Genomic DNA, 72,089 nt, shown 5'->3' on the forward strand with positions numbered 1-72,089 from the left:
ACCGCTAAAGTTTTTATTGCTGATATCTATTACACATGAGTTGTACTTTATACCATAAAGAAAACTAGACGCCTAGACCCTCAGAAAGTGGTCAAACAGCCACTTCCGGTATTATTTCAATCCAATATGGCTGCCAAACTGATTGACAAATCCAAATTCTGAAAGCATGTTGCACCAGTTCACATTAGGGACTATCAGTATAGAGCATTATCAGATCATTCCGTTCAGCGGTTTTCTCAAACGGCTTGACGAAAAAAGTTACGGAAGAAAGAAGAAAGAAGAAAAAACCGGACAATAAGAATAGGGGCCTCGCCCTTTGGGCTTGGGCCCCTAATTATCAGAGGCTGGTTGGTGCAGAAATCAGGAATGATGATAGTGTGTGTATCTCCCCCCTCAAACTCGCAAATAATCTCGATACAATTAACGCAATCGTCCAAAAGCGTGACACACCCATCGTGTGTGTATGATAGAGGACTGGAATGCAGACCCTAAATCGCTTTTCGGTAAGGAATTCTATGAGTTCTGTGCAAATACGGGGAGTCTGAGCTTCTTATTTAATACTTATGTTAGCGAGGCGCATTTCAATACTTATTGGCTAGACCATTAGTATTTCATCTATTGTTACACGTCGGCCAATTACTGATGTTCATATTATTTATGATTGTATTGAATCAGTTCATTTGCCGATGTCTATTGTGCACGAGTCTCCAAAGCTGGTTCATAGCAACTGCCAATCCGCGAACCGCGCAACTCCACTTCTTATGCAAATTATTTGGTCTAATCAATATGATTAAGTGACGCCGCGTTAACTGATCTTTGTCTGAAAAAAAAAAAAAAACAGAAAACATCACTATTCAGCTGGACGCCATTTATTTTTCTGATAACAGTAATCACTGTAGTGACATTAATCAGTACTACAATGATATCGTAAACGCATTTTACCGTGTAAAGTTGAATACAGTTAGACTTTTTCCTGCCCCTGGTTGGAATGATGCAGTCAAAAATTCCCATGATTCGGCTCGTGATTGTTTTCATGCGTTGCGTGATGGTGGTAAACCAAGATAAGGTTTTATCCACCACATATTGCTCAAACAAAAGCGGAATCTTTGGCAAAATCCCTTATAAATAAAGAGTGCAATGAATTTAGGAAGGGCGTACAGTATACGGAAATGTGTGACATCGCCCTCTACGGTTGGGTGAATCAGAAATGTCGGTTATATGGGCTGGTCATTTTCAGGGCTCATACCACTAATTGAATTTCCATAGACGACAATGTTAACATATGACGAGATTGCTATATGAAAATGACGAAGAAAGTTGAAAATATGGCTCAAAAATGGGAAATCAACATGCCAGTAATCAACCATATGAAAAAAACTAACATGTTGGCCAGCTCAAACTCTTGCAAATCTCAGGTAAACAAGACACACCTACTGTATTTGGATTGCACCAAGAGAAATCACTGGAAAAACACCAAGATTAGAACATCCATTAACACACAGAATAAACCCACAGGTACACAGCCGCTAAGTAGTAAACAAAAGACCACATGTTGGTCTCACCTCTGACCCAGGTGATTACGCCCTCAAACAGGGAGCACCTGAGAAAAATAATATTTAAAAAATTTCATTGGTTCTTGCTGGGCATTGGTTAATTAGTGGCATGAGACCTTCATTGACACGCAGATCGCCGCAAACCAACCGATCTGACACATACCGCGCGTGGAACTATGGGAAAAGTGGTCGAAACTATTTTCACTTTGTGTCAACACAGGTGGCGCTATTCGGTTGGTTTGCGGCGATCTGCGTGTCAATTAGCCTGACAAGTTGGCGTAGGTGGCGCCCTGGACTGCTGCGATCCCCACCAACGCCAACTTGTCAGGCTACGTGTCAATGCAATATTGAGAAAAATTAGACCTTTGACCTCTCAATTTACATGCATTTTAATGTTAATAAAATAAGATATTCTGATGAGTGTTGTGTGTTATTTTAATTGATGAACTCATTAAAGATTAAATCTTGCTAAAAATCGGGGGAGGATGTGTTCAAAACAAGAAAAATACTTTTATATAATTCCGCGGCAGAAACGCTGAGTAAAATGGTAGCGGATGGATATTTAGCCTTCAGAGGCTAGTTATGCGTCATAAGACATTGGCTGGTTCCCGCCTCAAGTGTCATGGCGTACCAAGCCACAAGAGGCCGGTAACTAGTAACGGTTCCGGCATTCTGATTGGTACACCACTTTCTCGTTGCTTGTTCCATTTCCCTTAGTTACCTGACGTCAGCGCTTACGCTCGTGGCCGTTCAGGGGTTTCCTTTTACTTTCGAAAGTGAGCGAATAAAAAAAAACTGTTTCTTTTGTTATAAATTTGCATATATAGCATATATATAGCATATATATAGCATATATAGCATATATATAGCATATATAGCATATATATGTATATAGCCTGTGTTTATATACCACCTGAAAATTCCCCCATTTATAAAAAGATTGATAATGATATCTTTCAGCTGCTGGAAAAGGACATCACTAATTTTTCGTCCAAAGGTGATGTAATTTTAATGGGAGATTTTAATTCCAGAATTGGCAAAACTGATGATCTAATCAATGACAATAATAATAAACATTTACCAATGCCAAATGACTACATTAATGATCATTTTAAAACAAGGAAAAATATGGATATAAATTCTAAATCTAGTGTAAATAAATTTGGCAGAAAATTAATCGATATGTGCATGGAGTGTAATTTAATCATACTCAATGGTCGCACAATTGGAGACTCTGTTGGCAAATATACATGTTACACACCAAATGGTTGCAGCGCTATTGACTTTGGGATTATTTCAAAACTTTTTTATAACTCTGTACAATACTTCAAAGTTCATGAGCTATCTAATATTTCGGATCACTGCCCTATCTCTTTGTCTTTAGCCATAAACCAAATCATCTATAATGCCCTGAAAAAAAATAATAACAAAAATAAATTGGATCCATTACCAGCAAAATATATTTGGGATGTGGATACAAAAAATAAATTCTTGGCCTCTCTGCATTACAGTGAAAAAAATGAAATTACGGAATTTCTCCTAAAACAATATAACAATGATTCAGAAACAGCTTCTTCAGATTTTGAAAAAATCATATTATCTCTCACAGACCAAAATGTTAAAAAAATCACTCCAAAGTGTTTTAAAAAGAAAAACAAAACAATACTAAAAAAGAAAAAATGGTTTGATAATGATTGCTGGTTGCTTCGCGTAGAATTAAAAAATATTTCAAAATTACTGCAGAAACATCCACTAGACCCGATTATTCGTGGTAGATACTTCAAAACAAAAAAGCAATTCAAAAATTTAGTCAGGAAAAAGAAACATGCCCTAAAACAGTTAAAACTGAATGAGCTTGAAAAATCAAAAAGTGATACATCTAAATTTTGGAAAATACTGAATGATTTAAACAATGACAGTATAACACATTCAGATAATGAACCTATTTCACCTGGGGACTGGTTAATTTACTTTAAAAAACTGTTAAATAAAAACAACACTGTTCACTCTAATATGAAAACACATCTAGAAACTTTAGAGAAAAGTGTGGACGCAGTCAATACAGAATCTTTGAATGGTCCTATTCAAAAAAATGAAATTAAAAAAGCAATTAGCCAATTAAAAAATAATAAGTCATCAGCAGAAGACAAAATCAGTAATGAGGTTTTTAAATGTGGTGGTTATTACCTGTCAGACGCACTACAAAAACTTTTTAACATAGTGTTCATGTCTGGCAAATTCCCCGATTCTTGGAATACTAGTCTTATTGTACCCTTGCACAAATCTGGATCAAAATTGAACCCTTCTAATTACAGGGGAATAGCAATTTCAAGTTGTTTAGGTAAATTATTTAATAGTATTTTAAACACAAGACTAGTTTCATATCTAGAAAAAAATAATATCCTCTCTAATAAACAATTTGGATTCAGGAAAGACTGTCGGACAACAGACAATCTGTTTATCCTGAAAACTATTATTAATAAATACCTCCATCAGGACAAGGAGATCATCCATCAGGCAAATGATAAAAATAAATTGAAAACATCAAATAAAATTTATGCCTGCTTTGTAGACCTCAAAAAAGCCTTTGATAGTGTTTGGCATGAAGGTCTTTTTTATAAATTGTTGAAAAATGGTGTAAATGGTAATATGTACAAAATTATAAAAGATATGTATGGTGATGTGAAATATAAGGTAAAAACAAGAAATGGTTTAACAGAATCATTTTGTTCAAATATCGGAGTAAAACAAGGATGCAACCTTAGCCCAAGTCTGTTTAATTTATTTATTAATGACCTGCCTGATATTTTTGATAATGATCATTGTGACCCTACACTGTTACACAACACACCCATTAATTGCCTTCTTTATGCAGATGATATTGTGATTCTTTCAAAATCCAAAAGGGGATTACAAAACTGTTTGGATAAACTATCAGCCTACACATCAAAATGGCAGTTGTCTGTCAACACAGATAAAACAAAAATAATGATATTCAATAAGTGTAACAGACTCCTTAACAAGGAAATATTCTTTTATGAAGGAAAAGAAATCAATATAGTTAAAGATTTCAATTATCTTGGCTTAACTATGAGTCCAAATGGTAAATTTAAAGATGCAATGAAAAACCTAAAAAGAAAAGGAATAAAAGCCTTATTCTCATTAAAGACCAAAATTGGATCTGGTAATCTGGACATGTCCATACTACTGTCACTATTTGATAAACTTATCAGACCAGTTATTGTGTATGGGAGTGACATTTGGGGAGAAGAAAGCTCTACAAAATCAATTGTAGAGGATGTTCAGCTTACATACTATCGGTACATTCTTGGTATCTCAAAAAATACACCAATCATGGCAATATATAGTGAATTGGGAAAATTACCTCTTGACTCTTTTATTAAGAAACAAATGATAAAATATGCCAATCGTATTGCAAATTCCACAAATACTCTACTTCAAGAAGCATACTATGTCAATAAAATTATTAAAAGTAAATGGTTTAAAAAACTTGATCTGATATTAAATAATATTAACCATTCTTATCTTTTAAATGAAACAAATATTATCTCATTATCAAAATTAAAAACAATTGATGAGAAATTAAAAGAAGAGTTTACAACTGAGTGGAAAAATGAAATAAATAATGACAATAGGAAAAAATCAAATTCTAAAAATAAACTAAGAACCTACAAACTTTTTAAAACCAAAATAGAACAAGAAAACTACTTAACAATTATGAAAAACAGTGAACTTCGCAAATCCTTAACAAAATTTAGACTTGGCAACCACTGTCTGAAAATTGAAACAGGCCGGCATACAGGATTGGATTTTAAAGACAGAGTCTGCAATATGTGCGACAATGACCATGTTGAAGATGAACAACATTTTGTCACAAATTGTCCTCATTACAATGAAATAAGATCAAAACTTTACATTGTAGCTAATAAACGTATACCAAATTTTGACAAATTTAGTAATGAAAATAAATTCATATCATTACTAAGTGACGAGAAAATGTCAATTCCTTTAGCGCAATATTTAAAAAACTGTTTTAATACAAGACAGCAGCACCTACATAAACTAAGCCAGTAATACATTCCTTGTATTCAACTTATTATCTTTTTTTTTTTTTTTATGCCTTTTTGTTCCCTTACTCTTTATGTGGTTATTTTTCTTTTACTAATATCTGATTTGTAACCCTTTTCATCCCCTCCGAGGGATGTTGTGTGTTAATAAATAAATAAATAAATAAATAAAATAAATATAACATATCAAATCTGTAAATCTAAGCAGGCAGTATGTATGAGCATTGCTTTATTGTAGTATTACAGACACGTTTACGCAGAACGGAACTTGGAATGTTTTCAAATTACGTCACTCAGTCACGTGCCTTCCGGCCGGAAAACCGGCCCAAATGGAACAATATGGCGATTACTAGTTACCTGCGTCCCATTGACGCTACAGGTCGGCGTCTTCTACACCGGGACAGCGCTTCCGGTGACGACACAACGACCTGCGTCCTACCTGCCATTCGCAAAGGATGCCGGGAACCAGCGAACATAAGACACAGGTCTGTGTTGAATAGCGCCACCTGTGTTGACACAATGGGTCATTTTGATTCTCATTTGAATTCTATGAAGAATGACAATTGCAAAGAATAGTGCAACATTATATTTCTGATTGTGCTAATAATGACTATGGTGTGTCTAGTGTGGATATGATCGGGAAGCGTCTCCTTCAAAGTTTCATGTGACACTGTGCTGTGTATGCTAACTCAAAGGTAAATACGCATTTGTCAATGTGTATTTCGTTTGTTCACAGATATATCTATGTCAAGATGACTTATGTAATCCTTATTCTATTGAAAGATACAAACAGAGATGTAACCAGTAACAACTACCGACCTTTAGCACTTGCAACAGTCATATCGAGGCTTGTTTTTTTTATATTATTTATCTCAATCTTAAATTTTAAAGATACAAACAGAGATGTAACCAGTAACAACTACCGACCTATAGCACTTGCAACAGTCATATCGAGGCTTGTTTTTTTTTTATTATTTATCTCAATTTTAAATTTAATGAACGTGGGCAGACGTCAAATGAAATCGTCTGCTCTCGAGCCTATATAATCCTGAAAGGTGATCCTGGAATATGCTGTTGTATTAGTTATTACATTTCTTATTATGTTTGTTTGTTCTGTTATTGCTATGGATTTTATGGTCTGAATAAAATAATAATCATAATAGCGGAGAGCCTTTCAGCCGATCATATTGGGTGGTACAAAATCCGTTCAAAGCGTCGATATCTGTGGTCATCCATCAATGGAGAATATGTTTTCTACAGATGACGAACAAACACACAATGAAACAAAGTTGTCGATTATAGCTACAATCTACTCACTAGAGGGCGTGATTTAGCACGCTGAGGAGGTATCCTCGGGGGCGGAGCTAAGTCATGAGGCGTTCCACGTTGCTAAGACGCGTACTACTGTACATGCATTTCTATGGGCTCTGTGCGCGCTGCTGTGGAACGCCGGTCGAGCCGGTGAAAATTCGAGAAAACAATACAAACTCAACTTTGAAGTAAATCCTGAACAACCAAATTTATATATGTTACACACGTAGGGCTAATGTTGTTATACTGTTCAGGGGAGTCTCAACCACCATCCCAAAGTACCGTTTTTGCGAGTTTTTTGCCTTTGTTTTCACCGGCATGGTTGCCAAGCGGTGAAAATGCCCGGATGTCCGCCCCGAGGATATTTCTTATATTTTTTTTCTACTTGTTCACACAGTCATGTGAGACCAATCCCAAACAGAAATTCTGTGTTTACTACGCATCATTGCTAGTGAAATCAAAATGCTTCCCTCCCAACTAATCTTAAAAATGCAAATTGACCATAAACAGGATGTCAATTTCTCCAGACAATAGAATTAACTAAGAGTCGTGGCGATTGTTCAACCCGGATACGAAGATTCGAGTGTAATCATGGACGTGCACCCAACAACCTATGCGGTCACCACGCAGAGTCGGGTAACGTGGACATACACTACAACAAAGATACAATATTGATTTTACGTACGTTTATCCTCAGACGACTATTAAAACTAATGAGATTTAAACCAACTAACAGAGCGGAAAGTACTGTGTTTGGAAATTCATTGACATGCAAATTCAACAGGATCTTGGTAGACAGTTGACATCCTGGTAGCCATTGTGTGTACCTGTTGAATGCACTTGCTCATATATCGCGGATACAGGCAGAAACAAGTTCGAACAAGACATGAAATATTTGTTTAAATTTTGTCTTTCACGTTTACAGAGTAAAGGTTATCTATTGATATGTAAATTTACAGGTTTTTAGTACAATTGCTGACATCCTGGTAGCTATTCTCGGGGCGGACATCAGGGCATTTTCACCGCATGGCAACCATCACGGTGAAAACAAAGGCAAACAACTCTCAGAAAACGGTACTTTGGGATGGTTGTTGAGACTCCCCTGAACAGTGTAACAAGATTACCCTTGTATATGTAACGCATATAAATTTGATTGTTCAGGATTACTTCAAAGTTGAGTTCCTGATGTTTTCTTGAATTTTCACCGGCTCTTCGCTCGGCGTTCTGCGTTCCTCCAGCAGTGCGCGCAGAGCCCATAGAAATGCGTATAGAAGATAATATTTGGTAATCGTAGTCCATAAATAACTATTAAAAATAGCTAGACGTTTCGAGCAATGGCTCTTTATCGATAGCATAGAAGAAAGTGTTATAACGTACAGGTAGAACATAGGAACGTAAGAACGCGCATGAACTATAAGTTAGAATCACAAAAAAATCCACAATAGAACAAATAACGCGCCTTAGGTAGTGAGCTCAACAAATGAGTTGAACTGTTTGTTAATACCATGGGGTGCTTTAGTTCCAAGGCGGAATATAGTTCCCTCCTCGACACGCCTGAGCTGATTTTCGTTGCCATTGACAACACATACACCAGAAATAGACATATCTGTAATATTATGTCCACTAGAATTAAAATGAAGTGAATCCGGATAATAACGATTTTTCTGTCTAGTTTGCCGTAGATGCTCAGCAAACCGATCACCCAGTCGACGAACTGTAGAACCAATGTGAAGTTTCCCGCATCTAATACATGAAATGCAATATACAACATTCATCGTGATACAACTGAACGGATATTTGACCGCAACATCTCCCTTGGGACCAAATATACGATTAGAGTCTGTAATAAAAGGACAAGTATTACACCTAGGACGATTACACGGGACAGAACCATATTTCTCAGGGTCTCCCGTTTCACCCGTATGCACCAATAACCTCCTTAAATTAGTGTCACGGCGCCAGGCAGTAGTAGGCATTAGTGGAAACGTAGAACTTGTCTCCTCGCTGGTCTGTAAAATGTGAAAATGTTTGTACATAATGTTTCTAATCCTGACGGTACGTAAGTGCCAAAATTACACGATCCTGATTGTCACGGGAAACCGTAGATCCAATACAATCCGTTCTTGACATTGACACAACCTTGGCCAATGCTTTCCCAGTGACAATACGAGGATAACCCCGTTTTCTGAAATAATTACATAAATTCCTCGCCTGGTTACGGAAATCAGTATCATCGCTGGAAATACGACGTACCCGGAGTAACTGTGAGTAAGGTATGGAGTCCTTCATTCTAGTAGGATGTGATGATTCATACTGTAAATAACAATGTGAATCAGTAGGTTTTGTGTAAATTGATGTAGAAATCCGATCACCATCTACCTTAGTAGAAATATCGAGAAATGTAATATTGTTATTTCTGATATCTCATGTGTGTATTGTATGGCGGGATTAAGTTGTTAACAAAGTCAATGAACTGTAATACACTGGTACTGTAATACACTGGTACAGTGGTACGCGTCTTAGCAACGTGGAACGTCTGGTGACGTAGCTCCGCCCCCGAGGATTGCTTTCCTGATGAATGCACTTGGCTAAATATCGCAGACACGATGTAACAAGCAGATATAAGGAACTACTTCGAACAAAACTGGGAAAACATGTCTTTTTGAATTTTTTTATTCATGTTTTGGTTAACATCATAGTATCCTTTATATTCCTGCTGTATATCGGGTGTTGTCTGTGTGATTAGCCGCTGTGTCCGATCTGAAACCCATTTTGAGTCTTTTTCGTACGTCCGCGCGTCCTTCATCACTCGTGACATACCTGGCCCGATTTGACACAAAGCCGGTAAAAAGACGAGTCATAATGGTCTACATATAGTCGTAAAAATCAATATTGACCGTCATTTTGTTTCCAGATTTAATTTAAAATGCCCGACCGGTAGCCATTTTTTTTCTTATTTACACTTGTACAGACATTTAAAACGAAGGTACAGTGCGCTTGAAATCGCAAGTTTTGTGAAAAATTCTGTTGACATATGGATGACAGGACAAACTAATTCTATCAGTTAAAGAAATCTAATTAGCAACAAATTTGAAGAATAATATAGCAGTGTTATAGGTTTTAAGTGTTAAAATTCACATGAAGGATGAATACGTTTATAGGTGAAATTTTCAATGTTTTCCGTTTTGCAACAATTACCATAAATCTTATTTGAAAACAAATAGCTTATCTGTTGCTGATGTGCCAACATCACCCAAGGGGTCCCACCAGCCGCATTCATTGAATAAATCTAGGTCAACAAATTTAAACTTTCTATTGAGTATGTGATACAATCAAGTGTAAGAGGTCGACCCTTTTTAATGTTCAACCCTAGGCTTAAATTGGTCTACCAGCCATGAATCAGATGCTACAGCCAGTGAGTCACTTGCGGCTCAGACTAGTAATACTAGTATTACTAGTCTGAGCTTGCGGCAGGCGACTGGTGGGACAACATGATCTCAGTGTTATGTCTGTCAATAATCAGAGGTGTAAGGGACGACGTCAAAAGATCGATGTCGGATAAAAAACTTACATGTATTTCCTTTAGTTTGGGGGTGGGGAGGGGGTGACCTCAAAAAAACTAAAGGAATTAAGTTTTTTGTCCGACATCGATCTTTTGACGTCGTCCCTAAGTAAGAATATTATCATAACAATGTGACTGTATATAATGAATGGAAAGTTCAATGACTGGTCACCAGTGTGTTATGATGTTTAGTGCATACAGAGTAAGTCACTCTAAATGAGTAGTCACTAGTTGATTTGATGTCTCTCATTACAACTTACTTACCATTTCTGAGGGCTTAGCCAAGCGAAAATTTTCATTGCCTCCCCAAGATCTTACTACCACCCCTAATGTGTCCATTTTAGTGGGGTTAGCCTCTGCACCTACCGACAGAGATCTGCACAAAGTCAGTGGGCAATTTTAAATTGTCACGTTGCCAGCTATCACATTACTGTGAAATACACATGTCGACAATCGAGTTTGTGTGTCGCAGTGTGTGACGCCAGGTATGGATATGTTCTAGGGAGGAGCATAACTAATTGTTTATTTGATGACAACAGCTAACGCACATGGACTTTTTATTCAAGTGCTTTTATTTATTACAAATGCGGAATAAACAGTACTATATTACATAATTAATCAAGTCTTAGTTGTTTAAAACCAGTAAAGAAGCGGTCACATTATGTCACCTTGTAGAATACGAAGGTCTCGTTAAAGCGGGAGGGTCGTCATCTGCGCACGCGCGGGAATTAAGTCCAAGGCGACGATAACAACACACGCTAAAAACGCAAAGGCTCACGGGCAGAAGCTTGCTTGTAAACAATGACACGCTATGGCCATTTGACGCACGCGCAGGTGACGACACCCCCGCTTTAAAATTCGAAAGTGCATGTGTATATTATAATCAGCTACTTATTCGAGCACTAGGTATACCACACACAAATTCTGACATGAATGTTAAATTCTATCTTTTTCTCGGAGATACTTGAATTTATTCAAATCTAATCGAATAAAAGAAAAATAACAATGGACGGCCGACGGATATAGTCAAAGACAGAAAAAGTTAAACGTGCTTGATTTTATTGACGAACATTAGCCGTTTTGAATAATGAGTTTGATGACTAGATATTGTGGAAGAAACACAACAGATGTCACACACGATCATATTCGACGACTAATATATATAAAAGCGACAATAGCTGTAATTATTGATTTTTTTCTCTGATTTTTATTTAAAAAAAAAATTAGTGACAATTTGTTACTACCATCACCGGAGACAGTCCATAGAGAGCGCTATGTATTGAAGATGATAACTTTATCGGGGCCCTGGGAAAATACGTTGCCATCTTGATGGGCTAAGCCTCTCTCTAATGGCCTCTCACTGAATATTGTATGTGTTTATAGTTATGTGCGTCGTATATCTGAATTTTCTACGGTTTCCATCGAGAGTGATTTCTATGAAATGACGACTACATGACCCTTAGTTTACAGATCGCATTTTACGCGACATTAGCCTTGTCCATGCAATTGTCTTTAAAAACAATTTTTCGGTAAGATTTGGTCATCTTTATTTTGGTATATTTAAAAAAAATCAAAACTACTGCCGATTTAAGCAAGTCCCGGTGTTTGATTTTCAGGTTTTTGTTCTACATACATAGGATCGACAGATCCTGGAACTCCCCCGGGAATGGTAGTGGGAGCACCATAATACGAATTTGGATTAGGAGAAGTACCGGTACCAGAATTGAATTGAGACACTCCGGCGACAGTGGTGCTAGGATACACACCACCGATAGGCTGTTGCGTAATGGGTGAAACTGTAGCTGTAGCAGTCGATGCTTTGAACTGTGATTGTAGTATACCTCCGGCAAAGAAAGCACCAACTGCAGCAATCCACGCAAGGATGTAGGAATATCCTACGTTTCCTATGCTGAATAGTTCGTTGAAGAGAAGTCCGAACCCATACGTGGTGGTGCCAATAATCACCAAGAAAGCTGCAATATATATATATATATATATATATATATATAAATACCATTACTGTTACAGAGTTACGGGACTCGACATTATTCAGTATCCTTACTATCATCTTATCTCCTCGTATATTACAGCTACCTTAAAGGGCGGTAGTCGTCGCGCCACGCATGCGCGAGATATATGGGTCTCATATAAACAAAGATGGCGACTTTCACACTTCAACAGATCAACGAGTACTAACTGAGACTTGTCCAAGCTTTAATTAGGTATTTTTAGGTGATTGGAAAGTTTCAAAGGAGTCACCGGCGGTATTCAGTGCAAGTCGCGCCCAGGTCAAACCTCATACTTGTGATTTCCATTTGAAGAGCGCATTGGATTGTGGGGGAAATCAATGTTTATCAACCCAAATGTCGCACATGCGTAGCACAACGATCACCGCGCTTTAATATTGGACGCAATGACAATGGCTACAACCGTTGGCACGATCACCAAAAATGCATCTTATTAGATTAAAGCATTGCGAAATTGCCAATACTGAATACAATTATTAAACAATCTATTTATAAAATTATTGTAATACATATAGTTTATAATGTCTGCTTTTACACTTGCAAGTTATCGATCCTCAAAAATACTGCAACGTCGCTTAACAAATGTGCCTACGCGATGTCACGTGATGTCACCTTAATCGGAATATTATTTTTGACACTGACAGTTAATGTCCCTAAAAAAACACGCAGATTAAAACAGGATGCTAATTCCTTCAGACAATATAATCACACTCTATGCCATGCCAACGCCTGTTCTTCCAAGTTACATGGATTAGTATCAGTGATTTATATAATTGATTTACCATGCATTCTTACCTGTAGCGAATATTGCATTAGTCGCTTTCCTGATCTCGTTTCTTCCTAGTTGAGCTAATTGTCTTGTAAATGCCACGGCTATTACCACGAGTGTAATGCACCCAACAATACAGGCGGTCACCATACAGAATCGGGTAATGTGGACATACACTACAACTTACATATAATACATATATTTATGTTTGTTGGCAGGGAAACCATGAAATACTAGTATGTAAGTACGTCATTATAATGCAACATAATATTATAATTACCTGTAACATAAGGTCCACTTATGGAGCTGCAGTAATCGTCAAAACAAATTTTAAACAGTCCACTGGAATAGTCAGTACCAGCATTTCCAACCCAATTGGGTGTCGCCGTGCAAATAATATACACCAGAATTACAGCGACTGCCATGCAATATGCACTGATAGGACCACAAAGTGCGTTAAAAGTTAATTCTTTGAAGGGTTTGTTGTCCATCTTAAAACTTTGAGAGCACCACAAACTAATACACGTCTGATAGAGTTGTAGAACGAAGTGTTCCTCAAAGCCTGTTCGTGTACACTAAATGGAAAGATTCTCATCAATTAATTGGCTCACTGCCATACATAGTTTGGTTACCATAGATATCATACGACATCATCCTATTTGATCGGTTACAGATATGGTAATGTGCTGAATGAATACACTCCAGTATACTGAATGCATGCAATGCCAATACAATTCACAATATTTATATATAATAGTAAACACAAATATGTCATACAAGCATTGTAATTGCCTGAAAACGTGTTATTATTTATGGAAGCCGTGATTAAATGAGGGGACTGAAAAGAATATTGTTTTCGAAATTATACAAACGACGCTATTAATAGAGTCACTTTTGCAGTTAGCGGATCCTACGCATAACACATGTTTAATTCTGCCAGACTACTTTTATTTGATTCTTTGTACGTAGCAACACATATCAACTGAACTTCTTTAGTTTACCATCATGATGGAAACAAATATTTCAAACGCCATTTTCGTCGCTGTTATTCACTAATACCGAGATAATGGGAAAGATGGACAAATCAAAATGAGTGAATGTCTCTAAACCAACGGAGCGTGACAAGTATTTGAGTATCCATTGGTATGCAAATTGAACAGGATCTTAGTACACTGTTGACATCCTGGTAGCCACAGATAACAGGCACGTCGTACCTATTCTTTTGAATTTTATCTTTTATATTCACAGAGTAAAATTGACATTGTTATGCAAATTGAACAGGATCTTTGTTAACATCCTGGTAGACATAATATGACTATTTTTGTGTAGAAAGGATTAGATTTGTTGCATGCAAGAATTGTGACGAAAGTTTCTTCAATATTAATAGCAAGGGAACCCTCGTTCGTTTCACGGTAATTCGGCTTTAGCGGCCGGTAACTAACCGGATTGCACTATCTATACACTTGCATGATATATTGTATTTTATTGAAAAACAAAACAAAACAAGAGACTGTATGCAAGTCTGAGAATAAATGAAAAACAACTTGTCCCGAGGAATTCTGATCTTAGCTCACTTTCCTTGTTGTTGGGTAGACAATCGTTGCCATTTCTGTCATTATCCCCGTGAAACAAAGTGCGAAACAGAACATATAGTGCCTGTGAAATGCCCACCTACAGCTTTATGTTTGGAATTTCTGTTGCCCTAAATTGAGCATTGTAAAAAAAAACCTTCTTCGAGTGAAACTTAAATAAAAAAAAAAATATCCCGATTTGTAGCTGCGCCTTTCCTGGCACAGTCGACTGTTTCCGAATTCTCCCGAAGTGAAACTGCGCCACCAAACGTCAGACAAAGGGGGAGACCATCACTCCTCCCATGCACCGAATAACGTTAAAACTCGTTGTTGTAAAATTATTCTTTTTACAAGTGTGTAAATTACTAGTATGCTAAAGAAAACAACGATTTTGTTGTATGAGAATAGAATATTTGAAGATCGATTAAATATGGAATAAATATTTGTCATTTTATTTTATTTTATTTCCCTGGTGCAAAATCGAACCATTGGACTTCTGGTGCCATTAAACTGCACACTTTATTAACGCGCCCAAATCTGAGTTATAAATTCAATACATAAACACGTAAATCGTTGTAATAAATAAATGTGTAAATTAATGTAGTTTATAACATGCAAACTGTATTTTTATAATTACGATTCAGATGCATCGTGATAAAGCACATGCATGGCGCGGTAGATTTAGATTGCCTGGTACACAGTCCCTCTATGATAGAGGGACTGTGCCTGGTATCACCATGAATAAGGCGATGCTAAAATCTCCAATCACCTCGTCTCACCTCACATTCGGCACTTGTTCCGATCAGCTAGCGGTCAATTTCCTAAAAATATGTTATGGCTTGCAAAACACGTGGTGTAGATGAATGTGAGGAAGTGCTTTGAAGCGCTTAGCCAATGAAATGACTAGAATAAATACGCATAATTATATTATACAATTATTGACAGAGGACTATTACTCCATCTGTATATTCTTCGTTAATTGTACTAAATATAGATCCCGTCCATGCACAAATGCAACTGGATCTAGCGATATGCAAATATACTACTGATGCAAGCCAGCCGCTGACTTTTCCTTACAGCAAAAATAGAAGACGCTCACTTTGAATGGTGTTAACAATCACAATCATAATTGGATGAGTGGCACCAAACTTGTTCAAGGGTGTGTTTAAAGATGGGGTCCCTGATAAAGACGTGTTATCACAAAATAATGTTCGATTCGATGAATGCAAGCTATGATTTAATAGGTTGTGCAGAAAAGATAAAAGAAACGGTGTATGGTTGGTTTGCATTGTAGTTTTATCAACTTATAACTACTATTATTATTTCTTATTATACTTCTGTAATCGTAAAGCCCGGCCCCCCACTCCCTATATTTAGGGGGGGCTATGCTCGTTCCCTCATTTTTGCCCCCCCCCCTATCTAGGGAAAAGAAGAAAATTTAACCCCCCCTTTCACGGGCTTTTCCGATGAATTTCACCCCCTATCTAGGGAACTTTTCAGTCTAGAACTCCTTTTAAACCCCCCTTTTTTGTATATCTCGGGAAGTGTTTTGAAATACACCCCCTATTTTGAGAATCTCGGGAAAACAAGCAAAAAATACCCCCTTTCCTACGATTTTCTCGGGAAAATGTTCCCGAGACAGATCGTCAAAAAGTACCTTCTTTCCCGAGGAAATGGGAACGCGCATGCGGCCCCCTATGGATCCTGAGAGGGGGGGGGGTGTGGTCGTAACGCCATAAGTTACAGCGTGCCGTAATTTTGCAGTATTTTTCGTATTTTCCATATTAGGAAATGCGAATTCCAAATATGAAATGATTACGCGCGTAAGCATCCTCGAATAATAAAAACAAACATGGCTGCCACCAAGGATTGACCGTACTCCACACAAAGAATTTCGCTGGTTCTGCTCTAAAGTTTTTGGATTTCGGCATTCCCATGATGTATGCTTGGAAGGAAAAGATGTATAATAATAAGGTTATTGCGAGGATACCTCAAAGTATGCACGAAGACAGTACAGCGAGAGTATCGGCCGACGCACAGAACAAATAGGAATACTAACCCTATCATAGCAATGTAGACAACCACTTGGTGATGCTATCACAGGGAGCTCAGGAACTATGATCAACTGTATGCAGTCTCTATGAGGGTGGGGGTATCGGCTGGTATCTAGTGTAAGAAATAAACAAGGGATGACAGTTGATTATAGTTCCGGGGCTCCTTGTGATGATATCCGGTCACAGTATCACTGTGTGGAGAAAGTCGTTACAAGTCGTGCGATGGTCGAGATATACCATGCGTATCTTTGGATTATCAAAATAAGAAATTTGTATCTGGAAAGCGAACGCCATTTTATATCAGATACTTATTGGACGGGAATCAGCACCGAATGATTGGTACTACTGTGTCGAGAATCACTTGACAGTTTCAAAAACCCACATACTTGACGATGTTGATTGACACTGAAAAAGAAAGTCATCGACTGGCTTGCTCCAGAGTTGGTATAGACTTACTTCATCTGTGAATATACAATTTGTGCTATGCAATATCGAGTTTCAACTTAATTAACAAACTCATTTGCATATTTAATTAATTTTTAATTTTTTCTTAATATCTTGTTAACTAATTATCCGAATGAGACCAAACTTGGTATAGACTTACTTGGTCTGTCAATATAGGATGTGTGCTATGCAATATTGACTTTCAACTTAATTAATGGGCTCATTTGCATATTCAATTGATTTTTATTTTTTTTAATATCTAACCTATATACTCCTGGAAAGTTGGAATTTTATTTGACTCCAAGCATATGAACCTCGGTGTTATGGCAAGGGCATGGTTATTTTACTTGCAGTTATGGTAGTCCTGCCAAGAATAAACAGTTCCGTTCGGCTACTGCACTCTTACCTGACAAGGCCCCAAAGCAGTCCAATCCCAGTAAATTTCAGCCTTTTGGCATGTCGAGAGATAGAGAGATAGCTGATAACTTTCAGTAACATACTTTTGATTTCCAACTTAATCTTCCTACTCGATTTTATAGCCAACTATAATCACATCTGACAAGTGGGGAATGTGTCATCTTCAGATGACTTGCTAAATATCCTTGAATTGACTATTCCCTCGCCAGAGTGAATTACGAATACTTGTTCCCCTGGAGTCTGTAATAAAACTGATTTCATATCCTTCATTTAAATTCAAAAATCTTTGTGTCTGTTTTTGGCCTCACTGGTCACTGCGGAATCTTGCCAATATCGATTGGGTCGCAATCCCTGTAGCTATTGCCTAGATAAATAGTTATAGGTTATCATCACCGATTCTCATCGGAGTGATTTACGTCTCAAATTTTGGTTCCCCGGGTGCCTCGAAATAAAAAGAGCCTATCGAACCTATATTTAGTTGGCCCTGGATGATCCCTGAACGACCCCGTTTATTACCTTGTTCAAGAAGGGCCTGACGTCAATAAAAAAAAAACACTTTTGCACAGCTTAAAACATAGTTTTATTGTAATGTGAATTCACTGTACGAAAATGTCAATGGTTTCGTTCAATTAAGTGTTCTGCAATTTGTGTTCGATATTGATAAACAGTTTCTCAATATGTAGATAGTTGGTGAAACAATTTATATATTAAATAGGGTTCAATTTTTTTTATTTATATTATTAAAATATTTATTAACAAAAAACAGGTTTTTCATAGAAACAAATACAATTTGTGAACAACTCAGTAAATGAATATAATTATTCATATGTTGGTGGTTGTCTAGGCAAATCGTTGGTAAACCTTTTTGATAAAGCATGCTAGATTCAACAGAGTTGGAATCAGTAATTGTAACTACATCATCAATATATATATATATACAAGTAACCTGTAGAATGCTGTGTGGGTAATATTTTTATATTGATTTTTGTTGCATTTGCAGCAAATAGTTACCAAACAATGAGAAATCTATAGGATTGGATATACCTCTCAGCTGGCTTCACATGCATAGTTCAAGACTGCCTAACCGGTGCTTATACCAGGATTTAGTTGCAGCACTGTGGTCTGTGGTTACAGCTTCATTTTCCGAGTAATCACAAGAAATTGACATTACAATAGAAAATAAAAAACTGGCACTCCCATACAATTAATAGCAAGTGAAATTCCTGGAATTGAAACATAGATTCTGAAGTCACTGGTGTAGGCATTGAATAACTTCAAGTTGGCATAAAGACGAGGTAGTTTATTTAATCAGTGCTGAACTAGAGGTTGGAATCATAATTAATTTCGTTGTCATATAAATTGTTTATTTAAATTTCTCCTGAATTCAAATAGAATACACTGGTGAAAGGATGTTTTTGAGGTGTGGTTACATTGTGTATGGAGTGGTAGGGTTGGGTGTCATATAATTTTTTCATTTTCAACTCTCATGAAATCACACAGAATTTCACTTAATTTATTTTCGATGAAAAGTTTTCAAGCATACGGTGTGAATCAAATTTTCACTGTGCTGTGTCAAGTCTCAATAGAGTATGGGGGAAATGGCATTTTCACTGGAATTTATTTTAGCGGAAAAATGTTCACAGTGAAAGGAAGTATTCCACATTATTACATATATACTGCAGTTTATTTTGATTCGTCCCTGAAATCAAAATCGGTACTTCCACACCCCATATGCAAATGAGGTCTGAGAGCGAATAAAGTAGTCCGTTCAAGAGTAGCGTTTTTCGAAACATAGCAGAAATAAACAATATTTAGAAGTACGATACTTTACGTTTGGGTACATGAATATATTTGCCGAGTGAAATGAAATTTGAACAACAGTAATGGTACTTCTAAGCAGTAACTTATTTTGACTAAAACTAATTTGCATATCACCCATGCAATGATGTTTTTGGTATTTTCACGGTCAATATGCAAATGAACATGGTATTGGCGATTCGCTCCACTTGGATTGCCCTTAAAATCACTTTAATTTTGTGTATCTGTGTGTGATTTCTAGTGTTTTCACGTATTAATTCTTCTGTGATTTGTTTGGCTTGGCCGATTTCGCTCAAACTTAGCAGGTAGGTCACACCTTCACCCTAGTTATCAGGAAATGTATCTCCTACAAATTTTGGATACAACACCTCAGACATAGCTCATTTTGCTCAGCTTGAGTGTGGGCACAAAGTTACTATTGGTAAAATCTGAAAACAAATTCTGACCACCGTTTCCATGGAAACAGCCAACAACTGAATTTTTTAATACCTTCACGCCAAATGTATCACACCCTACGTTTCTATGATTAAAAAGCATGGACGTAGCTCATTCTAATCCGCTTGAGTGTGGGCAACAATTTACTGAGATTTTTTTTGGCCTGGCTAATTTTGTTTATAATTGACAGGCAGGTCGTACCGTCACTAATTGGCAAAACACAGCTACTGGTCCTGGTCCACAGCTACCATGGCAACAGCCAAAAACTGTTTTTTGAATACTTTCGACCCCAAATTTATTACCTCCCACTAGTCTTGTATTCATGCCTTTTATTTTGGCTACGTTGCACACCGGTAAGAGATCACCGACGCCGACATTGTTACACTGTATCAACGTAATCCCGACGCAATTTTGAATGAACTGTAAATGCTGCCTGCAATCTAGAAAATACTATCGGTTGGAAATAATAAATTTAAGGGATTGTTCAGTTACTCTGGCCTGGGGGGGGGGGTCGGCAGATTCCATTTTGTCAGCTGTAAATCTCAGTTGACCCACCCCTATCAACAAAACAAAGTGGGCGACCCCCTAACATTATATTTTAAAACATGCTGACCCCCCCCCCCCGAAAAACAAAGAAACATTAACAGTTTTGGCTCTGACATGATTACAAAATGTATGATGTGCATTGAAAATATCGTGGTTTGCCGTAATTTTTAGTGTTTGCATTTAATAGACCAGTCATCTTAGGAGGGGAGGGGAAGCATAAAGCTATAAAAGGGCTACAGAAAAGGCTGCAGAAAGTAGGGAAATTTATGCTGTTAAAGATAGTAAATAAAAACAAAGCTGTGGAGTACTCACTAGATAAACGCCCTTATAAGATAGGAAAAGAGGATTTGAATCTAGGCGGTTTGAAAACTAATTTGGATTTAATATATCTTTCATATCTTATAGACCAGGAAAGCTTTACACCTGAAGCACAGTCTGTGCTTATGAAAACAAAGGACACTTTGATTTTTGTATAAATTTGTGTTGGATTTTGGTATTTTACAGAGCAAAATATGCATATTTAAAAGTTAAAAAAACAAAAAAACTATTTATTTATATACATGAATCCATTTAACTTTTTTGATTTGCTGAACAAAAACTGTCACTGCTCTTTGTACTAATTGCTGTGTTTTTCCGTCTCCAGCTACAATTGGATAAATCCAGTAAATATCTTATACAATGGTGACTTCAGACTTTAAATAAAATAATCTGATATCGCATGGACTTGGGATGTGTTCAAAACTTAACTGTATAATTGCATGGGGCTCTGCCGCATTGCATAATCTGTTAGTTATTTGTCAACTTCAACCCCAAAATATTTAGCCTATAACATTTTTTGCATCAACAAATGTATAGGCAATATGGGCAATAGTTATTATTAAGAACACATTTGTACGATTAACTTTTTAATCTATTGTTCTGAAATAAAATTTAAAAAAATATATGCATAAGCGCGTGTGTGAATTGTGGAAAACAGGGTGACCCCCCCCCCCCCATTCGCAAAATCAAAAACAGGGTAACCCCCCTACTGATCCACCCCAGGCCGAAGTAACTGACCAATCCCTAACGACAGCATACGTCCTAGCAATAAAATAAAATGACTTCTAAGGACTGAATGTTTTTTTGCGAACTTTGTATACGGTGCCCGGTTTTAGTTATAAACCGACGTTAGCTTCACGTTCATGTCCTACCATGGCAACAGCCGAAAACATATTGCTAGTTTTTTTTTAGTGGAGTGGATCGCCAACCGGCTTGTTTTCATTGGCAAAATCGTTCAGCAACATGTTTGGCATATTAGGTGTACATCACATGGACTACTACGATTGAGAGAACTTTATGTATGTTGAATGAGTTTTATAAACCCCGAAGGGCTCTTGGAAGATCCACCCGCAGTAAAATTAGCGATTGCCATGGAGGCGCAACCATCAACATCAAAATCCCAGGATGTTTCTGCTGGCGACGTTACCCAGTTCCAAATAAAGATCACCAACGCCAAATAAGCAACATTTTAACCGGTAATCAAGATTAATTCAATCCACGGCTAACAAGCAACATCACAAGAGAAGTTGTAGCGTGAAGCTCAGCGACTACTGCTGACAACGTAAGACATGCTTGCGTGCCTTCACCATTGTATTCAAAGGAATCACGTGGTGTGCCGTTCTCTTTCAAACCCGGGATTCGATCAATAGGGGAGTTTCAGTAAAAAAACACATTGCAAATCATGCAAATTCAACATTTTCAAACCAGTATACTAAAACAGAAATGCTCAGCGATGCAAAAGAAGGATAGATGTTACTTTTCATTATACACATCTCTGTTGATACAATCCCTCACATATTCTATTCCCAGTTATACCTGCGTAAATGGATTAGCCTCTTTTGATGTTGACATTTAGACTAAAATCACGTGACAGGCTGTTAAAATTGGCTGTTGCATACACTTTCGCCGGTCTGGAAAATGTGTTTAGTTAGCTCTCATTCAAGTAACAATGCAGATTTCCCAGTGGGAGTGAAACTATTCGACTCTGCCATTAAAAAATAGGGGTGTTTTGAGCAAAAAACGAATAACCCTGGAGTGCACACAACACACTGAATTTCGGAACAAATCTTGCATTATTTACAGCAGCAGAATACCACAGAAATATCAGACGAAACATGAAAACACTATATATATGTATTTCGGCCTGAACCCTCTCAATTGTAATTCCAGGAATTACCCCCCATATGTGCAACCATTTTCCACCTTGGTAATACCCAAGCCTGAAAACAAAATCTTAATACCACGCTGAAGCGTTTAGTAATAATCACACGGCACGCACGTAAAACTTAAATACAAAACTGATCGGCATATACAACCAATCCCATAATAAAAAGGGCCACCAGAAAATAGTTTGTCGCTTAACGTTTTTTTCGAACTTGAGGCATTCCGGGTACTTGTGCTGGGTAATTCGGACCACCAGGGCCAGCCATAACTCCGGGATAAACTGAGGGTGGTGCAGAAGAATCGACAAATGTATTCGGAGACGAGGTAACCATACCATGACCAGTGGTTTGATCGACGCCAGCAGTGTTTTGCTGGGGCATAACCATTATAGTCGTGCTGGCGGACGGTGGTTCCCTGAACTGGGATTCTAAAATACCACCACCAACGTAACCTGCTATGGCAGCTAACCAGGCCAGAACAATGGAGTAATCCAGCTTGTATAAGATTAAAAAATCATTGACGGCACTTCCGATTGTATATGCTATGGTTCCTATGACCACCAGGGAAGCTATTAAAAAAAAGATAATATCAATTCTATATACATTTCCCGTACACAGTAAATGAAGCACTACACTTCGCTTTGCAGGTACACTTTGGTTTTCAATTTGCGAGCTTGACAACTATTCCCCACATGTAAATACTGCTGCTATATGAATTTATATAAATGGCTGCGTGAATGCACACACTATTTCATTTTACCATGTTTCCCCATGTTAAAGTTTATCGAATTCAGACATCTTGGATTTGAAGAATGTATTTGCTGCTGATCTGCACTGGCTCGGAAGATGAATTCTGATTGGCTAAAAAAACAAAAAACTTGTGGCGTTGAATGCACGTTCATTCTCAGTAATGTTATGCAAATAAGAAATTCAAACTAGCTAATCATTTACAACCTTCCGAGCCAGTGCAGATTAGCCCTGTATTTGAATGACGTTGCCATGACGTTGGCCTGTTTCAAATTAGTGGAGCTGGTCTTATAAGATGTTATAATCAGAATAAATGGACTATCCTCCCCGAATACATACGATTGCTTGTAATATCGCTGATTTGTATATGTGACGTACCTGCTACCAGGACTGCATGTGCCGTCTTTCTAACCTCGTTCTTCCCTATTTGATCTACTTTGCCAGAATACGCCACGGCAGGTACTATGATGGTGACACACCCAATAATACAGGCTGATATCATACAGAATCTGGTAATATGTACATATACTGGAATGCAATTAGATATGAGTATTATATAAATAAATCGTTTCTGCTCAAGAATGCTGAAGCGCGGTTGGTCGTCGCGCAGCGCGTGTTCGAATTTCATGTAAATAAACAATGTATTTTACACGCGTTGTATACGTCGCTATGAGTCCCATATCGAACAGGACGCGGCACGACGACTGCCGCCCTTTAAACAATAAAGTTAAAGCGCGGTGGTCGTCGCGAAGCGCGTGTTCGAATTTCATGTAAACAAACAATGTATTTTACATGCGTTGTATACGTCGCTATGAGTCCCATATCGAACAGGACGCGGCACGACGACTGCCACCCTTTAATATTAAAAACGTAATAAAAATTGTGCATACCGGATACTGGGAATACACTTCCACAAACATCTTCTACCCCTGGGGAACTTGAACACACCACAAATAACCCGATTTGAAGGCTCACTGGTCCCGATATCCAGTGAGGTGTTGCTGTGCTCACGATGTATAACAGAGCGGCCAGGGAAACTAAAGCGTAGCCGACCACCGATAGACGCAGTTCGCTCCAATTGTGCTCTCTCAGAGGCTTGCTATCCATTGTGGAATCCTTGATTGATCAACAACAGTAAATCTCAGTACCTACTCAGTTACTCTGCAGAATGGGACTGTTAGGTAAAGTCTGTAACATGCGAGACCTGATCTTCTGAACCGCGTTGCCTAATTGTACGGTTAAGGTATCCCCGGCAACAAGACCACGGTTCTACGAATTACACAATTCACTCTAACAAACAAATGTCGCAATTACTCATGCGTGTATTTTTGTTACCCTAGTGATCATCATTGTTAGTTGTTTACTGAAGCCATGTCCTGATAACATATCCGCCACCGCGTAAACACGGTCTGAAAGCATATGTTATTTAAGAATGATTAATGCGAATGCACTCAACTGCAACACTTTTGAAATACTACAATGCACACGTAATAGTGCCCAGCGCAGTGAACAACACACGCCTTTCTTCGAACTAATAACGCCCCCAATAATGAAATGCGACAGACGTGAAACTTTAAATGAATTTCTGGTGATGACAGTTCACTGTAGAACGTTATTTTGCACTATGACTACTATGATGTGTACCATGTTATACACGTGCACACTAGCTATACACATTACGTAAATAATAATCGACAGGATGAAATAATAAAAGTGAAATGAAAGTAAACATGCACTTCGTGCGTGACTAGAATCGACGCTCGTACGACACTTAATCGCTTAACTTCACGTCACGACACGTTTTCTTCGTTATTCAGCATCTTTTCGGGGGTGGCCGAGACGGAGACGTGCTTACTTTGATTTGACATGGTATTTACATTACCGTCAGTTCAGTGGTATTTTTTTATTTACTTAGTATATCAGCAGGTATTAAGAATGTAGTATTACAGTATAACTTGCGCATCGCGTTATACACATTGGGTGTATATAATTGCTCGGTGTATCACAGTGCATTGCTTTACGCGATAGTGTTCAAATATCAGTGGTTATAACTTCAAGGGCGGTAGTCCTCGCGCCACGCATGCGCGAGATATATGGGTCTCATATAAACAAAGATGGCGACTTTGACTGTTGCGCATACCAACGAGTAAAAACTGAGACGTTATGACACTTTAATTATGTATTTTTAGGTAGTTGGAAGGTATCGAAGTATTTACCATCGGTAATCAGTGCAAGTCGCTCCCAGGAAAAAACCTCATACTTGTGATTCCATTAAAAGAGCTCATCGGATTGTGGGAAAATCAAATGTCGAACACGCGCAGCGCGACGACTGCCGAACTTTGAATGATCAATTGCCCCCTTCTGTATGAAAGTGTTGAAACAGAGTTTTGTTATTTGGCAGTTATCCAGGGCTTGGGTAAATTTTTTCACTTAAGTTCATTACATGCTTTTTTGACTTTTTTCGTTTTGTATTGTATACTCGCAGTAAAGTCTCATGGGAGTCAAATTTGACCTATGACTGGATACATTAAAAAAAACAAGGACCGTGTTGTTTACATTAAAATAAAAAAGGCCTGTTAGAAAAACAAGACATTGAGCGGTTACCCGGCGACAAGTTTAGGTATAACAACCCTACTTCAAGAGAATCGTAGACAACAACCACAGTTTCATGAATTTTATGGCAGTTCCCACTTGCCAGGATTGTCTTCGGTATACGGCGCGTACTGAAAAACTGACATACAAACAAACTATAGTTGGTCGAACGCAAACACAGTGGCGGTGGCACGGGGGGGGGGGGGGTCGGTAGAGCGGGCGGTCGCCCCTCGAAAAAAAATGTTGCGCCCCCAGAAATTAAGCTGAAACCTTTTGTGTCAGCAAAATTTGCCCCTCAAAATGCAGGAAATAGCATTTCAGAGGGTATAGATTTTAACATTTTAAGCGGGAGCATGCCCTCAGACCCCCATGATAAGGTCGAGCTTTGAGTGCGAGGGATGGTGAGCAGATATCGCTCCCATGCAAAATTCCGTGTCGCCGCCTCTGAGACACCACAGTCGTTTACATGTCACAGTGGCCGTTCCTTCGGCGTATAGCAAGGAGCCCAGGGCAGCTAGGAGCCACCGCATAAAGCATGGGTCGGTCTGTGCAAAATATTGAAAATCCTAAAGTCTTATCAATTCACTGTTCTTACCACATAGACATACCGTAAATACAGTTGCTATGTTTTCCAACTGTGAGCATACAGCTTGCATCAATATTTCATGGCTGTGTTTTTTCAGTGTTGTAAAAATAAAAAAATAAAAAATAATAGATTGGATTGATGTAATTAGTTGTTTTTTGTCCTCAACTAACAGTTTGTAAAATGTCAGCTAAATCTCTGTCTGGCAAGAAATTCTTCTATTGTAGAGTTGTGTCCGTGGTGTGGTTATAACGAACAAAGTGGGCAATACATTGAAGAAAATATCTTTAGTATTGCCGGAGACGGCGCACTTATATATATACGTTGGCTAAATATACCTAGTAATTGAAATCTATTGAAAAAATTTAAACAATTAAAATAAATAAGACGGCAACAGCAGATGACGGTAATTTTTTTCGCAGAGCGACGAAAGACACCTGGCTACTACAGTGCGTTCAGTCTAAGCTTGACAAATAGGAAGATGGAAATACAGGCATGATTTCATCAACACAGATGAAGTTTGAGTGAGCGCCCTCTCATGGCGTGAACTTTGCATATCTACTGTCAGTCGTTCTCATCTATGTTCTCGATAATGTATATCCCCATAGTTCCAAATTAGTAACAGGTTTATTTTATTTTATTTTTTTTAAATAATTTTGTTTATTTCTACTATATACAACATTACAAAACCCCAAAGAAAAACACAAGGTCACAGTAAAGCACATATCTATTTGACGACAGATAACGAGAAATTAACTTTAAAAAAAATAACCAAAACTTGCTACAAGCATATTTAATATTTAATATGCACTATGAATTTTTGAGTTTCAATTTTAATCGACAATTCCATTTGCATACTTAATTTCGATTTCTTTGCTAATATCCAGGTAAATGTTCATCCAAATGATACCAAAGTTGTTCTTAACCGCAACTTATAAAATTTGCACTATGTAATTTTAACTATATAAACACTACAAAACACAAGGTCAAAAGAATGAAGTACATACCCATTTGACAACAGACAGATAAAGAAAAATTGAATTTAAGAAATCAGATTTTTTAAATTAGTGTGCGATTTTAAAATACAATAAAGCTTTCTTCCATTTATCTATAAACTCTCCATATTGTTGGTTTGTTTTTGCCATACGTTTTTCCAGGTCTATTATTTGTTTTATACTCCCAATATAAGTATTACAATTTGGTTTGAGATTGTTAAATCTTACTCTGTACAATTCATATTTTCCAAGTAGTATTAGATGCTCCCACAAGGCCTTTGATTGAATTCCTTATATAGTATTGAAAATGCTATGGCAGATGCTTTTTTCAAATTTATTAGTTTTCATATCGTTATAAAAATGTTGACATTTATATTTTGACAGTTTAGAGGTTACATTCTGTCTCACGGGTAAGATGTCACTTTTTACATTCTTTTTCCATTGGCTGGGTATAGAAGCTATAATGCTATTGTAAGTGAGAAAATCGACTTTTATATTATATTTACTTTTAAATTGATTGTAAGTTAGGATATTTCTGTCATTGTCAACCAAATTGCTTATGAATTTTACTCATCCATTTACCCAGTCGCGATAGAATACATACTTTCCTCCCACGAGTATATTTTTATTATTCCACTATTGACTGCCAAGTTGATAAGTCAAGGGTTTCTGATTCCTCGTCTTAAACGTGCATTTAAGAAGTTTTTTGGTCACCATCATGATTTGGTGGCTTCCTATGGGATTTCTGTCTGTAACAGGGTTGCAGTTTTGTTTGGTGATTGATGTATGTGGTCATGTTTGTCCTTGTGACTTGGTGTGGTTGTTTGTCCAGTGAACTTGGTTTGGCATTTGACATTACTTTGAAACATCACGGCGGGTGTGGCATGCCAGCAGCAGATGCTTACCCTTCACGTACACCTGGTCTGACTCCCTTGTGGGGGTTTGTGATGTTCCGGTTCCATCGATTTTGTCAGTATATTTGTTTCTAGACTACTGATATTTGGAGAATGGCTTATTGGTACTACTATAATTATTCAAGATCCATCATTTTTACACCACCTTGTGAATTGTCTCCAAACATAGTTGAATTTTCAACATGATGCTTTTACCTCTCCACAGAAAAGAACTGGCTTGTTTAACTACTTGGATTGGTACTGATAAACTATTCATAATGTAGATTAATTGGGATGCAAGAAAGCACTTTCCTAAAATAGCTTTTTCTTGGATGGTCAATTCCCGCGATTTTCAAATGTTTAGTTTATTTTTCATTTTTTGTAGATTATTTGTTGGTAATAGGCCCCGTGGAAGCTCCCGTATCTGTTTTATCTAAGTTGAGCGCTAAAATTGACAAAATCTTTAGAGAAACTATAATGAAAGAACTATCTCTAAGAATCAGTGTTGTATCATCTGCATAAGCAGTATAATAGTATTTTTGTTGACGACCAGAGGGTAAAATAATATCTTTAACTAGGTCGTTACTTCTAATATGGACAGCTAGTAACAAAAAAGTGCAGTTGACAGAGGGTAACCTTGTCTTACACCTTTATGCAGATTGAACCACCCAGTGCTGGTACCCCTATTGATTACACAACTTTGAATGTGTAACTGGTTTATTGTATTTCATATATTTTAATATTGAGTACGATTTAAACATACATTTAGACCTTTGTTCGACATGTAGGAAATCGACTACGTCTATGAGGATTAAGCACAAACCAAATGTGGCTCAAAGTACATGCGAGAGGTTGTTAATTGCCAGAGACCAATAGCATGCATGCGAGCAGAGATAAACAACCTCTTTTTAAAATGCATATGTGTGTGTTTGTTTTGACATAATATCTCCTACGCATACTATGAAGGTGCAGAAAGTAAACACTATTGCCGTGTTTTGGATAATGTTTGTCAAAAGTGGAGAATGTAATATAATTACTAGTACTGACTGATTGATTTCATCGCAAATCACATACACCCATCGAAAATATAAGTGAACATATACAGTACAGTACAGGAATGGTTGTTGTCCTTATAAGTTTGTCTTATTTTAATACTGACAATAGACCATTTTATTTGATGCCGATTTTAATATTAAATACCTGTTACCTCATAATCCAGCATGTAATACATCCTTCTTTATTCGTTACCGAAAACACTATTGTATTCATATCCATGGTACAGGGCCTTGATGCTCAATAATGGGATACATTATTGCGAATACTCTGCACTAATGACGTCATAAAATTCACTGGCATTGAAGATGCTATGATATAATTCGGGATAATGAATTGTAAGTGTAACACAACACAAGTGAAAAAACAAGGGGACGACATAACATCACATCCTGTCCAACTGAGCATTTATTGGGATGCTCCTGTCGGGGTTCAGGATTAAAAGTCAACGTAGATATAACTGAATCAGTTTGATTGGAGAAGTGTAAGGAGCGAATGCAAACTATGTTTGGGATGAATTGTCCCACCACGTCTACAATTTTCAAAAATAATACCTACCTGAAAATATTACCAAACCGCTGGAAAATTTGAAAATACTCAACTTGCAGAAAACTTACACTGTTCACAAAACTGTCATAATTTTCATGTATTATGAACAGTACATCTGTACCTCTAAACGAAATTAGAGAAGTGAACAAGATTTTGTACAACAAGAAAGAGAGACACAATCGCAAGAAAGATTATGATAGGCGGGCTGGGCAGTAGGAGGGGAATATTCATATTCATTTACTACATTCATTATGCATAGGGTTTTCAGGAAAATGACAGAAGAAGGAAGAAGAAGGAAAGACTTGCAGTCTTTAAGTGTAACTAGTTTAAGACCAGACTGTTTCCAGTATGATGAAATTGTTTGCACGTATCTGTTGATCGACTTAATTAGTTGATTACTAGCGAATGGCTGTGTTATGTCTGTCATCGTTTAGGCCCATTTGAGGTTCTGGACGGAACTTGGCTCAGTGATTTGGAACTAATTACGATATAACCGTCGCTATTCGGACTACTATTTCTGACCATTTGGTATTCGCAATTATTAATGTAATGAACGATTAATCAAAAGATATGCTTAGTGTGATTGGCTTTATGATTGAAGGTTACGCCTTAGAGTCTTTTTACTGCTTTGTAATTGGTTAAGGTTTTGAAAATGAATAAAGTTGTTTGAGTTGGTCTTTGCGAATACACCACGAGAGACGCAGTCTTGGAGAGGCTAGACGAGTCTTGAGACGCAGTCCAGTCCTGGAGAGTCTTGGGACGAGTCTTGAGACGCAGTCTTGGGCGAGTCTTGGGTCAGCCTTGCGATAGTCTTGGGGACCTTTCCCCAGGGCGCTGTATCTTACAGAGTGCTCGACTGACCGACTAAGACGAGAGTTGAAAAGTATTTCGTTGTGCGTGTCTTGTTTGACTGTAAAGTTTAAGCGACTTTCCCGATCCCGTACCTCAAGGGGACACGAGATATAGAGACGAGACGATATTCCCCCCTGATACGTGGTGTGAGAACCCTGGGCATTGCGTCTTACGCACATTGACATCCTGTGAAGAAAAGTGAAATGAAGAAGAGGTGTCTTTCTTGTGAACCGAACTAACAGCTCGATGGCAGAGACGACTCGTTAACCGCGCTTGACGACTAACGCCGTTAACAGTATGGCACCGATGAACAACGCTGAAGACATGAAGACTCCGGAGCCCCTTACGAAGGATGAGTATCGAATAGGACTTGTGTAGCGAAAGACATCGGACGCAAGATGATAAAGAACGACCCGGACTAACACAACGAAAAGCGAAGAGACGCTATAGAGACTTTGAATTAGAACTTTAGCTATTGTATACTGTGTAGAGAATCGCTCGCTGGGCACTGTAACTGACACTGTAACTCAAGACGTTGAACTCTTTTTTCCAGAATCCCAACACTATTTATTGTTCAGTATGTAATGTATTGCTTGCTTTTACTATCGTTTTTCTGAACGTTTTTTTTTTGTGATATTGAATTGTATGTTATTTAAGCGCCCAGATCTTTGTTTGAAATGATATTTAGTGACGTTCGAGGTCCTTTATAACGATTTAAGCGCGTTTCAGTGGACAAGTATTTGCAACATAGTGTTATGAGTTTTGTGAAGTTTTATGGTGTTTTAATGAGTTTATGAGTACGGAATATGATGGGAGGAATGATGCCCCCACGTATTTTTAAGAGTTTTGAGATTTGTCGATGTACAGAGATATCGACGTTTTAAGATTTGTTTTTGTTTACGTGTTGTTTCCGGAATACTTCTGACGCTTTTTGAGTTGAGAGCACCTTTGTAACGTGTTTTAATGTCTTTTTGAAATAGAGGTGGTGCGCCTGTATGCGTATTGTTTGATATCGCAAGCTTTTGTTCATGATTGACCGGATTATATGTAACTTAGTAGTGTCTATCGTTTTAGCCTTTCCCCGTCTTTTTTGCCAGAGGGTTAGATTAACGACTTGTGAGTTCAGTTGAAGTTTATAAGCGTATTGACAGGAGTTTGATTAATAGCTTGTTTATTCATTGTTTATTAGTGACCGCTTTGCAATGTTTTAACCGAGAGACGCATCCCTGGTAATCACGTGATCGTGCTGTCGACGGCCGCGATTGGCCGATCGCTTGGTTACACCGCCACGCCTTAGTTTTTTTGACCTTTTGATATAGAGTTTGTAACCTTAGTAACGAAGACAGTGCAGCGAAGGGTTACCCTCGGCGGACTGTTTGAGAAAAGCGAGTCGATTGGTAGCCTTTCCCTTGTTTTTAGATTCATAACCGTTGATGTTTGAGACATTATAATCATTGTACTTAATCAGTGTGTTTTACTCTTTTGATTTATACCTTTTTATTCCTCAGCTCCTGAGAGCGAGGTTATTTGTAGTTATGTTGGCAATCGCATCTGTGTCTGCGGAAGTACTATGGGAGATTGCATGATGGGAAATAAAGGTTGCTTTTAAATATTAAATATCATGGAATCTGGATGAAATAATGAAAAGAAATTGAACTGGTTTTATTCCTCAGCTCCTGAGAGCGAGGTTATTTGTAGTTATGTTGGCGATCGCATCTGTGTCTGCGGAAGTACTATGGGAGATTGCATGATGGGAGTGAAAATTCTTTTGATCAATAAAATAATTTTAGAAAAGTGAAAACTAGAGTGACTGTGAAATAAAGGTTGGTCATGGAATCTGGATGAAATAATGAAAAAAAATTGAACTGGTATGAAAGGGAGGTAAATGTAGCTAGAATGCAAGGTCAAATTCCGGGGGTCAAAATACGCCACAATGCATTCATTCACAACTATGGATGCAGTAAAAGACTTGATTTGCAGTTTGCGTGAATGGCCGGGAAAAAAACATGCAAATTCTGTGCTTCAGTAACAGTATTTGCTGCCTTTTTGTGCAATGAAAATTAATACAAGAAATGCTGCCAAAAGACATTTCCTTCTAGTAAACAAAACGTTTATCTTGTAAATGTTATGGTTCTGTTACAGCAAATCTCAGAAGTATTGGGGCATCCAATTTGCAAACTCGCTAGCGAATTGGCTAACTGCTTGGCTTTCGAATCTCGCTGGCGCCGATTTGTAGTCGCGTCTATTCGGGGCGAGTCCACATTGCTTAGGTGATATAAAAAGCTTTTACGCGGTTTGAATAAAGAGAAAAGTTGAGAAAATAAATTTTCACATCCAACCGCTAATAATATTCAACCTCATTCGTCATTTTGGAGGTAGCCATCAGGACATCGATTACGAACAGCGAGTTACGAAAACATTGAGTTACAGAAATGACCACGCCCAATGTTTTGAAACCACGCCCACTTTGGTGAAACCACGTCCAAATTGTAACAGGTAATTGTAACAAGTGTGACAGTCGTCGTGTTGCGTCCTGTTCGATATGGGACTCATAGCGACTATACAACGCGTGTAAAATACGACCACCACGCTTTCAATTAACAGTTAACAGAACTTCGAGTTACGGGCACCATACATTTCGAACTTTAAATAACAGTTAACCAAACTTCGAGTAAAGGGCAACATATATTTTTTGTTTTGTTTAACTTTCTATTTTTTTTAACTCGAATTGTAATTAACAGTAAGCAACGTAGATTGTAGTTATTGTTCATCCAGATACTGTCTTTCATTTTTTACCACGCAATGAGATTGTTTGTTTCAACTTTTGGGCTTAGTCCCTGTACATCTTCACAACTTTACAGAGGCCAGAGTCGAGATACCTCCTCATCGGCGTCATTCCATATTTTCATCATCTCAGATTCTCTCTCTTTTATTATATAACAATTCATTGTAAATTAAAAAACCCACGAATGTCTTCCATGTCACTAGTTCAACGTGTGAAATCAGGCAAACATATTTTCAATCTTCACATTACTCGATTTTGGCGCGTTTTGTTGCAATAATAACAGTAACATTGTTGCGATATTACAGACACGCACATGAGTTACCAACTCGAATTTGAATAACTGCTAATTAAAGTTACAAAATTTGAAAGTTACTGAATGTGGACGTGCAACACAAACCAAAATGTATGTTACCCGTAACTCGAAGTTCTTTTAACTGTTAATAATGATTGAATATCGAGTTACAATTTGGGCGTGGTTTCAAAAATATGGGCGTGGTCATTTTTGTAACACGATGTTTTCGTAACTCGATGTCCGTAACTCGAACAATTCAGCATCTCAAGCAGTTTGCCAATTCGCTAGCGAGCTGTCCAAATACTTCTGAGACTTGTAATAATTTTCTAGAAACTGTACAGCAAATCACAGATTTTCATTATTTATTGTCTATAGTTTTTCTAAATTTCAGGTTTTATTGTTCATAATTATTTACAGTAATAAAACACTTTTCCGTTCTGAAACCATTTCCAGTTATTATGATTGGGTACATGCCCCCCCCCCCCCACATACACACGTTAAGACAGGGTGATATGTACGGATATGCGCGAGTATGTTTCATGGGATAATAGGCCACTTCCTTGCTTCAATTCCAACTATATCTCTAGAAATATCATTTGCCGTTTATCATCCATATTTCGATATCAATGTGTCGATTGCGTGCCTGGTAATTCTAACTAACTATTTTTTTTTGCAAAATTTGCCCAGCCTTGCTTCTACCATTCATTTAAGTGAACTCCACATTGTCCTTAACAGTAAAGGGTAATGCATATATATTGTAAATTACACAGAGGTAACACTACAATACATTTCCCTTTACATTCCCTTATATTACATAACAGTCTTTGAGCTGAGGCAGTTATGGTTCTACAACCATTACCAGTTCTCTTGTTACTATTGTATTTAACGTTGAAATCAACAGTAAAACCGATATTACACACGATGAGGTGGATCTGAAAATCCTTCTATCAGCAAACATTTAATGCACTCGGAATATAATGCATATCAAAATAAAATGTAAGATTCAAACCATGGGGGACTATGAACAGAATTCGGGTAATTACTGGGGATCTAAAACACAATCCACAAGTAGACAAAATAAAGCTGATAATACAAAACAAAAACGCTGACAATGTGAAAAAGAAGGGTTTGAAGCAGGAGCTAGTGGGTCAAGTCCTCGCTAGATCTAGAAGCAAGCGAAGTATTGAAGATCATGTACATCTTTTCAATAACTGTAAGATTTACTATTTACGCTGAGAATACCAGTTCAACTGGCAACATCCCCTAGTAAACTGTGCATGATCTTTGGATATCCAGAATATTGCAGACAAGTCAATTTTATCTGCCTACTGGTAACAAAACGCGTTTATGTTGCTAAAATGCATTTACATAAGTATATTCATCTTCTGAATCTATCACATAATAGAAAGCTTTATGGGCAAAACGAAACAATACTATGAGACATTACAACAAATGGTGTTCCCTGGTGCCGTATATTACATGATGTAAATTCAAGATACTGTAACTCATACTTGATCCTTCTTGAAACGTAAATAACAATATATAAAAATAAAACACAAATACTGGCCAAAAAGTAGTGGATGGCGTCGGATCTGTCTTGATAAAGTTGATTATAGGTGCCAATAGGAAACACAAAACAAAACAAGGTGCCATTATTAACGCCTAGACCATTTCCCCTGTGACATTATCACCTATGCCATTTTTACCGTTTACTCTGCCAGACAAACAACTGCATGTGTTCGTATCTTGTTTTTATCTCCATAACGTTCGCTCTCTAAAGTTTTCTGCTGGTCGACTGATAGATGATGATAGTATAGAAATGGTCGCCATTGATTCGTAAGGTGTAAATGGAGTTTGAATATGACGATTAAAATGACTTATTAAGTGTTTTGTTTAAGTTTATGCATACAAGTGTTCTGACAGAAGATTTCGGGGTTATGTTAGGACGAAATTCCATTACAATCGTCCGAATCGCACGGTTTGTTGGCATTGACTCATCGCCGACTCCACCAACCCGAGCGGGATCAGCCTGGGTAAACGCGTATTTTATATTATGATGCTCAAGTTGGAAAAGCGCCCTCTCAAACGATGTGTAACCTAAAGAACAAAGTGTCGGAAATGGCGATACGTAGCACAGTTACTCCAAAAAAAAAAAAAACGGCGCAGCATTTTTCCACCAAGTTCCACAATTGTTTATGCCAACGTTGCAGGCTGTTTGTGGCATACTTCGTCAGCTCTGTCAACTCTGGAAGAAAATTTCACAAGCTCTACTCGATTATTCAAGAGTTGAACTGTTGCACAATTACCGTGATTTTTCACTGTCCTCGTTGCAAAAAACTAGTTTATTCATCTTGTAATGCCTCAATTGCATGGTTTTGGTGATCGCTGAGGCTTTTTAACTTGAAAAGCTGCGTAGGCTGCCATTAAAAACTGCTCTACTGTATTTTGATACAACATAGCTGATTGTATATTTTTGTCGCATCTCCCCTTCCTGTCGTCAAGGGCGCTCATTAAATACACACTGTAGTGGTTCAATCTGTCAAGGGTTAGTTTGGAGGAGTGACCGAAACAAACTTTCCTTGGACAAATAAATTTCCTAAGACCCAACATCAACTGATTCCCCCGGGGGCAGTTGATACATAGCTGGGTAGGGAGGTGCCCCTGAGTGCTCAAAAGTGTGACCATTTTATACCTGGATAGTGGCAAAAAAATATACCTATATTTATACCAAAGTACTATTCCTGTCATCACTGTTTATTCCACTGTTTATTATGCAAAGCGCAGAATCTGCTGGTAGCAAATACAGATCTTAACGGCAGAACCTAGTATTTCGCTTATTACCTAGGGACAAATAAATTTCCTAGGACGCAACATCAATTGATTCCCCCGGGAGAAGTTGATAGATAGCTGGGTAGGGAGGTGCCCCTGAGTGCTCAAAAGTGTGACCGTTTTTATACATCGATAGTGGCAAAATCTATACCCATATTTATATCAAAGTACTATTTCTGCCATCACTGTTTATTCCAAATACAATGTAAAACAGTTACCGTATTTGCTCTATTAAAAGAGCATCTCCAATAGAAGCACTTGTTAGCCAACAGTTGCATTGTATATTGATTTATTAAAATATATATTTTGACCATAGAGGCACCTCTGTCACTTACATAAGAGCATATTATTAACGCAAATGTTGATTTTTTGTTTAATTTCCGGGTTGATGTATATATGAATCTGAGGTGGAGATATTCGCTTATACACGGACCTATGAGTATCCCAAATAGGAAAAATATTACCGATATTTATACATATCTTGACCAGAAATAAGACCGATACTTATACCTAAAAAACAAATCAAAGAAAGCTTAGAAAGAACTCCCATGTGCTGAGAGTATTGGAGACACATTAACAATATTTCGAAATTACTTGTACTTGATTGAGATAGTGATGAAAAATCTGAAAACTAATAATGCAAATCAAAAAATTAATATGAACAGATTTGAATGTAAAACTAACAAGGTCTGCGCAATGTAACAGACCATCTATGTATCAAGTTTTATTGAAATGTGATTGGAACCCAAAAAAATTTTGAATGATTATGCTAATTAGGGAATTAATATAAACAGATTTTAACACCAAACTAATCAGGTTTGTACATTGTCCTAGAGCATCTTTGTACTAAGTTTCATTGAAATGGAATAATTAGTACTTTATATATCAGTGTGATAGCTTAAAAGTGGTTAATTATGTAAATTAGTAATTAATATATACAGATTTTAACCCACAATTACCCAGGTCTGTCTATTTTCCTAAAGGATCTATGTACCAAGCTTCATTGCAATGTGATAATTAGTACTTGAGATATCTGTGGGAAAGCTGAAAATTAACTAATTATACAAATTAGGTAATTAATATGCACAAATATTTATCCCAAAAGAATCAATCTCTGCATAGTTCTTGAGTATCTATGTACCAAGTTTCATTGAAATGTAATGCTTACTACTTGAAACATCAAAAGCTGAAAATTAATTAATTATGCAAATTAGGTAATTAATATGCACTGACATTACCCTAACAACTATCAGGTCTGTGCAGTGTCCTATGACATTTATGTACCAAGTTTCATTGAAATGTGATGATTAGTTCTTAAGATATCAGTGGAAAAACCGAAAATTGACTAATCATTATGCAAATTAGGTAATTAGTAATTAGGTAATTTTTACCAAAAAGTAATCAAAACCAAGCATTAGTTCAGAGCATCCATGTACCAAGTTTCATCAAAATACAATCAGTGGTTCTTTAGATATCAATGGAACAGTCATGGAACAGCTAAAAATTAGCTTATTATCATGCAAATTAGGTAATTAATATGCATGAAATTTCACCAAAACCTAATCAAATCTGCGCATTAGCCCAGAGCATCTATACACCAAGTTTCATCAAAAACTGATGTATGATTCTTGAGATATCAGTGGAACAGACGGACACACACACACACACACACACACACACACACACACCCACACCCACACACACAAACACACTAACCGCAAAGACTCATTTTGTGCTGCACACATGGGAGTAAAAAACGATTAGGCAGGTTCTATGTATTGCCCCCGGGCTGATTCCCCACTTTTAACAACGATTGACAGTTCTATATTATTATTTGGTAGTTACTTTGGTAATTAATTATCTAAACAGGACAGTTCAGTTCAGGAAAACAACATTTGAGATTATGTATGAGTGACATGACCATTTATGGGACTCTCTCAGGGCAGCCCCTGCAAGTTTGTAGACATAATGTTGAAATCATGGATGACAAATCAAAATGTAACAAGTCATTGAAAATGACACAGTTCCCGTTTTTGAAAGTTCTCTTTGTGCTCGTCATATTAAAGCGGAGGGGTTGTCGCGAGCGTGTCCTTGAAACTTGAGTTCCAAGTGGCGTATACAACAGATTACATCAAAACACGTGTTCCGTGTAGTAGTAATATGGCCAAAAATAAAAACAGCCGTTATTCGGCCATCTTTGATCTGTTTATGAAACACACTGATATGTATGATGTATGTGCCAAAAACGAATGAAAACTGACAGAGTACGTCCAAGATACAGCATAAAAAAACAAACAAGATGCCTGCCAGCCGACCATCTTTGGTCCAATTGCGTAATAAATCGTCATGGACATGTATCCTAACATGTATAATATATGTACCAAGTTTGAATGACAACTGACAGAGCATGTCCAAAATACAACATTTAAAAAAAACAAGATGGCTGCCAGTCGGCCATTATGAATCGAATCACTAAACCACTGCATGTGCATATGTCCCACATAAGGTACTAGGCACATGCAAAGAATGAACGGAATCGGTCCACAGGATTCTGAAATAAGACTCTGGACAGACTGATACACGGATGGACGGACAGACTCAGGAACTCACGGACGATCGGAGACATGTATCCTAACATGTATGATCTATGTACTAAATTTGAATGAAAACTGACAAAGCATGTCCAAAAAAGACAACATTTTCAAAAAACAAGATGGCTGCCGGTCGGCCATCTTTGATCCAATTGTGAAATAAATCGTCATGGACATGTTTCCTAACAGGTATAATTTATGTACCAAGTTTGAATGAAAACTGACAAAGCATGTCCAAAATACAACATTATCAAAAAACAAGATAGCTGCCAGTCGGCCATTTTGAATCGAATCACTAAACCACTGCATGTGCATATGTCCCACATAAGGTACTAGACACATGCAAAGAATGAACAGAATCGGTCCACAGGATTCTGAAATATGACTCTGGACAGCCTGACACATGGACGGACGGACAGACTCCGGAACTCACGGACGGTCGGGGACATGTATCCTAACATGTATGATCTATGTACTAAATTTGAATGAAAACTGACAAAGCATGTGCAAAATACAACATTTTCTAAAAACAAGATGGCTGCTAGTCGGCCATTTTGAATCAAATCGCTAAACCCCTGCATGTGCATATGTCCCACATAAAGTACTAGGCACATGCAAAGAATGAACAAAATCGGTCCAAGGGATTCTGAGATATGACTCCGGACGGACGCACGGACGCATGGACGCACGGACCGAATTATAAGTCCCCGTTTTCGGGGACTAATAAATATATAAAGACGAATTCATTTATTCTAATTTTATTATTATTGACCGTGTTATCACGATTAATGATTTCATGAATATGCATAAATGGTTCCAAAAATAAACATAATCCTCAAACGTAGAAGGGTTAGTAGAACCAGATGTTTGTTACTTTCGAAATTGAAACAGTGAAATTAACATAACTGGAGATGTGTCGTGGACTGGAGAATTAAAAGTGAATACTGAAACAGCTGTATAGTTACAATGGAACACACGGAAAACAAGTATAGCCTTCTACATGGTGAGTATAGACATTCATACATTCATATAGACATTCGGTAATTTCATGGCTGACAAAAGCTGTGATGCACATTTCCAGTTGCTAAAATATACTGTATTCTGTATAATCAGTACAGGTTTGTAGGAACCTATTGAAGATGAGAATGACTAGGTTTCAATAGTAATAAACTTGTTATTATACTTTTTCCACGTTAATGAACAAGACATGCTCTTTAAAATTGAAAGTGTTAATTTGAAATATTTTAAAAAAAGATAATCCAAGCATACTGTCTTACAGAGTTTTAATATAAAGAATGCTTTTTGAATAAACCCTATCCATATACTATTATTCAACATTTCGTCATGGCCTCAAACATTAACACACATTCAACACTGTAGGGCGCCATTCACATCAGATAATATCAAGTGTTCGTTGAGGGAATACTTTACGTCCTCGGGGGCGGAGCTACGTCACAAGACGTTCCAGGTTGCTAAGACGCGCACCACTGTACATGTATTTCTATGGGCTCTGTGTGCGCTGCTGTGGAACGCCGGTCGAGCCGGTGAAAATTCGAGAAAACAACACAAACTCAACTTTGAAGTAATCCTGAACAACCAAATTTACTTATGTTACACACATGGGCTAATCTTGTTACACTGTTCAGGGGGGTCTCAACAACCATCCCAAAGTACCGTTTTCTGCGAGTTTTTGGCCTTTGTTTTCACCGCCAGGGTTGCCAAGCGGTGAGAAACGCCGGATGTCCGCCCCCGAGGATACCAGTATACGGCAAAAGCGCTATGTATAATTAACGAGAGTGCACACTCGTCTTTATTCTGTGTGACTTGCAATTGTAAACTGCATCTTGGCGTTTTCCATTCTATGTCTGTAGATCGAAGTTTCTCACAGCAATTGACTGATTTAGAAGATCTCTTCCCAAAACATGTTTTATGCGTTGGATATTACCACGCATGCGCTATACACAGTCAGTCAACATTAAATTGCTAATAATTATTCTCAATAGTTAGACATGCCTAATTCCTGACGCCCTACTACTGTCACTCAGAGCTGTAAATTTCAATCAGATAATCAGTACATTTCCCAGCTGTCGTACCAGTTATAAACACTTCGGAAATGAGAACACACATCATTGAGCACATTAATGCTGCACCAGAATTTTTTTAGAAAGTAAAATAAAGTTCTTATGAAACGCGTAAATATTACTACTTTAATTACAGATGTGAAAATTATGTTATACTCGCTGTGGACATTCGACAACTAAGGCAGCATAAACAAACACACCAAGAAAAGATCAACAAGAGAATACATGAGACTTACTTGAAAATTCACTTACTACGATTTAATATGTACACATAATCGTAATCGTTTATAATCCATACCTGAAATTCTAATTTTTTCTACACTAAACTGTGACTATTTTGATTTGTTGAACTAATAATTAGTGTCAATAAACATACACACACATTTATTTGTCGGAGGTCTGTACGATTACATTCTGGGTGAAACCGCTGTGTGTACTATGATACAACGTTTTGGCAAGAGTGTTGTACTGAATGTATCCCACATGAACACATTTACCACAACATTTAAACAATGTATTTTACACGCATTGTATACGTCGTTATGAGTCTCATATCGAACAGGAAGCGGCGCGACGACTGCCGCCCTGTAAGTAAATAGAATACACACAGGGCTTATTGGCGGTCTAAAATGACTTGGTTTTTAATTCGAATACACTGTCACCCAAATAATTAATTTATTGGATAAATGTGGAATAAAAAAACAACCTTCAATAAAACATACAAAGATTCTGCGTTTGGTTTATATTCTTTTTTACACACAGGAATATTTTTACACTTTTCTTATAGAGAAATATGGTGAAGGAAAGGTGAATGCCCTTTCAACAGCAAGAAACTTCCTCCTGAGTACATATGGGCTATATAGTTCTCAAAATACAGATTTATCTAGTTCTCATGAAAATGTGAATTTCACGCCAATTTCAATGTGTCTTCACATTCACTACACCACTATGTAACGCGAGTCCACAGGCATAATGTATGTTGAATGGATAATGTAATATTTTGGGGACCAAAATAGGACACGAACAAAATTTGTCCTCCCTGCTTCTTCATAAGACATATGACTAGTTTCATTTTAAATGAATTCGTAGTTCTTGAACAGTGACAATCTGCGTATAACTTACAATCCCATTATAAGATAAACAAAAAATACTTGGAATCCTAAACAAATGAAGTAATTGGTAGTGCATATAGATGCTTTTTGTGTTGCTAAGCAAATATCCATTAGTGACGCCGCCAGGTGCAGCACGAATGACTACAACATCTCTGATTAGTATTCCGAATCCGTGACTGAGAGCGTTTTTTTTAAAACATTAATGTATAATATTTTGTTTCTCGTCATACAAGTTATGAACATGACAATTATATCAGATTTTAGTTTTAGTAACTCGAAATTTTGGACATAGTTGAAAAGTTGCACGAAGGAAGATATGAAATGCAATGACACTTTATTACTCATTATAGAATCTTCAGGATCTGATACAGTTGATAATACTCGTCTGCAAATGAGAAAGTACTGGGCAAACCACAGCAATGACCCAACCCTGGAAAATATGATGTTGGACACAGAAGCTAATGTTTTAACAGTGGACGAACAACCTGAAATACTCTCCATGTTACCACCATGTGATGGCATGGATGTGGTTGAATTAGGCGCTGGTATTGGGTAAGTATCATTTATTTACACAAATAAACTGATGTCAGACATATTATACTCAAACCCAATTATTGCATTCATTTATCATTTTTTTTAACATTGTACTTTAATTTCAGCCGTTTTACCGGTGTATTTGCGCGGACAGCTAGACATGTTACAGCTGTTGAGTTCGTGGACACATTTCTTGAGAAGAACAAACAGTTGAATGGTCACCACAAACATATAGATTTCATACTGAATGATGTCACCAACTTGGAACTCTCCGAGTCAAGGCAAGATGTTGCTAAATAAATAAATGTTATGTTCAGTCATATTTAAAAGTGGGATCACATGTAGCATCGATGTCACACTAAAAAGTAATATGATTTACATTTTTCCAAGCTCTATTGACTCATGCAAATTTAATTTTGACATCGTTTCGTGGACAGTCGATGTCACAATGTATTTGATATCACCATTTGATGGTAGACACAACTTTATTTTATAAAGTTGACTTAATAAAACTGAGAAGAAAAATATATTATATAACTTTTGTTTGTTGACAGTTTTGTGTTCCTTTTTATATAGGGCTGATCTCATATTTTCTAACTGGTTGTTGATGTATTTGGCAGATGGTGATGTTTATAAATTAGCTATCAATATTTTATCTTGGCTGAAAGAAGACGGATTTTTCTTTTTCAGGGAATCTTGCTTCCATCCAGGAGGTACAGACATCTATATAACATGCCTTGTATATGTAGCTCATGTAAACTTCGACTTTAAATTGCTTATAGAGGAATAAATTTTCAGAATTTTCAATTATTTCAAATTATGTATTAATTAAAATATACGTATATATAATAATAGTCTTTATATTTTTTAGGTAATCTTCACGTTGGGGACAATCCGACTATATATCGTACACCAAACCAATACAGTGCAGTGTTTCAGAGTGTTTCTATACTAGTTGAAAAAGAAGAAAACATATCAATGGGCTTTGATACAGTATTCATGAAACCAGTCCAGTCATATATAAAAGTGAGTTTTTATGTTCATTTATGTATTCTTACAGCCATGACACATCACATAACAAATACAAAAAATACCCAAATTATCAAATAATTTTACATATTACATAGTGAAGCCGTAATTACACCCAATCAATGACGTTCTTGGGCATTACTTACATCACCAGTTTATTGAGAGGTTTGCACCCAACAGCAGACCAAACCAGGTCTTATAGAATTAGTTTTTCATAGACTGCGAAAAATTATAGCGGGAGGGTCGTCCCCTACACACGCGCGGGAATTGAGTCCCAAGCGACGATAACAACACACGCTAAAACGCAAAGGCTCATGGGTAGACGCTTGTTTGTAAACAATGACACGCTATGGCCATCTGACGCATGCGCAGATGACGGGAGGAGGTGTTGTAAATAAGGCTTCAATATGTAAAATTTCAAATTGTCCCTTCTATGAATTTGATACTCACTTTACACCTTATTGATAGAAAGATTTCGATGGGAAATTTGAGCATACAAAGTCACGCCTGAGAGGCGAGTTCTGTCATCTGGTAAGCATATCAGCTTTGCTACTAGACGTGGCAGTTGGAGTGGAAACCACATTCACAATTACGGATCATCACTGAAATTATCACGTTTGATGTAGCTGCTTCTTTCCCCAGTAGTGCACGAATCAGTAGGAATAATGGAAACGCATATGCGCCCAAGTTCACCAAGATTCAGTCATTACGTCTTTTGCTTATGCTTATAGATCCAGAGGATGATGTCACACATCGATACAGTTTTGAATTTTCTGCTTGAGTCAAATAAATATATCCCATGGTACCACCCCCTCAAATTTCAAGTCCATGAGTTGGGCACCTTGTTCTACTTTTCAGGTGTCCATGACCAAGTTTACTGATATAAGGAATGGATCAATCACGAATCAAATTCCTTATTATGTCTGGCCACCACTCGGGGTCTCGTCTTGTAAGGCTAATGGTGTATGTAATCAAAGTAATGACTCTTACTGCTAAGAACATATTAACAACATCTAAACTGGGCGTATTCTGATTGGGAAACAACTTTTTACAGTCATTTGCACATTTGCTCGTTCCTCAACTTCACTATTGATTTTGAGCATAGCATGCAAGTCATTTATCTGACTTTGATGTGCAAGCAATGGCCTTACAAAGTCTCACTGTGTGTTGAATTCTATACCAAGGAATGATAGCAAATGCGTAAGGGTTGCGAATGATTTTACTATAACACCCAGAAAGTACAAAATCATAATAATTTTGTGGACGGGTGCTGAACATACTTCCACATATATTTCAAGATAAGATGCATATGTATCAACTGTAGCCATGGTACATGCTCAATCATTGGAACCCATATAAGTGGGTGAGTTGGGTGTTGTGCCACAGGTGCTATTTTTTGTTCTATAAAAGCTGTCTCAGATAATTACTGAGAGTATTGTAACACTGTTACATTCGGGTTTAGATTGGGAATATAATTTTATTCACAATGAACACAAACACCACCATGGTGATATTTGAAACATCCCTTTTTTTAGGAATATTCGACCAGTTCAAACAGATTTCTAATGGCTTCAAAGGGATTCTAGATTGACAAAAATGTTCGATGCTGTATAACTAGGGGAAATGTTAGAACTTATGCTTAAAAGTTTGATTCGGACCGCCATTAGCGTCGCTATCAAACTCCTCAATGTGCCTGTATCGAGCAAAACTATAGGTTTAATATTTAGATTTTTTGGGGTAGAAGATCGAGTAACGAGTTTCAATATCTTCCTATCCGATTGGGTTTAAAGCGGGGGTGGGGGTGGGGGTGGGTTTGGGGGTGGGGGTGGGGGTGTCGTCACCTGTGCATGCAGATCGCCATAGCGTGTAATTGTTTACAAACAAGCGTCTACCCAAGGGCCTTTGCGTTTTTAGCATGTGTTGTTATCGTCGCTTGGGACTCAATTCCCGCGCGTGCGCAGATGACGACCCCCCGCTTTAACGTGGAAATAACATACCAAATAACATACCATCATCTCTTCCCGCACATTCAACTTAATGTTATGATCAGTGGGTCACTCGTGCTCACAATGAAAACTGAACATTTGAGACTTGTTACGAGTAACTGTGTCATAGTTAATTTTTTCCCTGGTTTCAGTTAAAGAATAATCCAAATCAATATTGCTGGCTCCTGCAAAAGAAGCGGAAAAAGAGTGATATCCAACTGAACCCACGTCCCTGATGACATAGTAGAAGAAATAAGTAAATTAATCATTCCTTGATAAAAATCTAATAATAAAATGACATGAGAATTTCAATGTAGTTAATTCATGATTATTATACCTCAGGTACAAGACCTTCAAATTGATTGGATAGAACGCGGTCACGTGGAAGTCAATAATACACGTTGACTCGGATTATCACTGTTTTCTTCGATTCATAGATATTTTGTAATTCTAATCCCAACATTTCAGAAATAAGTAAAATTAGTTTGACATAAATGGTAAATAATAAATAGTAAATAATATTGATTTGCACTGTTTAAGAAAAAAGGTATTTTTTCAAACTAATTTGACTGTAAATTTTCTAAATAAACAGTATCCTTTGAGTGTGTGTTTTGCTTTTTTTAGCCGGTTCTGCATATAAGTTAAGAGTTGACTGTATACAAACAAATCCAGCAAAATCAATCAACAAAATATTTGATATATTGTCCTTTGTTTTAAATCCCTTCTAATTGTTTTTATTCTCCTCAACGTTATTGTATTTTACAATGTTATTATATTATAACATTAACAATACAATGACGAACTTTTCTAAATGCAAATTGAAACTAAAATATTAATACTAAGTTTGTCATCTTTTTATATAAATGTGAGTTATATTACTATTTTTTCATAAATCAGGAGAGGCTGTGTTATCAAGAACTAGATTATTTATTGTAACAAGTGGATTTAATAACATAGTTGAACTCTGGTGACTTTGCCCTTTGTTATATAATATAATTCCCTTTAACATATTTTGTTTCAATATAAATATGCATTGTCATAATTAATTTTGAGTACAAACAAGTTTTGGGGTTGAACCAACAGTGGGGAATCAGTCTACCGAATGTCCTTTAAAGATGTAAATATCTTACAAAAACATTGGTGCCTTATTTGTTTAATTATTTTAAGGGACATAATTTCCAGCTTCAAAGTAATTCAGATATTTTAGTATAAAAACAAATGCCTTATCGCAAAAAAAAGTGCTGCATTTAGACGTGAACAGATTCATAAAACATGCAAGATAACAGAAAATCTTAGCTGGCTTTTATCCAAGTATTTTGTACAGGTGTCTGTCAAAAATTAATGATTTACTGAGACAAATATGAACTGCCTCATTGTGTGACTACTACTGTATTATATGAAAAGTAAAAAAAAAACACCCTTTATGAATAGCTATCATGTTGCAAGCTCTGCTTTATATGCAGATCACCTTAACTAGTTAGTTGGTGTTCAGTGGAGGGAGAAGTCAACAGTACTGTTGCCTCCTGAAAATCTACATCTTCAAACACTGCAATCTTTGAAGTGCGTTTTTAAACCAGTATTATAAAAACTATCATTCTGTTCTAATAGCTGAAACATATTCCTGTGAGTTTTCATTTGTCGAATGAACTGTTTGTCAAATACAGAATACATATATTTTAGAACAATTTTCTTTTTAAAATGTGGCTGAAATGTTTTGCTTTTTATGTATTTTTTATGTATTGTTTTTGATTTGATAACTTTGAACTAAACAGATTTTCTATTAGCTTCAGATCTTGATCAAAGTTTGGCACCCAGTTCATAGGAGTGCTTATATTGATTTTCTGACATCTTGTTTTCTGTAAAGATTTTATTGGTAGGTTTGCAAATGTGTATCAGACTGTGCAATCTATCCATGAATTGGTTTTGAAACCCAGTATGGGATTCTGAGATACATTACCAAGGATATTATTACAAGATAAATCATTTGCTTCATTGAACGCATACAACAATGCATATTTCCACTGAGATCAGTGACCTTTGATGTGTATCACCAGTGATCAGTCAAGTAGAAACAGTCAAAATATTTTATCAGATTTTCTCAATTTTTGCATTATATTTTCATACAGGACATCTGTTGTTCAAACTCAGGGAAGACTTTATACTGATGAATAAGGTGACCAAGTTTGATGAAGTTTGGAATAGAATTAGTAAAGTTATTATGCACACAATAACAATTATTAACGACGACGACGACAACGACAACGACAACAACAACGACAACGCCGGACACAATTTTTCCCTTAATATACCTTTCCCTTCCATCTTTGATGGTACGGGCAAGGTAAAAATGGTTTGAATTATGCTCGAATAATGTACAAAGTTGGGCCTACTAATTTTACGAGAGTGCGCCGGAACAGACTGTCTTGCTGTATCACCTCAATAGATTTGATTGAACGAGTAGTGAAGTGTTATATGGCAGAATTTTAAAGAAACATTGTCAATATTAATTTGCCCGAATATCGCCAGAAAACACGATACTCAATTTTCAGAAACTCATCCACCTCAGACATTTATGTACAGAGGTCTTACGAAACATGTAACGATGTGGAGGTTTTTATTTCAACCAAGATTTAATTTGACTTTGTACTTCATATGTAATCCACGAGTCTCAATCAAACCATCCGTTGTTAAAATTTAGAATATATACAGTGTTAAGGGAGGAAGCGAGAGAAAAAATTATGATTATGTCCAAATTTACTGCACATGACGCATTCGGTGTAATTTCAGTTATTTTCGGAAACCCAGTTATTTCTAAAATTAATATATTTGAACCGATATCTATTCCGAAGACTATATCGCCTGTTAATGCGCATTGGCTAATGGATATCAAACTAGCTATACTGCTCTTTGTCTCATGTCCACTGTTCTAAGTTTGATGAGAGAGTTTGTAAGATTTTGTAAAAGAAGGAGATAGATAATCAGCGAGGCGTGACCTCAGCTGAGGCTTTGGATAAATCAAACTGAACTATCTGTATTCCGTTGGTGATATCAGCAAAACGAGACAACATTCCCGGAACACAACGCTGGTGTTCACAACAATATAATGTTTTAACCTGTAGCTGGTTAATCGAAACGTTGACTTCCTTCCACAAAAGTATAAAATATACTCATAAGAAATATACATTATTATGTATTTAACAAACGTAGACTTGTTATATTTTTACATAAACATTGCATTATTTGTTTTTTTTATTTGAATTAAACAATTAAGAAAGTTTCATTCTAAATATATCCAAATATAGGAAAGCTGTATTTGTGTTGAGTTTAGGAAGATACCCAAAAATGTTCTCAACTACTCTGGGTACATTCAAATCCATCATGGATGGAATCAATGAGTATAACCAAAAGCAACGGGGAAAATGAAGCAAAAAGGAAAAAAAAAGGCTTCATGAAGGAAAAATCTACTGAGACAGGGATTGTGAAAGAAATAGATCATCCATCAACATTTCTTGTAAATGAAAGAATTGAAAAAAATGAGGTAGGTGAATTTATATTATGACAAAGACATCACCGTGAAAGCAATTTCGATAACACGCAGTAACGCAAATCATCGCAGTGAGGACAGATACGTAAAGGTCAACTTCGTTTTCCATACTATTGTGGCAGGTTAGGTATATCATATTTGATCTTGTAATGTTCATAATGCTTCTAAAATTTTTTTTTTATGTCTAATGAATTGCAAATTGCATGGCTTTATATTATTATATTCAATATACAATGTGAAGTGTTCTCTGAAAGAAAAACTGTTTCAATGATATTGGTTGTCGAGAGTTATGTTTAATTTTAATGTATCCATTCGATATCCTTTAAATATGACGATGCCGTTTATGTGAATATAATGTAGAGCACATTATATTCACAATGACCAATGGATCTTCATTGTAAGCTCTGGTCGAGCAGAATTGGATATTTAGATCAAGTTATGTGCGTTAGGTCAAATGTAAGTATATTATGTCTACAACACGTTCATCGTGAATACTATGCCAATTTCTAGTAGAATATTATGTAAATTCTATATGTGTTATCAGAGTAAGATGTTTCCAATATGTATTAATGCTTGTACAAGAAATTATAGGATTATTTTTTTATTATTATTTGTTAGAAGTGCCAACATTCAGGTCTCCCTCTCCCTGTTCTGTTTAGGGGGAGTGTTTTTGGTGTTAAGAGCAAGAGCACGTGCGAACCAGTTTTGCAAACCGGATACAGGGCAGCATGTACTCTGTCTCTGTGAAGCCACAGCCTATCTGAGGCGAGGCAGAACACGCTAACATACAATTAACCTCATATAATTGTTTTGATGATTACATTGTTTATAATTTGTTTTCTAGTAAACTTTTCAGTCTTCTCCTGGGTACCTCAATTGGTGCTCTGCCAGGCATCAACAACTTAACACTCCCATTACAATTGTCTTCTATCATTCCAACAACTGCATTTGCAACTTCTGCAGGCCTGTAAGAATATACATTTTCGAACAGATATAGTATTTGACCTGCACCTTTGTCTTTGAGATTAAAAACAGTGATTTGTGAAATTAAAAACCTTTGTACACTTTACAACTTGGTTGTAGCATTGCGATAATATGTGGTATTTTACACCACACGAGTTTAAAACATTAATATTCATAAGCGAGTCGAATGAATGAACAGTGAAATGATCATATTTTTCCGCATGTCATCAGATCTGATAAAAATTCAGTCATTATACAATTCACAACAATATTTTAATTATCCAACACAATTTGGAGTAGTCCCAACTACGCCCCCCAAAATGCCGAATTTTGAGGATCGATGATTTGAATTAGGGCAACAGGCCCAGTGTTTTGTTTCTTAATAAATATCTTTAAAATTAAACCCTGATGTCACACATTCGAATAAATACATATCCTGTGTAAAAAAAATGAACGAAAACGTGCGTGTCGCGTAAACACCACAATCGTGTAGATTTTACTTACGTTATTGTCCGACTATTAAGATAAATAGAGTTGACATCATCAGGCTGGCGTGATATTACCTTGATTCTAGTTTCCACTACCCATGGGCAAATTACGCATATATTAATGCCATTCTCGGCCATCAAGCGTTCATTCTGGAAAATGAAGATTTATAAGCACCGGTCATCAGTGTACGTATTGCTTGTTAGCAGTATTGATATCGAGTCTATTGTTTGCATATCAAACAAAAATACCCAAATTCAAAACTGTCATCATTCCTTATTTGGGATTTCAACTGTATCATACAATTTAATACCTACACATGCAGCCCTAGAAAATCCAACCACACCAAATTTACTAGCAGTATAAACAGGTGCCCAGCTGTTACCTCCAATAACACCTGAAAATGGATGTTTGAGCAACCTTATAAGTTGAAGGGTGGCGCAGCGCGTGTTCGAATTTAATGTAAACAAACAATGTATTTTACACGCGTTGTATACGTCGCTATGAGTCCCATATCGAACAGGACGCGGCGCCACGACCACCGCCCTTTAAATGAAATAAAAGGTGTTATTTTATTTGTGTTTTTTTGTAATAGGATTAACAATATAGTAAAATACCTGCAAGTGATGATACATTTATAATAATGCCTCCATGGTTACCGTGCATCTTGCCCATATATGGAACACTCGTGTAGGACGCCATGATAGTCCCGTGCTGTAACATTGTGCAGAGACATGTACGTTTATTTTTACTCTGTAAATTATGTTATAAATTATGTTTTGTCGCTTGATAAATTCCTAGACGTCTCTATAACCCGCCCGTTTATGGAAAGATGAACTTCCTTCTAGAATTTACAGGGGTAATTATCCAAGAAAATGCGACAAACTAAGTGGGGGTATGTCTACAGAGTGCGAGTACAGAGATGAAATCGTTCTGTTTTTGTAGTGAGAAGTATCACACTATTTGCCAAACGAGATTGTCGAAAGACCTACGTGACTTTTATTTTCTCAACGTCGACTTCCTGGTAAATGTCACAGTCCGGGGGTACAGTTTGCATACACAAATGAAAGTACACGTGTACTCAGGTGTCTTTTTTTATCTATACGGCCAGATTAGAACCTCTGTTGGTTCTCCTTCTAGGGTAACTAACACCCACTAGATTTCCAGCCATGTTCGTTCGCTCGCTACGCCTGTAAGTTTTGTTTGGCTTCAACGTATTCGTCAAATCACCGGCCTCCCGTAGAATTTGAAAATAACTATTACACAGACAGGACAGTTGCCAATAACATCTACCTTGATGGTTTGTAAACACTCGTGGATGGGGCTAACGATACATGTTCCCCGGTACACACCCCTACGCACAGTCAATCCAGCCGGTCCACATCAGCGATCTGGGGTAGTAGTACAAGGCCGCGGCGGACACCGAAACGGCGTTCCAGTCAGAATGTGTCGTTCGCTCGGGCATCACTACAATGTTACTCAACACCACACATCAGTCACTCAGTCACTCATCCACTCGAAATGTATATATCTTTAATATTTGATGGATTATAAATAACTAGTTTCGTTCTTAGTTTGCCATATAAGATTGTGAAAACAATTATTCAGATTCACTGTGGATTATCTCCGCCTTTTATTGGCAGCAAATCCACTAGTATTGAAAACGCTACAAAATAATAATAATGGACTCAAGCACACTAAGTTGTCTATATATGTCGCACAAAGTGAGTTTTCACCCATTATTTCCCAGAGAGAATAAAATCTGCATTGGCGAGGCTTGCCAAAACGATATTCCCTCCCAAGCAGATTCACCCGGCTTCCACGATTTGGTTTTGATTTGAACTCAAACTTCTATATAAAATCACTATGTTAGCTGCAGGTAATGTGAGCGCCAATAACCACCGAGTTCGCCATATAAACATAAACATTGTTGAACAATTGTAAACATCGTCTGAGCTATTGGTGACCACCCTGAGTAGTCATTCCGCTCCGCTCAGATGTTACCGGTAGTAATTTATAAAACTATATGCAATGAAAGTGTTAAATGAAACACAAATTAAACCTATTGAGGCCAGAATTTCTGTTGTGGTGTTTACTAGTAGTATTTAATGGTTAGTACCGTCCGTGTTTTTTTACCCTACTGATTTGACTATGTTGTGTAATGTACTTTTATTGAGGATATTGTTGTTTTGATCTCGGACTGATAAGTTTCTTGATACGACTTACGTTAAATTACCTGTGGTTGGGTATGTTATTTCTCATTTACTTACCAAATTGATCAGTAGCATTTTGTTCCAGTCAAATTCATCTATAATCCCTGCACTATTGAGTAATATATCTAAGCAACCAAATGTATCCACAGTGTGCTGAAAACAAGCTAATATAAACAATTACATAAATACAACCTGTTGTGTATGTGATAATACGTCATACTACAAGGATTCGTAATCCCAATGAAATATATGTTTGTCACAGGATGTATATTCAACTGTAATTCTTATACAGGAACACGTCTGGTATAAATTCGTGATGACATAACATCCTCTTTAATGATTTAACTGGGAATCGATTTTCACTTTGTTTTTTCGTCAGGCGTGTCAAAATAGAACATAGATATGCGACACTAGAAGTTAAACTGAGAACAGAATGTTTAAACCAAAAATGCTCATCCGTGTTTCCAGGTCGCCGCGTAAACAAATCTCGATAAAAGATAAGATAAAAGTGCCTTTGAACGAACTTGTGCTAGCCTCTGATAATTTTCACACAATACTTGTCTACACAAGGAAAACGAACATTTTGGAAATAGCGAAATATTTTCAGATGTTTTCGGTAATTTCGGGGTGAAAACTACGTCACAGCTATATTCCGCGTAACACATAGTAACTCCTCTTTTTCAGTTCATTTTCTGTGCAAAAACAATCTTTTATTTCTAGCTGTCCCTTTCTGTACCCACACTTTTATAAATTGTTTCGCGTTTGCTGTCGGTAATTCGGAAATGCTGGTAAAACTATCACTTTACAATTCCCATGTGTTCATTGACATAATGTTTAATTAGTACGAAATGAACTTATTTTCCAAACACCGCTATAGAACATATTATAACTCATATGAGAGAATGTTTATTATAATCAAATTGTCACCCACATTATTTGAAATATTTTGAAACTTACACATTACCTTTCAGATCTTCCTCTTTTGTTACATCCCCGTACACAAATATCGTTCTTCCTATACCATATTGTTCTTGTAGTTCATTGCAGGTGGACCTACCAAGATCACCATTAATATCGAATATTGTAACTCCCTAGTATTGAACACAAGTTGTCATATTGGTTAGGCTGCAATGTTGATGTTTTTTTTAAATGCAGTTAAGGCTTTTTTGCTGTCCATTTGTTCATCCTAATGATTTTGTATGAATCAAATGGCAGTGGTGAAAATGTTTTAATTTCTAATGCCAGAATCGAATACAGGCTAACATTTTTGTTTTTTTGCAAATTGTTCATACTTAGTTATGTTTGATAAATATGAATCGGTTCTAGTTTGATTTCTGGATTTCTCGAGAACAACTGAAAACATATCCAATTGTTTTCATTCACCTGTATTTATTGTATTATTTCCTGTGTGTATGTGCTTAGTGGGCCAGTGACATAAAACAGACAATAAACTATTACAATTATTCTGTATTCTGTGAAAATTACAAGCTCGGTTGTTTTGATACTCAATATACATTTACTATCATGGGTGGAAATTTATTAGATTTGCTCATTTGAGAACATTTTGTGATGACTTCGCCAATTCTCTATTTTTTAGCAAATATATTTGTAATTTATATTATTTTCTACTTCTACTTGAAAACTACTAGCTCGATTGTTTTGATAATTGGAATGCAGATATTTTGGGTGTATTAACAGGTTTCGCAGTTGTTTGTGTAATGACCAAATTAAATAATATCATTGATAACGAGCGTACTGCAGCAAAAGCAAACAAGATCCTCCTGGAGCTGTATGCATGTTTATCACTATTTCGAACCATTAATACCAAGTCAAGTGTTTAACATTTTGATGCACAGATGGGAGGTAGTGTACATGTCCTACGTGGAATTCAAAATACGACATAAAAGAATATAGGGTGTTAGGTAATTCTGTAATAAAAAGTACCCATAAGTGAATGAGTACATGGACTATCATTTATCACAGGAAAAAATAAATATTGACTCAAATAATCGCCATAGAAAACTAGTTCCACAACTACTTATACCATAGATCCTAAAATGAGTCTATGCTTATACCGTAATTTCACTATTCTCTATACAGCCCATGTACTAAATTGTAACAGCGGCGTCTCACCGGTGGTATCTGATAAGCCAAATGGTCACCACCTACCAATGTCGAACCCGATAAGTACGGAAGAAATCGAGTTCCCAGTTTCCATGCGATCTTATAGTGTTTGTGCTAGTCCTGAAAATAGCTACAACTCTTTTCTCGTGACTTGGGAGTACACGCGAGCAATTTTGTAGTGGTGCATTGATTATTAGATAGCCCTGGCGCAACAAAAATGGCTAATTCTAGACTTTTGTTGGTGCATGATTACGTATATACACTACATTGGCGAGAAAAACTATTCAGATTAAAATAAATCATAAATACAACATCGTATGCTTTCTTACAACCGACCCACAATCACCATCGTCCCAGCGACAGTGTGCAAACCAATTCAATCATTCGAGGAAAAATTATAAAAGATTTGAGAAAAAAGTACGCATGCACCTCAATATGCATCTCAGCTGACTTACCATAAATACTGTTATGTACTAGTATACTAATATATTTTAAGTTGAGAAAAGCTGTAGTTTTTTTAAAGGTCATAATGATAACGAGTTAAGGGTGATTCATGGCAAATGTGAGACGAAGCCATAGCCATAACCATAGTTGAAGCGACCGTTTGTGATACGCACACGGGAGCTAAAAGGTGAATTACACAGTACGCCCAAATGTACATTGTCTAGTTAACGATCCCTATCAGTACACCTAACCCATAAATGTCTATAGTGCGTCTGTCCTTCAGATTGTCATACTTTACCTTTGCACCCTTGTCCAATAGTGCTTTTGCAACTGCTCTCCCAATGCCTTCTGCTCCTCCGGTTATCACTGCCACTTTCCCTCGACAATCCATTATTGGTTATCTTATAGATCTGTTACCAACTATTCACAGTTATAGCTAGATACGGTGTACAATCTCCAATCCAACGACAGTAATAGACGCTTCTAATTAGATCATCTGACGTATTCAGCTCGAGAGGTCATTGCCTGAAATTAACCGATATATTAATTATTAATTGAAAACATATCAATTAAAACTGTCGATGAAATCACCAAAACATTTTACCATACTTTTGAGAAATTTCCACAAAAATCAGAGACTGGAAATTTCTATGATACCGGAAATCATAAATTAGTCATCTGCACATGCGCAAAATGCGCCCTCAAATAGGTCATTTTTGAAACGATGGTACTTTACCACTAACGTTTATCCCAACAGCCACGTAATAGTCCAGCCCCTCTGTTTATGACAACGTGGTCGAGAGAAATAAAACTCTCGTTTATTATACGTACTTAGCTAGAATATCAAGGAACGTTTTTGTACGAGTCGATAGGAACATTAAAATAGTGATGTTTTAACAGCGCCCTCTGCATTCAATTTCATTGGTTTGCTTCCAACGTTTGTGTAAATTGTCGTATTATCTAAATGTTTGTTTATCAAATACAATCTAATGATAATATACTCATACATGTGTGAGATCTGTGTTCATAAACAGTGATTTCGCACAACCTAATGCATTCTCCCGGTGAATATATATTTAATTATCCCGACTTTATTGTGAAAGAGGTATTAACAGCAACATTGTGCATAGCTTAAACAAGCGAATTTCTCAGTTTGTACATTTGAAATATGTTAGAATAAAATAGATTTTTATTATTACTTAGTGTCAATATTAAAGTTTATATGCACTGGTGCCTATTTTTGTTTACCATGGCACTGTGTCGGGTTGTTGATGACCTTCACATAGTGACTTGGATTTTCCATATTGCAGATACTTCTGGAGACTTTGCTATCATACTTAAGTTTGAATGAACATATTGTAGATATTGATTAGTATATTGTTTATGTGCCAATTTTCATGATTGCGTGTATAATATTGTCTACATGACTTGTAACTTAGTTACGCCCCCTGAATTAGATAATATTTGAAAGTCAGGTAATTGAAACCAACAATAAATTGCAATTATATATCAATTTCATTTCACCTGCCGGTGCCAGGTCGAACATAGGAACCTGCGGACTTTAGAAAAAGCTCCCTAAACGTCAGATGTGTTAGTGAATCAATCTCGGCCAATGTATTTGACCGTCCTATTGAGTCTGTCGAACACTGACCCAAATTTGGGGTTGATTCCTGTTGGTGTTCAACCCCGTTATGAATTGAGGTCAGGCTTTATAGATCATGGGTCCTATGCAACAATTTGTTATACGGTATATGCGACATGGAAACTTATTAAATAACTACATTCCCTTAAAACTGTCATGTTAAATGTGATATCAAAACATATCCAATGGATGTAACTCATTAAAACTGTCATGTTATTATCAGTATCCTTTATTCTATGTTTTGGCCTTATTACCCCCCAAACATTGCAAATAGAAGTGTGCATGGAATCATGGGAAGAAACAGGGTGCATTGCCGTGCGATACTGTTATATAATAAATGTGATTGGCAGGTCATATTTGTTTACAACTATGGAAGGACAATTGGAAACAACCAGGTGTGCTTTACATAACAAATGTTCACAATCTACTGACTAGTCTACGTGAGACGGTAACTGTATCATAGCTGTTAATCTTTTCCTGGTTTCAGTTAAAGAATAATCCATATCAATATTGATGGCTTCTGCAAAAGAAGCGGGAAAAGAGTGATATCCAACTGAACCCACGTCCTTGATGACATAGTAGAAGAAATTAGTAAATTAATCATTCCTTGATGAAAGTTTAATAATAAAATGACATGAGAATTTCAATGTAGTTAATTCGGGATTATTATACCCCAGGTGTAAGATCTTCCACTTGATTGGATAGAACGCGGTCACGTGGAAGTCAATAAAACACATTCTTCGATTTGTAGACATTTTGTAATTCTAATCCCGACATTTCAGAAATAAGTTAAATTAGTTTGACATAAATAGTAAATAACAAATAGTCAATAATATTGATTTTCGCTGTTTAAACTGATTTGACTGTAAATAACTACATTTTCCTTTGACAAATTGAGAACTAAATTCCAATATAAACAGTATTCTTTTAGTGTGTGTCTTGCTTTTTTTAGCCGGTTCTGCATTAGCCTGACAAGTTGGCGTAGGTGGCGCCCTGGACTGCTGCGATCCCCACCAAGTTGGCGTAGGTGGCGCCCTGGACTGCTGCGATCCCCACCAACGCCTGACAGAATAGTGTAGTTTTCGTCGGTAACTTCAAAATAGAAACTCCACACCCAGATCTAGATTCTGTTGCGTAGTTATGAATATTCAATGAAGTAGTCATGGTAACTCTGTCAGTCATAGATTACAACGTGCTAAATATAAACAAACGCCACTCAAGATTACGCACGATAAAGATAACAAGTCAACAAGCTTACGATGATTATTTACTTCAGTAGTGAATATTCTAGGAGGAAGACATGGAGTTCTCTACACCATTGTGCGAATTTTCCAACCAACAAATTACTCCTGTGAAGACGACTTTTGAATTAACTCTGGACCCTACATCGTGTGCAATTCGCGGTACCGATGTGTCAAGTCAACCAAAACACCGAAGACCGATATTTTCCAGCAATTCTAGTTTGTCGTCCGACACGGTCTCTGTTTTGAATAGCATTTTTGCCGTTTCTTTGGAAAGAGAAAAGCACAGTGGAAGTTTGTGCAAGAAATGTTTCGACAACTTGCACAGTACAGTCAGACTACGAAATAAGGTGGAGAGTCTGGAGAATGACCTGAGATCACGTCGCGGAGCCCTTCCGTCCATGGTTATCCGGAAAAAAAAGGCTCGTGAATCTGAGGTCACCGGTTAAACCACAGGCGAAGCGAACGAATTTCGGAAATTCTACAAGGCGGCACCTGTGTGACGTTTTCGACGACATACACGATGACAGTCGTGTTAAGGTAAATATTTTAGTTTTTACGTGAGCTGGAAGTTTAAATGCCAGCGTCTGGAGGAAATTCCAAGATGGCGGCGTGAGAAAATAAAAGTGATCGGTCGAATGTGTTTTTCGCTAAGTATGTTCTGCCATGTCATTTGGTTATTTCAAATTCTCATCGCTACTTAGAATTTAACAAATAAATTATTTTATTGTTTTTCACATTTTGAAAAAGAGAGAATTAATTGAGAGCTCCCGAATTGAACAATTTTAAATTGAAAGAATAATTATTGGCAGATTATATATAAACAAGTCACAACTAACAACTCACCATGTAAACACTGCTGTGATTTCATATATATGAAAATTCTTTATAATTTTCATGCTTTGTACAGCAATAACACAGTAAATTAAAATTGTTCTGCCACCATAAAATTAATATTTTTCGTTGTGTATTATTTTTTGAAACTTGGTAAAAATGATAACCAGATTCTTAAATTCTATTGAAACTGTATGAAGATATTAGAACAATGTTTTCTTTTATTTAATTCCCACTTGTGAATATATTAATGCCATCATTGTACTTATGAGAGAATGATATAATTCAGGTAAAAATGAATGATGATATGATTCATTTAGACTGTATCAGTTACTAGTATACTATTGGTTTAGCTACTGGAATATTTCTTTAACATTAATTTTTTTTTTGCATGCAGATTCTTATTAATGGTGCACTATTCACTGTTACATCTGACTTGGAAAGCGTAATCATGTCACTGGTGCTGGAAAATTATGCTAAATTTTCTGTTGCTGTTTTAAAAAATGAAAAAACTAGTTCTATGGAAAGCAGCAAAGTGATACAGAAGGCAGCCGACGAATGTCAGGGTTTGTGTGCAGTAAATAAATCTATTCTACAGAAAAATGGAACAACATCTTTAGAGTCATTCACATGGAGCAAAGTTATGGATGAATGGACTGAGATGGCACCAACATTTAAAGAATTTATTTTAAAATGTGGTAAGTATTTTGATTAAAATACTACCCACAGTTTCCAGAGGGCACTATACTCATCTTACCCTGTCAGGCTATATCATATGTGTATATTTTGTTGGTGTTGGTGATTGAGTGGTGCACTCGCCAGACTGCTAGCACCACTCACGCCAACTTGTTAGGCTAGTGTAGGGTGAGATTGTAAAAGTATTTCTGTGCAATGTTTTATGTAGAATGATCAAAACACACATGAATATTGTTTTTTACTAGTTTTTCTTTATTATGCGGATATTGGTGATGATTAGTATCATGGTTATTTTTTATAATAATTCATTATTGTTGCAAACCCATATACAACAAATATTTTGCAAATTTACAGGTGTATCTAAGAGGGCTGCATCAAATGACACAAAGAAGATAGCACAGAGAGAGTGTAAATTGGTCATGGCTGGATGTTTACTATTATTTGCAAGATCCAACAAAATGAGTGCTGCTCAGTATTTTAATAGTCTGATCATGGCTGGTGGGAACTGTGATGCTATGGTAAATGGAATTTTATTTTATTTTAAGAGTTTAATTTAATCAAACATTTATAGTGTAATATAAATATTGCATATTTTTTACCATTATTTTCCTAAATACAAATGAGCATTTGTTGTCTGTTGAACCAATGACAACAATGATTTGATGGATAGTTTTCGTCTGATGTATTTTTTCTTATTCATAATTATTTTTTTTATCTTTCAAAGGTGTACAGAAGACTAAATGCTATTGGTGTCTGTATGTCACATACATCTGTGATGAACAAGTTAGATAATTTTACAGCTATATGTGATAAACCTGTCAGAAGATGGAAATCTGATATAGAACAACAGTGTATTGGTGTTACTGCTACTGTACAAACAGAGAGCAGTATTAGTGCAGGCTATTCGGTCGTATTTGATAATCTTGACTTGAACAAGAAGGCCCGACATATGACTGGAGAACACAGAAATCAAGACTTTCACTTTGTCAACACTTACGCAGTTAAAGATCGTGTAAACTGTGAAAACCTGCCAGACGATGCTCCAATCTGTGACATCTTGAAATTGCCAAACACTGTATTTCTACCAACCGCAGCAGATCATAAAGCATTAAAATCTGACTTTGCAGAAATAATCATCAGAATTATTGTACAGGAGATGTCTTTTTTTACTAAACATTTCAGTAATACTATGGTACGTCATATACCGCACACATACTCGGAAGAGTCATCTGTAAAGTCTGAATTGGTAAGTTCATGAAACAAGTGATATTATATTGCTATACGTGGGAATACAACATGATGGTATATCCATTGTACGCATGTGTATTATATTCAAGGAATATTTTACTGATTTGGTTTCTCTCAAACTGGCTCATTTTGTGTTAAACTCAATGGCCACTTTTATTAAAAACTGCCATTTTTTTCATACCTTCTGAAAACTATTTCAAATTTGTTATGAATTCAGATTTATTTGTATTGATTGTTAACAAGTTTTTAATTCATTTAAAGTTGTCATATTTTCTTTGCCAAACACCAGAACTATTTCATACATCTTGCTGATGGAAGTGATTTTTATGTCATTGAAATGTTTTTGTTTTTTTTCTTATTACTGGTAATTTTAATTCAAGATCCCTCTTGGAATACTTATAAAGAATGAGTGCAAAACAGATGAGTGTATAGACGTGCTCAAGTTTCTTCACCAGTATGTACCTGGTTCGAGTTATCAGAACCAAGATGTTCCTCCCCCCAACAATGACAGTCTGAGTGAAGATGAAAGAACTGATGTTACAGTCAGTGGAGACAGGGAGTCTGATGAATCTGTGAATGTTGATAGTCCACTCAGCATATCAGAGTACGCTGAAATCACAAAGTTAGTATTATATACATTTTAGTATTTATGGGTTATTTTTCAAAAATTTGATTTTGTGTAATGGATCATAGGATAGCCTGACAGGGTAGCAGCTTCTGTTGACTACTCATGCTACCCTGTCATGCTATTTGTGGAACTGTTTTTAATTTATTACAAAAGCATTTGTATATCAAATACCAATGCCAAGTATCTTTGTCTTAGTATTACCGTAATGCCTGAAGTCATTCTTGTACTTTGCTGAACTCTGTTTCTTTTATAAATTTCAGTGAGAATTGTGAACATGGTCCACTTAAGAAGATTGTTTGTACTGGTGATCAGTTAAGCGTTGAGAGAGCAGTCAATGCACAAGAATGTGTCATGTTCCAGAGGACACCAAGTGATAGATTAGAGGGACTTGAGATGAAAATAGCAGACTGGCATGCCGATAAAATCTATTTAGAGGCAAGTTCAGTTGTGTCCAAAACATCCTTTTGGCACAAGCAAATATGTGTCTATATATATTTCACCATACCCATACTATTTATCTGCATTACACTGCTAATACCACTCTGCAAAAAAAACTAAACACAGGTCATATAAAAAAGACAAAATATAAAAATTAATAAAACCTATTGGAAATTTATGCTATTGTTTCAATGTCGAATTTCACACAACTAATATAAATATAAACAAGTTTCTGGTTATTCTGTTTTCAATAACTGATGTGTGCCTGTGATTTAATAACATTGTTATTAAAATCCACAATTGTCTTGCTAGTTTTTTTCCCAAAAATTCATCAAACGGTCAGTGCAGTCACATGAGTTTAACTGATGTGCATGATGGACACCAGAAACATGAATATTTTCTCCTTAGCTTAATTGCTGTTTTTTTTCTATTGCAGACAATCTGGAATGAGTTTTATAGCACAAATTCTGAAAGAGATGCAGGGACGCTTTATCACTTGCGAAATAAAATAGATAGGAGGAATGTTGTAAAGAATGCAAATGTTGATGTCAATGCCATCAGAGACTTTAATGACATTGTTTTTCATGGACATATAATTGTTGCAGCCATGAAGACTCTAAACATGAGTGAAAAAGACGAGCGCCCAAAATCAGCACCAAGAGGAATAGAGGTATATTCCCATGAAGAAAAGCGATCCTACATGCTATCTGTTGCTAACAGTATCCTTGAGAAACTAACATTGTCAACATTCTATGCAGAAGAACTCTGCAATCAAGATACTGGTACACACATAGAAGGGTATGCATGTGGATATCCTGAATGTGATAAAGTTTATAAAAAGGATGGCAAAAGACTAGCTGATCATCGTGCTACATGCATATATAGACGATTGCAACAGCCACAACCAGCACCACAGCAACATCCTGATCTAACACCACACCAACTGCCTGGTCCAGTGCCACATACACTGCCTGCTCCTGGACCACAGATACTTTCTGGTCAAGCTGAACAGTCCACGCCCACAACACTACCTTTTGCAGCAGAACAGCCCCAACATGGACAACCAGTTAGAACTCTTCTTCAGTCAGGGACAACAATCAATGATTTGATCTTTGGACCTGAAGAGCTTGAACAACACACTTCTAGTATGTCTGTGATAAAGAAGGAAGACCACATTTTCAACTATCACAGTAGTTATTTGCGAATGGCATTGTTAGATGCAGCTTTGAAAGATGCCACAAGAGAAAATGATGGGGAAAAGAGACTACTGTATTGGAAGTTTCTCTTTCTGCACTATAAAGTGTATGGGCATACCAAATATGCTTTGGAAGCCTTCAGACTTCTCAGTCAGGTCAATGGTACCTTAACACCTAGGATGGCTGCTAAAGTGAAGTTCAATCGCACAGTTAATCTCCATGGTGGTATTGGTAGAAATATTGCTGATGACCTGGCAATTGAGTTTCTGAATAAAGATGCCAAGGAGCGACTTCATAGGCTTGGGCCAAATATGACTGAAAATGCAGTGAAGAGAATTGGTTCAACATTGAAAGTGGTGGCAGACATTGAAAAACAGTACGACAAATCAACTAGGATTTCTAATCCAGGTGGCAAACATGGTAGACCAAGTCATGATAGTGACCTAAAAATAATTATTAAGGAGTTATTGCATATGAAAGTTTTTCATTATGTGCCAGGCAGATACCACATGCACTTTCCTAACTTTCCGGCCAACAGAATATCTAGTGAATTAGATGCGGTCAGTGTCCGCAAGTGGCTAAAACACCAGAAAAAAGTATTTGCAGAAAAAAAAGATTATCAGATGCTGCCTTGAAATGCTGAGCCATCACTAAACTAGTTATCAACATGTTTGACTGTACAATAATTTTGCTCTCCATGTACCGGGTAATACTGTAAAATACTTTATTTTTACTGGAATTATTTTCCCTGAAAGCAATTACAGACTAGCCTATCAAGTACTACTAATCACTTCATTTATTTATTTTCATTGAAATAATGACCACAATGAATACATTAAATTTTGAGTGTTAATTTACTTTTCAATAAAGTGTATCTTTGATGTCTGTACGCTGAATTCGCAAAAACGACATGCTCACGAAAAAGACATGTTTAACAGTAATTTTCATTAAAAAAATGTATTTTTTTGTCCCAGAACATAATTTTTTTTATATATTAGTACATGTCATTAAGGGAAAATAGTCTTCAGTGGCAGCTGTGTACAGAAATGTCTGGCTGTACAAATCAAACAGCATTGTGGTTAACTTATTGTTCTGTGCGTTGTTTGTGAACTACTCAAGTGGTTCACAACTACACTAAGTGTGTGTGTGTGTGTGTGGTGGGGGGGGGGGGGTCAGGACATTTTTGTAAACTACTAATAAGGTGAAGTCATGAAACTGCTTAATCATTATGTAAATAACGTTATTTTTATTTATTTGACAGTTTTTATTTTGAAATACCCTATGACACATAATAATGGTTATTTAACACATGTACACTCAGCACTTCTATCTGTTGTAAAATATCAACAAACTTGTACATAATTTTATTAAATACAGAATGATGCTGTCAGATTCAATCTGGGAAATTACATTATTTCATTATTAAACTGGTGTAATATTAATAATTAGTGTGTTTGTCATCAATATTACATTAACTGATTATTGCAGGTAATAAAATTGCAGGTAGGGCAATATACTTGTGTTATATACATATATCATTAATGATATCTGATATTTTCTGAGCTTGCATAGAATCAAAAAAAGAAAATTCTGTCATCACATCATCAGCATTAAATAAAACTGATGCAGAGTTTGCTATCCGTTCAATCACAGCATTGCCAAGCCCAGTTACTAACTCCACATCTGTGAACAATTTGTAGGCATTGCCTTGCTCCTCGTCAATCTGAATGCTGTCTTCTAACAAGCTAAACTGGTATTCAAACAATTTTACTTTCACTTGATCAGTTTGTTCTTGAGTTAACTCTCTAGATGGCATTAGATAATTTTCTTGCATTTCTGCAGAAATGTCATCATCGCTGTCATCAGATATGTTAAACACAGGAACAACCAGACAGTTCCCACACTGACATTTTGCTCTACAAATATCACAACACTGACATAAAGTGCCAGTAAACTGAGGCACATTTGTTGAGTCATCACAGTTGTCATGGCTACTGAAAATGTTCATGATGAACTGTCGTCTGCAGGTTTCTGTTTTGCAGTACTGGATCATTGACTGATCCGTGGCCTTCAGTGTTGTATTTCGCCCACTGTGATAAATGACTGAAAACGACTGTAATTTCCCATCTCTGCCTGCACGTCCACTTTCTTGGTAGAAACCCTCAAATGTACGAGGTGCACCCCAATGTACAACAGCACTGACATCTGGTATATCAACACCCATGCCAAATGCCACAGTGGCAATAACAACACGCAAACTACCTTTCAGGGAGAAATTTGTTAGAATGTGAGTTTTGTTATCATCATTTGTGGCACGATGGAAAACTCCAATCATTCGGTTTTCATAAGACTGTTGCTGACTAGCATATGCCTTGGAACCCAGTTCTCTCATTAAATGCATGTATAGCGTAGTGCAAGATTTAATACTTCTACAATAAATTAGCACCGTTCTGCAATCCCTTCCTTTCTCTTGCAACTCCTCTACCAACCACCTCAGTGACTGCATAACATCATCAGACTGTATGGTACTGTAGAATATATTTGGTCTATTTGGTGTGGCTTCTATTATCTCCAGTGTTGGTGAAAGACCAAGACTATTAATAATGGCCTGTCTGCATCTGGATGTGGCTGTTGCCGTGAGTGCAGTCATTGGTACATATGGTGGCACCAAAGACCTCAGCTCCTTCAGGTTCATGAAATCTCTTCTAAAATCATTTCCCCTAAAACAAAAGTAAAAAAAATTACTATACAGTCATACATCTTGTCACATTCTAGAAAATATTTGTGCATCATTACAAAAATAAACTTGCAGTTGAAATAATTTCCCCCCTATTTGAAACTTTTAAAACCAGTTTAAAGTGCAATAATGAGAAAGACAAACTGGAAAAGTGGTCAGTGATTTCTAGAGAAAATATTATGAAATATCATTGAATATAATTTAACACTGGCTAGACATAAAAATACCTGCCATAGTCAAATTAACACACAGTCTAGGTGCTTTATTTTCAAATGGCAGCACAACAATCCATTTTCAAAATAAATATAATGCAACAAAAATCGAGCTCCCGTGATATGAACGACACATATTCAAAATTATCTAATATTTTAATCAGCCACTGGCTTCATCTGAGACCCCCCCCCCAGCCTACACAAACAGATCGTTCAGTCATAAACGAAAATGAGATGGCAAAAAATACTCGCGAAGTTGTCGATTGAAACAGAGAGCTATATTTTAAACAACCCAAATTCATCATACCGCACCGCACCCGTTTATAATTTTTAGATCGCACACTTGAACGGTTTCGTAAAGATTATTGTTTACATCGGCCGCCATCTTCCTTGAATGGACTGGCTAAATTTAGATACGCGTAATTAAAAATACTTTCATTGAAAAAAAACTTACCATAAATCGACACAGTGGGCTTCGTCAATAGCGATTCCTATAAGATTTCTTTGATAAACGTCACTAATCAACACTTTTCTCCACGACCGACTCAGAATCGCCTCCGGCGAAGCGAAAACAACCTGGCATTCACCGTCTCTTACTTGCCGGGCGACGTGGTGATCGTGCTGTGCCGATCCTATCAGAGCAGCAGAAATCCCGTACTTTAAACATCGCTTAACTTGGTCTACCATCAGAGATATTAAAGGGGAAATAACCAATATTATCGAGCCAGAACTTTCTGAACAAATGTCGAATGCTTTTGGCGCCAGCGAATAAATCAGTGATTTCCCAAAGCCAGTCGGTAGAATAATCAACGCATCTTCACCCCGATACAGTGACTCAATTCCGCGTTTCTGTTCAGACTTCAACTGGATGTTAAATTTGCTCTCAAGTTCAACAATAGCCTGTTTGATAGAGTTCATGATTACGACGAACAAAGTGAAGTGGCTGTTTGATTAAGTTGAACATTTAACTGGTACTTGTGTCCACGGCAATTTGACACGTGCTGTCGGCAACCTCACACATGCTTTTCAACGAGTTGGTAAACAATGGGCAGGAAGACGATCAGAAGTGATAAGTTGTTGTCTCAACAATCGCAACGCTTCGTGAATGGTTAAATTATGACGGATGTCAAAATCAATAGTTTCTGAAATCTGATTGGTGCCGACAAAAAGTTGTCGGAGATAAGAAAAAACTACACTATTCTGTCAGGCGTTGGTGGGGATCGCAGCAGTCCAGGGCGCCACCTACGCCAACTTGTCAGGTGGGGATCGCAGCAGTCCAGGGCGCCACCTACGCCAACTTGTCAGGCTAGTTCTGCATATAAGTTAGAGTTGACTGTATTTTTTAAAGCAGCGAATTCGTATATACCTTGTCTATTTTATCAATGATTTTATCCATTTTATCGCAGCGCGTGTTCGAATTTCTTGTAAATAAACAATGTATTTTACACACGTTGTATACGTCGCTATGAGTCCCATATCGAACAGGACGCGGCACGACGATTGTCGCCCTTTAAACTATGGCAACATTACGTTACCTGTAGTTAACCCTTCTTTAGGGTCTTGGTTGTACTAAATGTCCTCGGCACCACGTATCTCAGACTAAAATCACGGCTTTAGTAAACGTCTTCGGCTCACGGGTCTCAGACTGTTATATTACCCGTACAATTTCTTCATATGACATACTATATAATGTAGATTTCTTATGGATTTATCATATGAAAAACAACTGAGCAAGAAACGTATACAATCTGTCAGGTACATTTCTTGTGAATGTACTAAATCACAGAAATCTCTAATCAAAGACAACTTCATGTTTGCGTTATTCAAGCATTTAAGTATTTGTATTGTTTGTTAAATTGTTATCAACGACGTCACGTACGCATAAATGATTCACACGACGATGCAGTATTGTTTAGGATCAACACCTTGCATATACATTATAAACGTATACTACAGGATGTTATAAATAGATTGTTTACCAATTGTATTTAGTAGTGAAAACTTCGCAAGGCTTTAACCGTGGAACACATACCTGGTAATCACTTCCCGAATCACTCGATCGTTCTAACGGCTGCAGCGATTGGCTGTTTGCATGCCACGCCTTAGAGTTTTACAAGAGAGTTTCTTAGATTTCGTAAGAGAACAAGGAGAGAAATGATCAGCGAGTCGTGACCTCAGCTGACGGTTTGAATGAATAAAGCTGGACTATCTGTAATGAACTAATGTGTATTCTTTTGCTGTTATCAGCCAAGCGAGACAAAATTCCCCGAACACAACGCTAGTGTTCACAATATAATTCTATAACATGCAGCTGGTTAATCGAAACGTTGAATTCTTTCCAAAAAAGTATAAAATATGCTCATAAAACTATACATTATGTATGTAACAAACTTATATTTTTACATAGACATTGCATAATTGGTTTCTTGTAATTGAATTAAACTCCTGGGCAGGGAGTACGAAAGAAATCGATCATCAATCAAAATGTCCCGTTAATGAGAGAATTAAAATAAATGGGGTTTGTGAATTTATATTGTGACAAAGGCGACACCATGAGAGCAATTTGGATAACACAAATCATCGCAGTGAGGACAGAGGTCAACTTCGGCTTCCATATCATTGTGGCAGGTTGGGCACATAGTATTTGATCTTGTAATGTTCACGATGCTCCCACAATAGTTTTTTATGCTTAATGAGTTGCAAATTGCCTGTTTTTATATTATTATCACCAATCTATAATGTGAAGTGTTATCTGAAAGAAAAAGTGTTTCAGTGGTGTTGGTTCTAGAGAATTTTGTTTAAATCATGTATCCATTTGAAACCCGCCAGTAAAGCACAATATGTTCACAATGATCAATATATCTTTATTATAAGCTCTGGTCAAGCAGCTTTGGATATTTGAATCAAGTTATCTGCGTCATGCGAAATGTAAATACATAAAACTTAGAGGTCTACGATATGTTCATTGTGGATACTATGTCCATTCCTAGTAAAAGATTATGTACTTTCTATCTGTGTTATCAGATTAAAATATTGTTCAATACCGAACCATCAATAATACATAATTATGAATGTCTCGTGGATGAAGCTGTTTTAATGGTATCATTGGAAGTACAAGGAATCTTCGGGATTATTATTTTACTATTATTTATAAGGTGCCAACATTTAAGTCTCTCACTTTCTCTCTTCTGTTTGGCGGGCTGTTTTTTGTTAATTGCAAGCGCACATCCGAACCAGTCTCGCAAACCGAATACAGGGCAGCACGTTCTCAGATTTGGCTAAGTAAACAGTCTTTTAAAGGAAGTGAACACGCTAACACACAATTAACATCATATACTTGTTTTGATGATTACATTGTTCATAATTTGTTTTCTAGTAAACTCTTCAGTCTTCTCCTGGGTACCTCAATTGGTGCTCTGCCAGGCATCAACAATTTAACACTTCCATTACAATTGTCTTCTATCATTCCAACAACTGCATTTGCAACTTCTGCAGGCCTGTAAGAATACACATTTTCGAACAGATATAATATTTGACGTGCACTTTTATCTTTGGGATTAAAGACAGTGATATGTGAAATTAAAAATATTTGACACACTTTACAGTTTGGTTGTAGCATTAAGATAATATATGGTATATTTACAGCACACGAGTTAATTAATATGCATAGACATTATTATGCATAAACTGAGTCGAATGAATGAACAATGAAATGGTCATAGTCGCAGATCAGTCATTATACAATCACAGTCACAACACATTTTGAAATATCTAACACAGTATGGGATTACAGTTTTCAAGTTTCAATTCCACATATATTTCAGATTGAACATACGTATATCGAACAATGGTCGGTTACGGAAATGAGGATATTTCACTTCGAAATAAGTAGCAATATTTTCGTAAACGTATTTCATGTAAACAGAATGATATACGACATCGTAGACGGATCTGTACTTAATTAGACTTATAATTTCACCCAATTTAAGGTCAGTACGAATCACACTATATTTTCATATATCTATAGGGCTTTCCATATATCGCATCACATATTGCATATTGGAGCACAAGGAGCAAGAAAACGGACATTATATTATTATCATAACTACGATTTCCAAAAAAATTCCGAATTATGTGAATCGATGATTTGAATTAAGGCAACAAACTCAGTGTTTTGTGTTTTTGCATATCAACCCTTGCAAGTGAGCTTTATAAATATCTTTAAAATTAAACCCAGATGTCACACATTCGAATAAATACATATCCTGTGTAAAAACAATATACGAAAACGTGCGTGTCGCGCAAACACAACAATCGTCTAGATCTTACGTCATTGCCTGATTAAGATAAATAGCCTGGTGTGATATTATCTTGATTCTAGTTTTCACTATCCATGGGCAAATGACACATATATTAATGCCATTGTCTGTCATCAAGCGTTCATTCTGGAAAATAAGGATTTATGTCAAAAAAATACCCAAATTCAAAACTGTCATCTTTCCCTGTTTTAGGTTTCAACTGTAATATATAATTTAATACTTACACATGCAGCCCTAGAAAATCCAACCACACCAAATTTACTAGCAGTATAAACAGGTGCCCAGCTGTTACTTCCAATAACGTCTGAAATTAATTCAGCTGTAGGAGTTAGAATTAATCATAAGGTTATTCCATTGTTGTATTAATATGATTAATAATATAGTAAAATATCTGCAAATGATGATACATTTATAATAATGCCTCCATGGTTACCGTGCATCGTGCCCATATATGGAGATGTACGTTTATTACTATATAAATTACTATATAAATTATGTTTTGTCGCTTGATATTGAAAGATAATCTCCCAAATTCACACAAAATAAGGATTTCATGTAACGCAACAATGGTGGATGTTGCTTTTTCAAGTCCCGTGAAATTTATGCAGGAGTCAATGACCTAATGTGGACCAACTTCGAGTGAGGCTTCGAAAGCGAAGAATTAGAAACGTGATAAAATAGACAAATCATATTTACCAAACTCCATAAAAACTATACAAATCTAAGTTTATTGCTGGATCATTTGAATGTTCATCCAAGGAGTTTTCTAAAATATTAACTAAGTCCAAACTATAACACACAAGAAATTACAGTTACGCATTAAGAC

The 72,089-nt window shown here is 36.7% G+C and overlaps 5 protein-coding genes across 6 annotated transcripts; 2 read left to right on the top strand and 3 right to left on the bottom strand.

The window, feature by feature from the left end:
* Positions 1-18,352: 18,352 nt before the first annotated feature.
* Positions 18,353-24,790, bottom strand: LOC146742178 (uncharacterized). The gene is made up of 3 exons (XM_085500261.1): positions 24,434-24,790; positions 23,922-24,071; positions 18,353-23,365 (listed from the first exon to the last, which is right to left on the bottom strand). The coding sequence occupies exons 1-3, from the start codon at positions 24,648-24,650 to the stop codon at positions 22,992-22,994; spliced, it is 741 nt and encodes a 246-aa protein (XP_085356387.1). The 5' UTR covers positions 24,651-24,790; the 3' UTR covers positions 18,353-22,991.
* Positions 24,791-40,473: 15,683 nt separating this feature from the next.
* Positions 40,474-46,610, top strand: LOC146742179 (uncharacterized). Its single transcript, XM_085500635.1, has 6 exons — positions 40,474-40,560; positions 43,101-43,302; positions 43,410-43,565; positions 43,861-43,997; positions 44,156-44,310; positions 46,451-46,610. Exons 1-6 carry the CDS (start codon positions 40,524-40,526, stop codon positions 46,532-46,534), a joined length of 771 nt encoding a protein of 256 aa, XP_085356761.1. The 5' UTR covers positions 40,474-40,523; the 3' UTR covers positions 46,535-46,610.
* A 3,817-nt stretch (positions 46,611-50,427) lies between these two features.
* LOC102807748 (15-hydroxyprostaglandin dehydrogenase [NAD(+)]-like) lies at positions 50,428-56,757 on the bottom strand. Of its 2 annotated transcripts, none has more exons than XM_085500818.1 (8): positions 56,682-56,757; positions 56,371-56,597; positions 54,469-54,595; positions 53,562-53,668; positions 51,909-52,005; positions 51,609-51,688; positions 51,310-51,443; positions 50,428-50,807 (listed from the first exon to the last, which is right to left on the bottom strand). In XM_085500818.1, the coding sequence occupies exons 2-8, from the start codon at positions 56,461-56,463 to the stop codon at positions 50,669-50,671; spliced, it is 777 nt and encodes a 258-aa protein (XP_085356944.1). In that variant the 5' UTR covers positions 56,464-56,597; positions 56,682-56,757; the 3' UTR covers positions 50,428-50,668. The 2 variants fall into 2 exon arrangements, with proteins under 2 accessions (XP_085356944.1, XP_085356945.1); XM_085500819.1 differs by having other exon boundaries at positions 56,677-56,735.
* A 3,577-nt stretch (positions 56,758-60,334) lies between these two features.
* On the top strand, positions 60,335-62,919 carry LOC146742180 (uncharacterized). The gene is made up of 5 exons (XM_085500636.1): positions 60,335-60,487; positions 60,840-61,003; positions 61,210-61,731; positions 62,114-62,355; positions 62,622-62,919. Exons 1-5 carry the CDS (start codon positions 60,433-60,435, stop codon positions 62,917-62,919), a joined length of 1,281 nt encoding a protein of 426 aa, XP_085356762.1. The 5' UTR covers positions 60,335-60,432.
* A 2,598-nt stretch (positions 62,920-65,517) lies between these two features.
* On the bottom strand, positions 65,518-67,862 carry LOC146742181 (uncharacterized). Its single transcript, XM_085500637.1, has 2 exons — positions 67,399-67,862; positions 65,518-66,715 (listed from the first exon to the last, which is right to left on the bottom strand). The coding sequence occupies exons 1-2, from the start codon at positions 67,860-67,862 to the stop codon at positions 65,518-65,520; spliced, it is 1,662 nt and encodes a 553-aa protein (XP_085356763.1).
* Between the last annotated feature and the right edge of the window lie 4,227 nt (positions 67,863-72,089).

Source organism: Saccoglossus kowalevskii, chromosome 6, assembly GCF_978046115.1.
Source record: "Saccoglossus kowalevskii chromosome 6, keSacKowa6.1, whole genome shotgun sequence".
NCBI classification, from domain to species: domain Eukaryota; kingdom Metazoa; phylum Hemichordata; class Enteropneusta; family Harrimaniidae; genus Saccoglossus; species Saccoglossus kowalevskii.

Excerpts from the sequence above, each read along its gene's own strand:
- LOC146742178 (XM_085500261.1), bottom strand. The coding sequence starts at position 24,650 with ATGGATAGCAAGCCTCTGAGAGAGCACAATTGGAGCGAACTGCGTCTA. Across the intron at positions 24,072-24,433 it reads AAGTGTATTCCCAGTATCCG|TATATGTACATATTACCAGA; the intron begins GTATGCACAATT and ends ATTGCATTCCAG. Across the intron at positions 23,366-23,921 it reads ACATGCAGTCCTGGTAGCAG|CTTCCCTGGTGGTCATAGGA; the intron begins GTACGTCACATA and ends TTTTTTTAATAG.
- LOC146742179 (XM_085500635.1), top strand. The coding sequence starts at position 40,524 with ATGGAACACACGGAAAACAAGTATAGCCTTCTACATG. Across the intron at positions 43,566-43,860 it reads TTGGAACTCTCCGAGTCAAG|GGCTGATCTCATATTTTCTA; the intron begins GCAAGATGTTGC and ends CTTTTTATATAG. Across the intron at positions 43,998-44,155 it reads ATCTTGCTTCCATCCAGGAG|GTAATCTTCACGTTGGGGAC; the intron begins GTACAGACATCT and ends TATATTTTTTAG.
- LOC102807748 (XM_085500818.1), bottom strand. The coding sequence starts at position 56,463 with ATGGATTGTCGAGGGAAAGTGGCAGTGATAACCGGAGGAGCAGAAGGC. Across the intron at positions 53,669-54,468 it reads AAAAGAGGAAGATCTGAAAG|CTTGTTTTCAGCACACTGTG; the intron begins GTAATGTGTAAG and ends TGTTTATATTAG. Across the intron at positions 51,444-51,608 it reads GATTTTCTAGGGCTGCATGT|AATGAACGCTTGATGGCCGA; the intron begins GTAGGTATTAAA and ends TTCATTTTCCAG.
- LOC146742180 (XM_085500636.1), top strand. The coding sequence starts at position 60,433 with ATGGATGAATGGACTGAGATGGCACCAACATTTAAAGAATTTATTTTA. Across the intron at positions 60,488-60,839 it reads AGAATTTATTTTAAAATGTG|GTGTATCTAAGAGGGCTGCA; the intron begins GTAAGTATTTTG and ends GCAAATTTACAG. Across the intron at positions 61,732-62,113 it reads CATCTGTAAAGTCTGAATTG|ATCCCTCTTGGAATACTTAT; the intron begins GTAAGTTCATGA and ends TTTTAATTCAAG.
- LOC146742181 (XM_085500637.1), bottom strand. The coding sequence starts at position 67,862 with ATGAACTCTATCAAACAGGCTATTGTTGAACTTGAGAGCAAATTTAAC. Across the intron at positions 66,716-67,398 it reads GCCCACTGTGTCGATTTATG|GGGAAATGATTTTAGAAGAG; the intron begins GTAAGTTTTTTT and ends CTTTTGTTTTAG.